The sequence below is a fragment of the Arachis stenosperma genome, chromosome 9 (assembly GCF_014773155.1).
Source record: "Arachis stenosperma cultivar V10309 chromosome 9, arast.V10309.gnm1.PFL2, whole genome shotgun sequence".
NCBI lineage: Eukaryota > Viridiplantae > Streptophyta > Magnoliopsida > Fabales > Fabaceae > Arachis > Arachis stenosperma.
The window spans coordinates 119,757,906-119,829,994 of NC_080385.1; the positions used below are offsets into that span (position 1 = coordinate 119,757,906).

The window sequence follows — 72,089 nt, forward strand, 5'->3', positions numbered from 1 at the left end:
AGATTGTGACTCAGCTTTGCTAGAGTCCCCAATTAGAGGTGTCCAGGGTTCTTAAGCACACTCTTTTTGCCTTGGATCACGACTTTATTATTATTTTTTTCTTTTTTTTCGTTTTTTTTGTATTCACTGCTTTTTCTTGCTTCAAGAATTATTTTTATGATTTTTCAGATCCTCAGTAACATGTCTCCTTTTTTCATCATTCTTTCAAGAGCCAACATTCATGAACAACAAATTCAAAAGACATACGCACTGTTCAAGCATTCATTCAGAAGTCAAAGTATTGCCACCACATCAAAATAATTAATCTGTTATAAAATTCAAAATTCATGCAATTCTTCTCTTTTTTATTAAGAACATTTTTCATTTAAGAAAGGTGATGGATTCATATGACATTCATAACTTTAAGGCATAGACACTAAGACACTAATGATCATAAGACACAAACATAGATAAACATAAGCATGAAAATTTGAAAAATAGAAAAATAAAGAACAAGGAGATTAAAGAACGGGTCCACCTTAGTGATGGCAGCTTGTTCTTCCTCTTGAAGATCTTATGGAGTGCTTGAGCTCCTCAATGTCTCTTCCTTGCCTTTGTTGCTCCTCTCTCATGATTCTTTAATCTTCTCTAATTTCATGGAGGAGGATGGAATGTTCTTGGTGCTCCACCCTTAGTTGTCCCATGTTGGAACTCAATTCTCCTAGGGAGGTGTTGATTTGCTCCCAATAGTTTTGTGGAGGAAAGTGCATCCCTTGAGGCATCTCAGAGATTTCATGATGAGTGGGATCTCTTGTTTGCTCCATCCTTTTCTTAGTGATGGGCTTGTCCTCATCAATGAGGATGTCACCCTCTATGCTAACTCCAACTAAATTACAAAGGTGACAAATGAGATGAGGGAAGGCTAACCTTGCCAAAGTAGAGGACTTGTCCGCCACCTTATAAAGTTCTTGGGATATAACCTCATGAACTTCTACTTCCTCTCCAATCATGATGCTATGAATCATGATACCCCGGTCTATAGTAACTTCGGACCGGTTGCTAGTGGGAATGATTGAGCGTTGCATAAACTCCAACCATCCCCTAGCCACGGGCTTGAGGTCATGCCTTCTCAGTTGAACCGGCTTCCCTCTTGAATCTCTCTTCCATTGGGTGCCCTCTTCACAAATGTCTATGAGGACTTGGTCCAACCTTTGATCAAAGTTGACCCTTCTCGTGTAAGGGTGTTCGTCTCCTTGCATCATGGGCAAGTTGAATGCCAACCTTACACTTTCCGGATAAAATCTAAGCATTTCTCCCGAACCATTGTAAGCCAATTCTTTGGGTCCGGGTTCACACTTTGATCATGGTTCTTGGTGATCCATGCAATGGCATAGAACTCTTGAACCATTAAGATTCCGACTTGTTGAATGGGGTTGGTAAGAACTTCCCAACCTCTTCTTCGGATCTCATGTCGGATCTTCGGATATTCACTCTTTTTGAGTTTGAAAGGGACCTCGGGGATCACCTTCTTCATGGCCACAACTTCATAGAAGTGGTCTTGATGCACCCTTGAGATGAATCTCTCCATCTCCCATGACTCAGAGGTGGAAGCTTTTGCCTTCCCTTTCCTCTTTCTAGAGGTTTCTCCGGCCTTAGATGCCATAAATGGTTAGTGGAAAAACAAAAAGCAATGCTTTTACCACACCAAACTTAGAAGGTTTGCTCGTCCTCGAGCAAAAGAAGAAAGAAGAGAGTAGAAAAAGAAGAAATAGAGGAGATGGAGGTGGCTTTATTTTTCGGCCAAGGGGGAGAAGTAGTGTGTAGGTTGTGTGAAAATGAAGGAGTGAAAATGGGTTTATATAGGGGTGGAGAGAGGGGTAAGGTTCGGCCATTATGGGTGGGTTTGGGAGGGAAAGTGGTTTGAATTTGAATGGTAAGGTAGGTGGGGTTTTATGAAGGATGGATGTGAGTGGTGAAGAGAATGGTGGGATTTGATAGGTGAGAGGTTTTTGGGGAAGAGGTGTTGAGGTGATTGGTGAATGGGTGAAGAAGAGAGAGAGTGGTGGGGTAGGTGGGGATCCTGTGGGGTTCACAGATCCTGAGGTGTCAAGGATAATTCATCCCTGCACCAAGTGGCGAGCAAAAATGCTCCTTCTGCCAATCCTGGCGTTAAGCGCCGGGCTGGTGCCCATTTCTGGCATTTAACGCCAGCTTCTTGCCCATTCCTAGTGTTAAACGCCAGTCTGGTGCCCCTTTCTAGCGTTAAACGCCCAGAATGGTGCCAGACTGGGCGTTAAACGCCCATTTGCTGCCCTTACTGGCGTTTAAACGGCAGCAAGTTTTTCCTACAGGGTGTGCTATTTTTCTTTCTGTTTTTCATTCTGTTTTTGCTTTTTCAATTGTTTTTGTGACTTCCCATGATCATCAACCTATAAAAAACATAAAATAACAAAGGAAAATAGATAAATATAACATTGGGTTGCCTCCCAACAAGCACTTCTTTAATGTCAGTAGCTTGACAGTGGGCTCTCATGGAGCTTCACAGATGTTCAGAGCAATGTTGGAACCTCCCAACACCAAACTTAGAGTTTGAATGTGAGGGTTCAACACCAAACTTAGAATTTGGTTGTGGCCTCCCAACACCAAATTTAGAGTTTGACTGTGGGGGCTCTGTTTGACTCTGTTTTGAGAGAAGACTTCATGCTTCCTCTCCATGGTTACAGAGGGGTATCCTTGAGCCTTAAACACAAAAGATTCTTCATTCACTTGAATAATGAATTCTCCTCTGTCAACATCAATCACAGCCTTTGCTGTGCCTAGGAAGGGTCTGCCAAGGATGATGGATTCATCCATGCACTTCCTAGTCTCTAGGACTATGAAATCAGCAGGGATGTAATGGTCTTCAACCTTTACCAGAACATCCTCTACAAGTCCATAAGCTTGTTTTCTTGAATTGTCTGCCATCTCTAGTGAGATTCTTGCAGCTTGCACCTCAAAGATCCCTAGCTTCTCTATTACAGAGAGAGGCATGAGGTTTAGGCTTGACCCTAGGTCACACAGAGCCTTCTCAAAGGTCATGGTGCCTATGGTACAAGGTATTGAGAACATCCCAGGGTCCTGTCTCTTTTGAGGTAATCTCTGCCTAGTCAAGTCATCCAGTTCTTTGGTGAGCAAAGGGGATTCATCCTCCCAAGTCTCATTACCAAATAACTTGTCATTTAGCTTCATGATTGCTCCAAGGTACTTAGCAACTTGCTCTTCAGTGACATCTTCATCCTCTTCAGAGGAAGAATACTCATAAGAGCTTATGAATGGCAGAAGTAAATCCAATGGAATCTCTATGGTCTCAGTGTGAGCCTCAGATTCCCATGGTTCCTCATTAGGGAACTCATTGGAGGCCAGTGGACGTCCATTGAGGTCTTCCTCAGTGGCGCTCACTGCCTCTTCCTCCTCTCTAAATTCGGCCATGTTGATGGCCTTACACTCTCCCTTTGGATTCTCTTCTGTATTGATTGGAAGAGTACTAGAAGGGAGTTCAGTAACTTTCTTACTCAGCTGACCCACTTGTGCCTCCATGTTTCTAATGGAGGACCTTGTTTCAGTCATGAAACTTTGAGTGGTTTTGATTAGATCAGAGACCACGGTTGCTAAGTCAGAGTGGCTCTGCTTAGAATTCTCTGTCTATTGCTGAAAAGATGATGGAAAAGGCTTGCCATTGCTATACCTGTTTCTTCCACCATTATTGTTGTTGAAACCTTGTTGAGGTCTCTGTTGATCCTTACATGAGAGATTTGGATGATTTCTCCATGAAGGATTTTAGGTGTTTCCATAGGGTTCTCCCATGTAATTCACCTCTTCCATTGATGGGTTCTCAAGATCATAAGCTTCTTCTTCAGATGAAGCGTCCTTAGTACTGCCTGGTGCAGCTTGCATTCCAGACAGACTTTGAGAAATCATATTGACTTGCTGAGTCAATATTTTGTTCTGAGCCAATATGGCATTCAAAGTATCAATCTCAATAACTCCTTTCTTCTGATTCGTCCCATTATTCACAGGATTCCTTTCAGAAGTGTACATGAATCGGTTATTTGTAACCATTTCAATGAGTTCTTCTGCTTCTGCAGGCGTCTTCTTCAGATGAAGAGATCCTCCAACAGAGCTGTCCAATGACATCTTGGACAGTTCAGACAGACCATCATAGAAGATACCTATGATGCTCCATTCAGAAAGCATGTCAGAAGGACACTTTCTAATCAATTGTTTGTGTCTTTCCCAAGCTTCATAGAGGGATTCACCTTCCTTCTGTCTGAAGGTTTGGACTTCCACTCTAAGCTTACTCGATTTTTGAGGTGGAAAGAACTTTGCCAAGAAGGCATTGACTAGCTTTTCCCAAGAGTTAAGGCTTTCTTTAGGTTGTGAGTCCAACCATATCCTAGCTCTGTCTCTTACAGCAAAAAGGAATAGCATAAGTCTGTAGACCTCAGGGTCAACCCCATTGGTCTTTACAGTGTCACAGATTTGCAAGAATTCAGCTAAAAACTGATGAGGATCTTCCAATGGAAGTCCATGGAACTTGCAATTCTGTTGCATTAGAGAAACTAATTGAGGCTTAAGCTCAAAGTTGTTTGCTCCAATGGTAGGGAAGTCCATGGAACTTGCAATTCTTGTTTGAAGATTTATGTTAGGTCCTCCACAGAGAGTTGTGCTTTACCTTCTCTTAGCTTTCGCTTCAAGGTCCTTTCAGGTTCAGGGTCAGCCTCAACAAGAATGCTTTTTTCTTTGCTCCTGCTCATATGAAAGAGAAGAGAACAAGAAAATATGGAATCCTCCATGTCACAGTATAGAGATTCCTTGAGGTGTCAGAGGAAAAGAAAAATAGAAGGAAGAGGTAGAAGAATTCGAACTTATCAAGAAAGATAGAGTTCGAATTGTGCATTGAGGATGAGTGTTAGTCCATAAATAGAAGAATGTGAGAAGAGGGGAAGAAATTTTCGAAAATTAAAGTGAATTGATTAAAAGAAATTTTAAGAAATGGTAAATGATTTTCGAAAACTAAGATTTGGAAAGAAATAAAGTGAAATTGAAAAAGATTTTTGAAAGTAGAAATAAAAAAGATATGATTGAAAACTATTTTGAAAAAGATGTGATTAATAAGATATGATTGAAAAGTTATGGTTTTAAAAAGATATGATTGAAAAGATATGATTGAAAAACAGTTTAAAAAAAGATTTGATTTTTAAAATTAATGACTTGGCTAACAAGAAATTTAAAAGATATGATTCAGACATTAAACCTTTCTCAACAGAAAAGATAACATACTTGAAATGTTGAATCAAATCATTAATTGTTAGCAAGTATTTTTTAAAAATGGAAAGAAATTGATTTTGAAAATATATGATTCAAAAGATATGATTTGAAAAAGATTTGATTTTGAAAAAATATGAAAACTTGAAGAAAATCTGAATTAAAAACAAAATCTTCCCTCTTGTGCCATCCTGGCGTTAAACGCCCAGAATGGTATCCATTCTGGCGTTTAACGCCCAAAACTCTACCTTTTTGGGCATTAAACGCCCAGCCAAGCACCCTGGCTGGTGTTTAAACGCCAGTTTTCTTTTCTCACTGGGTGTTTTGAACGCCCAGCTTTTTTTGTGTAATTCCTCTGCTGTATGTTCTGAATCTTCAATTCTCTGTATTATTGACTTGAAAAGACACAAAGAAAAATTTATTCTTGAATTTTTTAATGATGAGAAATAATCAAAATACAACTAAAATCAAATAAACAATGCATGCAAGACACCAAACTTAGAAGTTTGTATACTATTGACACTAACAAATTGAGAATGCATATGAGAAACAACAAAACACACAAGACAAGAGAATTTAAATATCAGAGCAAAGAAATCATCAAGAACAACTTGAAGATCAATGAAGACACATGATTGAATTCGAAAAATGCATGCAATTGACACCAAACTTAAAATGAGACACTAGACTCAAACAAGAAATATAAAATTATTTTTGGTTTTAAGATTTTATAATTTTTTTGGATTTTTTCGAAAATTGAGTGGAAAAGAAAATAAAGAGATTCAAAATTTTTAATAAGAAATCCAGGAATCATGCAATGTTAGTCTAAAGCTTTAGTCTAAAGAAATTAGACATGGCTAGCTAAGCTTCAGCAGGACATTACATTCAAGAGCTAAATTGATGAGAATCAATCAGCTTTGGTGATGATGAAAACATCACCTTGAAACTCTAGAATTTATTCTTAAAAATTCTGAAGAAAAATACATAATCTAAGCAACAAGATAAACCGTCAGTTGTCCAAACTCAAACAATCCCCGGCAACAGCGCCAAAAACTTGGTGCACGAAATTGTGATCATCAATGGCGCCATCAACATGGTACGCTCAATTGCAATCTCAACTCTTTATCACAACTTCGCACAACTAACCAGCAAGTGCACTGGGTCGTCCAAGTAATAAACCTTACGCGAGTAAGGGTCGATCCCACGGAGATTGTTGGTATGAAGCAAGTTATGGTCATCTTGTAAATTTTAGTCAGGCGGATTCAAATGGTTATGGAGGATTGATAATTAAAAGATGAATTATGTAATTCATTGGTGAGAATTTCAGATAAGCGTATGGAGATGCTTTGTCCCTTCCGTCTCTCTGCTTTCCTACTGTCTTCATCCAATCCTTCTTACTCCTTTCCATGGCAAGCTGTATGTTGGGCATCACCGTTGTCAATGGCTACAGTCCCGTCCTCTCAGTAAAAATGTTCAACGTGCTCTGTCACAGCACGGCTATTCATCTGTCGGTTCTTAATCATGTCGGAATAGAATCCAGTGATTCTTTTGCGTCTGTCACTAACGCCCCACAATCGCGAGTTTGAAGCTCGTCACAGTCATTCAATCCCTGAATCCTACTCAGAATACCACAGACAAGGTTTAGACCTTCCGAATTCTCAAGAATGGCCGCCAATGGATTCTAGCTTATACCACGAAGATTCTGATTAAGGAATCCAAGAGATATCCACTCAATCTAAGGTAGAACGGAGGTGGTTGTCAGGCACACGTTCATAGGTGAGAATGATGATGAGTGTCACTGATCATCATATTCATCAAGTTGAGGAACAAGTAATATCTTAGAACAAGAATAAGCTGAATTGAATAGAAAAACAATAGTAATTGCATTAATACTCGAGGTACAGCAGAGCTCCACACCTTAATCTATGGTGTGTAGAAACTCCACCGTTGAAAATAAATAAGAACAAGGTCTAGGCATGGCTGAGAGGCCAGCCCCCAAAATGTGATCTAAGATAGCATAGGACTGATCAAAGATGATCAAAAGATCTAAAGTGATCCAATGATGAAAATACAATAGCAAAAGGTCCTATTTATAGAGAACTAGTAGCTTAGGATTTACAAAAATGAGTAAATGACGTAAAAATCCACTTCCGGCCCCACTTGGTGTGTGCTTGGGCTGAGCATTGAAGCATTCATGTGTAGAGACTTTTCTTGGAGTTAAACACCAGCTTTTGTGCCAGTTTGGGCGTTTAACTCCCATTCTTGTGCCAGTTCCGGCGTTAAACGCCAGAATTCTTGAGCTGACTTGAAACGTCTGTTTGGGCCATCAAATCTTGAGCAAAGTATGAACTATTATACATTGCTTTAAAGCCCAGGATGTCTACTTTCCAACGCAATTGAGAGTGCGCCAATTGGGCTTCTGTAGCTCCAGAAAATCCACTTTGAGTGTAGGGAGGTCAGAATCCAACAACATTTGCAGTCCTTTTCAGCCTCTAAATCAGATTTTTGCTCAGGTCCCTCAATTTCAGCCAGAAAATACCTGAAATCACAGAAAAACACACAAACTCATAGTAAAGTCCAGAAAAGTTAATTTTAACTAAAAACTAATAAAAATATAATAAAAACTAACTAAAACATACTAAAAACATACTAAAAACAATGCCAAAAAGCGTATAAATTATCCGTTCATCACCTGCTGTCTCTAATCAATAGATTATAGTAACTCATCATTAGAAGATGAAGAGGGATAAGTGATCTAAGGGGTCTGCTGAGATGCTTGGGGCTGCCTTAAATGAGGTACTCTGTAGGCCTGATTCTGATTCTACTGTCTGATATTGTTATTGTTATTCCACCTCTGGTTTCCATTGTTATCTCTGCCTCCTCTGTTATGATTGTCCCTCCAACCATGGTTAGAATTATCTCTCCAACCTTGGTTGGAATTGTCCTGCCATCCATGGTTGTAGCTGCCACCTTTGTTGTATCCTTGATTTGGGCGGTCATAGAAGTTATGAGTGACTGCCACAGTGTTGTCTTCCTGTTGGAGCTGTGAACATTCATCAGTATAATGACTATAATCAGCACAAATCCCACATACTCTTTGTGGAACCAACTGTTGGCTTTGTTGTGGTGGAGAAGGCTGAGCTTGCTGAGCTTGTTGTTGACTCAACTGCATCTGCTTCAGTAAGTTGGTCATTTCACATATACTCTGAGTTAGAGCAGTAGTCTCTCTGCTAGAGGATACCTCTGCAACAGCTTTTGAGTGGCTTTGCCTCTGCCTGGGATTCCTAGTGGATTCAGCTAAGTCGCTGATCAATTGCCATGCTTCATCAGTGGTCTTGTACTTTTTCATAGACCCATTGCTAGCACTGGTGCGCGAAATTGTGAACAATACTTTTCACAGCTCTCATAATCCCTGGTCATGAACTCCAAAAACTTGGTGGTTCAATTCCATGGCATTACACAACTTCGCACAACTAACTAGCAAGTGCACTGGGTCGTCCAAGTAATACCTTACGTGAGTAAGGGTCGATCCCACGGAGATTGTTAGCATTGAAGCAAGCTATGGTCATCTTGTAAATCTTAGTTAGGCAAACTCAATTGTATATGATGATGAACGAAAATAATATAAAGATAAAGATAGTGATACTTATGTATATCATTGGTGTAAGAGCTTCAGACAAGTGTATGAAGATGCCTTCCCTTCCGTCTCTCTGCTTTCCTACAGCCTTCATCCAATCCTTCTTACTCCTTTCCATGGCAAGCTCGTGTAGGGTTTCACTGTTGTCAGCAGCTACCTCCCATCCGCGCAGTGAAAGCTAATGCACGCACTCTGTCACAATACTGCCAATCACCGGTTTGGTTCCCTCCCCTACCGGAATAGAATCACTCTTTTGCGTCTGTCACTAACGCCCAGTAGGTTACAGGTTTGAAGCACGTCACAGTCATTCAATCATTGAATCCTACTCAGAATACCACAGACAAGGTTAGACCTTCCGGATTCTCTTGAATGCCGCCATCAGTTCTTGCCTATACCACGAAGACTCTGATCTCACGGAATGGTTGGCTCGTTTGTCAGGCGAGCACTCGGTTGTCAGGCGATCAACCATGCATCGTGCAATCAGGAATCCAAGAGATATTCACTAAGCCTCAGATGCTTGTAGAACAAGAATGGTTGTCAGTCACCTTGTTCATGGGTGAGAATGGTGATGGGCGTCAATCATCACCTTCATCATGTTGAAGAACAGGTGATATCTTGGTAAAAGAACAAGCGGAATTGAATGGAAGAACAATAGTAATTGCATTAATACTCGAGGTACAGCAGAGCTCCACACCTTAATCTATGGTGTGTAGAAACTCCACCGTTGAAAATACATAAGAACAAGGTCTAGGCATGGCCGAATGGCCAGCCTCCCAAAGGTCTAAGATAGCATAAAACAAAGATAGCTACCAAAAGTCTCTCTAAAAGCTCTCTAATACAATAGTAAAAGATCCTACTTATAGAAAACTAGTACATAGATGAGTAAATGACATAAAAATCCACTTCCGGGCCCACTTGGTGTGTGCTTGGGCTGAGCAATTGAAGCTTTTTCGTGCAGAGACTCTCCTTGGAGTTAAACGCCAGCTTTAGTGCCAGTTTGGGCGTTTAACTCCCAATCAGGTGCCAGTTCCGGCGTTTAACGCTGGAATTTCTTGAGGTGACTTTGAACGCCGGTTTGGGCCATCAAATCTTGGGCAAAGTATGGACTATTATATATTGCTGGAAAGCCCAGGATGTCTACTTTCCAACGCCGTTGAGAGCGCGCCAATTGGGCTTCTGTAGCTCCAGAAAATCCACTTCGAGTGTAGGGAGGTCAGAATCCAACAGCATCTGCAGTCCTTTTGAGTCTCTGGATCAGATTTTTGCTCAGGTCCCTCAATTTCAGCCAGAAAATACCTGAAATCACAGAAAAACACACAAACTCATAGTAAAGTCCAGAAAAGTGAATTTTAATTAAAAACTAATAAAAATATAATAAAAACTAACTAAATCATAACAAAAACATACTAAAAACAATGCCAAAAAGTATACAAATTATCCGCTCATCAAGCACCTTCCAATATGGTCTTATCTTGAGGCTTCATGTCCTGTGTGAAGTAGCCGAGCAACACCAACTTGTCAATCATGTGGTGGGGACATGCTTTCAGAAGATTGTTGAAGTGCTCCCAATATTCGTAGAGAGTCTCGGATTCGCCTTGAATAATCATGGAAATTTCTTTCCTCAATCTATCAGTAACTTCAGTTGGAAAGTATTTTACCAAAAATTCTCTTCTAAGCGTATACCAGTTAGCAACAGTCTCTCCAAGTTGAGTGTAGTACCACTCTCTCGCCTTTCCCTCAAGAGAGAACGGGAAAGCTTTTAACATAATAGAAGTTTCATCTGTACCATCACGCTTAACAGTAGAACAGGCTGTCTGAAAATCCCTAAGGTGCTTGATAGGCTCTTGATCATGTAAGCCATGAAACTTGGGCATCAAGTTGAGTAGCGCAGTCTCTAGTTCGAAATCTGCAGCCACCGCTGGGTGATGCGCTTGATACAGTTACAGTGTAAAATTTGGGCCTCCAGCTTCCTGGATAGTAACTCTCATAAGTGCTGCCATGTTACCTGCACGTTAGTCAACTGAATCAGTAGTAGAGGAGCTTGTTTCTTTCTCAAATGGTGGTTCAGATTCACCCTCAGATGAGACTGACCTCAGAGGCTAACCGACGTCGAGCTCGCCTAATACGTGAAATATTCTTTCGATTTCAGGATCAAAAGCGGCTAAGCTCGGATCAGGCAACGAATGCGTCATTCAAAGAAAGAAACACATAGCTCATGTTGATAAAGACAAAATAAAATAAAATGCAAATAAATTCCAATCAATAAATTAGCACACTATTGCAACTCTCCGGCAACGGTGCCAAAAATTGACGTGGCAGAAATTGGCAGATTAAGAAATTAATGTAAGAGATACGTTGCAAGTACAGTTCTTAACCAACAAAAATCTGTTCATCAATTTAGAAGGGTTGTCACAAAATTATAATAAAAATACTGGGAATATGAGTCCCAGGTCGTCTCCCAACGAGTTGCAGAAAGATGTGCTATTTTATTAATCAGAGGTTTTCCAAAATATTTTTGAGTTTGATAAACAGGAAATTAAATCAGAGAATTTATGTAATTCAAATAAAAATCTTGACCGGAAGAAGATTAATCGGAAGTTCTATCCTTGTTGAATTTCTCTCAAGATCAATTGATAATTGAAGGTTGTTTCTACTTAGTGATCCTTTACTGAATAAAGGAAAGTCAAGTAAGTTGGAAGTCTACTTCTATTCACAAGTTCTAATCCTCTCCCTTGGGAAGGATTAGTGTTAGTGATTAGAGAGCCAGCCAACAATAAACGCAATTACAATTTAGCTCTTGAGTTTTCCAACTCAAGGTTCTCCTTTTAATCAACTCCCAATCAAGTTAGAGGACTACTCCATTATCATGAATGTAAACTTCACAAAATTAAAAAGGGAAATAAAGAAAGACATGATAAACAATAATAAAAATGATCAATTAAAATTAAAAATGGTTCTTGTATTAATAAATTATAAAAATAATCCAATTGTAACTCTGGACAAATTAAGGATATGAAAGAATAAGCGAAAAGTAAGGAAACAAACTAGAATGATGAAGTCTTGGCGGAGGTAGTAACTCTTCTCAATATCCCAATCCAAAAAGCAATAAAACAAAATTCTAAGAACTATGAATGTGTAGAGAGAAAACCTAGAGGAGGAGTAAAATCAGATCTAAAAACTAAAACTAAAATTATGCAAAATGAGAATCGTCCTTAGTCTCTGCATGTTCCCTGGCTCTAATCTGCGTTTCTGGGCCGAAAACTGGGTTAAAACGCGGCCCAAAATCTACGCCAGCAATTTTTGTAAGTTCTGCATATCGCGCACGTCACGCGACTGCGTCGTCCACGCGTTCACGTCATCTAGCGTTTTTCCTTTCCAAGCGTGCACATTGTCCACGCATTCGCATCACTCGTGCAGATTCTAATCCACGCGCTCGCGTCAGACACGTGTTCGCGCCGCTGTGATTTTCTCCAATTTGCGCGGATGCGTGAGCCATGCGTCCGCGTCGCTTCTCGCTGGTCATCTCCTCAATTTCTTGTGTTTCTTCCATTTTTGCAAGCTTCCTCTCCATTCTCTAAGCCATTCCTGCCCTGTGAAGCCTGAAACACTTAACACACAGATCACGGCATCGAATGGTATAAAGGAGAATAAAAATATACAATTAAAAGATCTTTAGGAAGCAAGTTTTCAATCATAGAACAATTTTGGGAAGGAATTGTAAATACATGCAAATCATATGAATAAGTGGGTGCAGACTTGATAAAACCACACAATTAAACACAATATAAATCATAAAATAATAGTTTATCAGTAAGCACTAAGAGTGAAGAGTTAGGTATTAGCATAGCCAAGTCAAGTTAGGATAGAACTTGAGAGTGAAAGAAAACTAAATGTGCTTTGGATATTATTGAAGAAAACAGATTTCTAAAATCTGAACTTGAAGAAATAAAAGAAAAGCACATTGTGGATCCTTCTCAAGAGCTTATTGCTGAAAATAAAAGACTAAATGAAATTATTAAAAGATTGAATGGTGATTTAGAAAAATTTGCTCAACGTTCTAGTAACTTGGACAAATTACTTGTAAGTCAAAGACTACTGTTTGAAAAATCTGGTTTAGGTTATGTAATCAAAGAAAGTGCAGTTTTTAATGATTCCTCTACAAAATTTGTGGCTTCTTCATCAAAAACTAAATCCACTTCCAACAAACCTGGTCTTGGGTATGTTCCCACATATGAAGAGGAATTTGATGAATTTTACACTAGTAAAACCGAGCCATCATCAAAAACAGAACCTACATCAAATAGGTCAGGTCTGGGATACATTTCGAATAATGAGGTTGCTTTCAAAAATCCACCTTTTTCAATAAAATCTCACATTCGAAAAGTCCAAAAGCTTTCAAAAATTCTTGTTGGAATGCTTTTACAAAGAGGAACAATTATAACAAAAATCAATTTGTCAAAAGAAAAGCACCTCTTCCAAAAACCAGAAAATTCCAGTCTTTTAATCATTTCTAGTATAATAAATCACCTCAATTTCGGCAATATGCATCAGAAAATCATTGTTTTAATTGCAAGAAATTCGGTCACTCATATTCACAATGCTTCATTAAAAAAAGAATTGTAGGAAACCAAATTTACAATGTTGTTTGTGATTTCAACGCACTTGGGCAAGCAAGATGGATTAATTTCATAGGATCCAAACTAATTTGGATACCTAAGGTTACTTGAATTTTTTAATGTAGATTTGCCTAGCATCCAAGAACAAAAGAGATGTGTCGTACTTGGATAGTGGATGCTCAAGGCACATGACTGGAAGGTCAACTTTCTTCATCAAACTAAACAAGTATGATAGAGGTTTTGTGACCTTTGGAGATGATAGAAAAGACTGTGATGCAGGGAATCAAGCTCAAAAGGACAATGAAACTGCACAAAATCATGAAAATGAAAATTTTAGACAAACTGAACCAGAAACTGCAGCTGCTAAAAATTCAACAAGAGACAATTCCATTTTGTCTCATGAATCTGAAGAAAATCCTGAAACCAACAGTTTCCTGAATCCCTTGGTGATTGAATCTGCCTCCAAGTCCACTAGACCTTGTAAGAACCGTAATTAATTGAACCGGTTAATTAAGTGGTTATATTACTCAATTTTGATTCCAAAAAGTTAGAGTGAGAATTTGAGGTTTTAAACATCATTTTTGGACTCAGTGGGTCTTTCTGAGTCAGAACTGTATTCTCTACAAAAAACCGTGAAGACCGCGAACCGACAGTTAAACCAGTTGAACCGGTTCAAGTTTGTCCGGTGCTGCTCGAGAAAAAGTGAAAACAGTCAAAAACCTTAGAAAAACATTAGAAATGGAAAACCGAGCGTTAATTTTAAAGGTTTGGCCCGAAGTTGGGCCAAACGGGTTAAAAACGCTAACGGGTTGAATCGGGTCCAAGTCGGGCCCAAACCCAACATATATAAAGGTTCATTTAACGAACCCTAACCTCATAAACACACACACACTTCAGAAATTGAGAAAGGGAGGAGAGGAGGAAGAAAACCATATTCCCCTCAATCTTCCCAAGCTCATATCTTGAGCTATAGAGCTCCGATTTGTGTGCCGTCAGCGGCTACACGTTCCTTGTGAATAGCTCTATAAAATCCATCCAAGAAACTCTAGAGGTAAGCTCAAAATCTTCCCAGTTCTTCTCTCCAAAATTTCGGGTACCTAGGGTTTTGGATTAAATGAGTTTTTGTGATTCTTGGTGTTTAAGTTCACTCTAATCCTTGCTTAGCTTTGGGTTTTGACATCCAAATATGTGAAAAAGGTAAGAGGCTTTGAACTCTTGTGAATATTTAATTTATGTTGAGTCCTAGGTTGATTTTGTGGTGATTTATATGTATATAGCTTGATTATTGTGAGTTTGGAGCTTGTTGGTGCTTGTTGGAGCTACATTGGTGGTTGGATTTTGGTTGAAAGCTCATTTGGTTCATAATGGGAATTGGCTAAGGTATGGTTTTGGTTTTCTTTATGTAGTATATAATAATCATGGACACTTAGGCTAGTGACCCATAGGATAGGATTGGATTTGAATGGTTGATGAGTTGTCAGATGTTGTTGTATGATGATGTTTGATGAAATGATGATTTTTGAGTTGATATTGATGATTAATAATGATATGATGAGGATGAATGACTTGTGAAGTTGAGTAGTGGATTCTGTTGATAAATGTGAGATTGGTGTTGATCGATTAGTAATGTAGTTGGAAAATTGTTAATGAAGTTTGATATATGAGATATATTGATGTTGATGTGTAGATGAGGAAAGGTGAAGGAAAAATGTGAAAATTTTGGGGTAGTATGACATAGAGGGTTGATTTTGATGGAAAGTGGAGCTTGGAATGGTTTGGTTTGGTTTTGGTTATGTTTTATAAAGAAATTGTGGAAATTATGATTTTGGGTAAAATTTGAATTTTAATGAAATTTGTCTAATCATAACTTTTGCCTCGGTTTTCAAAATTGGTTGAAATTTGTTTAAAATTAAAGATCTTTGAAAACCCTTTAAATCGGTATAAAGTTTGTAAAAATTAGAATTTTGTAGAGAAAGTTATGATCATTAAAAATTGGTGTTGAAAATTTGAAAATTCTGCAGAGTTACAGAATTTTATGTTTTCTGGTATGTGCGCACGCACACTCTGCAAAAATTGTGACCTGTGCGTACGCACAGACCTGTGCGTCCGCACACCCAGAGGAAGGCAATCTGCCTGCAGCACTGGCACGGCTTGTGTGCATGCACGCCAATGGGAAAATTGCAACATGTGCGTACTGATGAGCGGATAATTTGTACGCTTTTTGGCATTGTTTTTAGTATGTTTTTAGTATGATCTAGTTAGTTTTTAGTATATTTTTATTAGTTTTTAGCTAAAATTCACTTTTCTGGACTTTACTATGAGTTTGTGTGTTTTTCTGTGATTTCAGGTATTTTCTGGCTGAAATTGAGGGACCTGAGCAAAAATCTGATTCAGAGACTGAAAAGGACTGCAGATGCTGTTGGATTCTGACCTCCCTGCACTTGAAGTGGATTTTCTGGAGCTACAGAAGCCCAATTGGCGCGCTCTCAATGGCGTTGGAAAGTAGACATCCTGGGCTTTCCAGCAATATATGATAGTCCATACTTTGCCCAAGATTTGATGGCCCAAACCGGCGTTTAAAATCACCTTCAGATTTCCCAGCGTTAAACGCCGGAACTGGCACCAAAATGGGAGTTAAACGCCCAAACTGGCACAAAAGCTGGCGTTTAACTCCAAGAAGAGTCTCTACACGAAAAATGCTTCATTGCTCAGCCCAAGCACACACCAAGTGGGCCCGGAAGTGGATTTTTATGTCATTTACTCATCTTTGTAATCCTTAGGTTACTAGTTCCCTATAAGTAGGACCTTTTACTATTGTATTTGACATCTTGAGATCTTTGAATCTTTTGATCACTGGAGGCTGGCCTCTCGGCCATGCCTAGACCTTGTTCTTATGTATTTTCAACGGTGGAGTTTCTACACACCATAGATTAAGGTGTGGAGCTCTGCTGTACCTCGAGTATTAATGCAATTACTATTGTTCTTCTATTCAATTCCACTTGTTCTTGTTCCAAGATATCACTTGTTCTTCAACTTGATGAATGTGATGATCCGTGACACTCATCATCATTCTCACCTATGAACGTGTGACTGACAACCACCTCCGTTCTACCTTAGATTGAGTGAATATCTCTTGGATTCCTGATACACGATGCATGGTTGATCGCCTGACAACCGAGCGCTCGCCTGACAAACGAGCCAGCCATTCCGTGAGATCAGAGTCTTCGTGGTATAGGCAAGAACTGATGGCGGCATTCAAGAGAATCCGGAAGGTCTAACCTTGTCTGTGGTATTCTGAGTAGGATTCAATGATTGAATGACTGTGACGTGCTTCAAACTCCTGAGGGCGGGGCGTTAGTGACAGACGCAAAAGAATCACTGGATTCTATTCCGGCCTGATCGAGAACCGACAGATGGATAGTCGTGCCGTGACAAGGTGCGTTGAACATTTCCACTGAGAGGATGGGAGGTAGCCACTGACAACGGTGAAACCCTTGCATAAGCTTGCCATGGAAAGGAGTAAGAAGGATTGGATGAAGACAGTAGGAAAGCAGAGAGACGGAAGGGAAAGCATCTTCATACGCTTATCTGAAGCTCTCACCAATGATATACATAAGTATCTCTATCTTCATCTTTATGTTTTATTCATCATCTATACCCATTTGAGTCTGCCTGACTAAGATTTACAAGGTGACCATAGCTTGCTTCATACCAACAATCTCCGTGGGATCGACCCTTACTGGCGTAAGGTTTATTACTTGGACGACCCAGTGCACTTACTGGTTAGTTGTGCAAAGTTGTGTTTATGCCACGGTATTGAGCACCAAGTTTTTGGGGCCATTACTAGGGATTATTTGAGTTGTGAAAAGTAGTGATCACAATTTCGCACACCACGTACGCACAGACCTGTGCGCATGCACACGTTAGGGAGGTCAGTCTGTTGGGGGCACTGGCATAGGTTGTGCGAGTGAACAGACCTTTTTATATTTTGACACCTGTGCGTATGCACACCTCTGTACATACGCACACTTTTAAAAATTTTCCTGGGCGTGCGGACGCACACACCCTGTTTCTCAAATTTTACTTTGTTTTCAACTATTTCACCTTCCCGACGTGGTTATAAGCTTCTATAACACCTTTTTAGTACTTTTGGCCATATTCTTGGGTGCTCAAACATGAGAAATGGTTCAAGGGTTTTAGATAATATTATTTGGGAAAAAGGTTAGCAAACGGAGTACTAGGTTTCGGTTATATTGGGGAAGGTTTGATGATGTGTGATGGATGGTTGATGAATGAAATGCGAAATCAAGGAACTGAAATTTGAATGAACAGTGGTTGGAAACGAGTCTAGGACTCTGAATGAAGTGATGGATCCATCTTGTACTGAAAATGTTTTGAAAACCACAGTACCACTTTTTCATTGAGATTATGAGATGTTATGCGCCCGGCAGGGGCCGAGGTTGTATCCTGCCTGTCGTGGTAGTGGTGGCGGCGTAAGGGCGGTGGTTCGTCCCGCTTGCGCTTAGATGTGAGGTCGGTGGCAATATATCCTGCTCGTATCCCTTCGGATCATCAGAGCGTACAGGCGCAAAACCCCTGGATAGTGATCCGAGCACTATATTTCGGGGGTTCCCATACCATGAATCCGAAGGGCAACATCTCCATGGAGATGTGTCGGGTTGGCAGTTGAACCGACAATGTGATATTACAGCCAGTAGGGCAGTCATTCATCATGTGCATCTTCTACCTGTTTGTATGCTTTGCCGACTTGATATTGTTTTCCCTATTTTTTTAACATGTCTAATTGCTAGTTGTATTAATTGTTGTATATGCCTCTACTTGTGTTTTACTTGTATTGTATATACTTGTGCTTTGACTGGGGTTGAGGAGGTTCGGAAGGCGATGGCGATGGGATCACATGGCGGATCGGTTGGTGAAGGCTGTGGGACAGCGGTGTTTGATTAAAATAGAAATCCCCTAAGATAGAATACCCTTATATGGTACTACGGGTTAAGTTGTGTTAATGAATTCCTTTTATGCTGATTTGGTTTAGAATGCTTTAAGTTTGAATTATTGTGATGGATATGGAGTCTAGGATTGCCTTTGGCATCCTGGGGTCTTATATCTTGCATCACTAGGCACTGTTACCATACTAAAGCCTCCAGTTCTCATACCATATTTCTGTTATGTTTTTCAGATGCAGGTCGTAACCCACCTCGGTGAGTTGTCTGATTGGTGACAGGAGCGGAGGATCTGAATACTCTTTTGGAGTCTTTTGATTTATTATGTATATGTCTCTCACTTTTGTGTTTTGTTTTGCCAATAGGCTTGTATTTGAGAGAACAAAAACTTGTATAAGCTGTGTTTTACTGTCTGGTTTCATTCATGGTCTGTATATGGCTAGCCGGCTTAAACTCCGCGAGTCGTGGATAGTGTCTTATGATATTATACTATTATACTATGATGTTTTGTTGTTTTATATCTGTTCTTATGCGTTAAGTCAGTAGCTTCGTTAGTACGTTTTGCGCTTTTGAAATCCTATTTTTATGCTATATTCTTCATCGGGCTTCTAGATATTATTAATTCCTTCTATATAATATATGTAAAAGCTTAGAACTGTCGTAACCTTTGATGAACCTTTGCTTTACGACGCGAGGTAAGGCTTAGGCTAATTAGGGTGTTACAGACCTCGTGAATAGAGATTCTTGAAGAATTATCCTGAGGAATTTGTCATTAGAAACGTCTCTCATGGTGTTAAAACTCGGTCTTCAACTAGAAAGGCAAGTGAAGAATCAAACATTGCTCTTCTCTCTCAAATGGAGCCTCAAAATGTCAAGGAAGCCCTTGATGACCCTTCTTGGGTAAAGGCAATGGAGGGTGAGCTTCAGGAGTTTTAGAAGAACCAAATGGAAGTCATAAGACTTCTTTTAGCTTATGCTGCTTTTTGTGGTTTTAAATTATATCAAATGGATGTGAAATGTGCATTCTTAAATGGTGTGATAGATAGAGAAGTGTATGTAGAGTAGCCACCTGGATTTGAAAATAAGGAATCTCCTAACCATGTTTTCAAATTATCAAAAGTTCTCTATGATTTAAAACAAGCTCCTATAGCTTGGTATGAGAGCTTAACTCTTTTCTTTTGAAAAATGGTTTTCAAAGAGGCACTACAGACACTACTCTATTTATCAAGAATTCTAATAATTCTTTCATACTAGTCCAAATCTATGTTGATGACATTATTTTTAGATCAGCCAATGAATCCCTTTGTACAGAATTTGAAAAACTCATGACAAGTGAATTTGACATGAGTATGATGGGTGAACTTCATTTTTTTCTTGGGCTTCAAATTAAGCAAACTGAAAATGGTATTTTTATTCATCAAGAGAAGTATGCCAAGGAATTCGGAGCCATATATGACTTGTTTTCTTAATTTATAATTAAAAAAATCCTTGAAGAAGCCTTATTTATTGTCGGTGTATTTTTGTATATTTTTATATACTGTTTGTAGATCTATATACTCTTTTGAAGACGATGACATGAATTTAAAACGTGTATTTTAAAAATTTTAAAAGAAAAGTTTAGAGGAGAGTACAGTAAACTCTATAATTTTTATAGAATTCGCCGTGGGATGCAGCGAACTTGCCCAAAAAAAAAAAACAGCATTTCAGTCAATAAAGTTTAGACATGAATTTTGGAAAAATAAATATTTTTTTATAATTTATATTAGAAAATAAATCCTATTGTGTTGGTGTGTATTTGGTGTTTTGTCTTTTGTGTTTTATGTAACAAGTTTATTGTGTTAAGCTCTTTCTTTAGAAAAGAAATATATAAATTTTTTAATCTGAAATTTTGTAACTATACATAGAAATGTATCGAAGGTAAATATAAATTTTTAAAGAAAAACATAAAAAATAAATAAATAAATATTTTGACAATAAACACAAAACTTTTGTGAGGATAAACATATAAATTTTATGACGATAAAATTTTTTAGAGTAAACACATAAATTGTTGAAGAGAAGTATCGGAAGAAAACATAAAATTGCTTTAACATTAAGACAAAAAAAATTTTAATAATAAATATACAAATTTTATAACGAAAATTTGAAGGTAAATACAAATTTTTGAAAAAAAAACATAGGAAGTAAACATTTAAATATTTTGGTGGTAAATATAAAAATCTACTTAATATACTAAAACTGGGTTTTCCCCCAACTACTAAAGGTGACGTGTCGATCTCTCATGTCTCCGTTTTCCCTCCAAAACGAATAAATTTTTTTTCTATTCTAAATTATTTTATTGTAATTATATTATAATTAATACTAAATAAATAATATATAATAATACTAATTTGGCAACATATCCTCATTATAATTATATCAAATCAATATTTAATGCACTATTAAACTACTTATCAATTATCAATTAAAAATACTTTTAATAATTTTAATGATAATAATAATAATATCAATAATAGTAATAATAATAATAATAAATATTTGTTACCCAATTCACGTATATCAAATAATTTTTTTAAATTATTTTATAAAAATATAATTATACTAATTTAGAAACATATCTTCATTATAATTATAATTGTATCAAATCAAAATTTAATGCATTATTAAAAAATTACCTTAATAATAGATAATTTACATATTTATTTTTGTTTTACTAAAGTCTATATATAGTGTTTTCCTGTGGTACATGAATCTAAATTTGAGAGTCAATTCATAATTTTATATTTAGTGTTTTTTTTTTACTACTTCATAGAATAAAAATGTATTCTTCGTTTTTTATTGAAGTTGATCCGATCCTTTTAAGGTACAATTTATAATTTTTTATAATATTTTTTTATATACTCATTCTATTATATTATTCTTTTGATAATTTTTTATTTGTTGTTACTCTAAGTTATTCTTATCATCTAATGTTCCAGTTCGATTGTCTTTTGCCACAATCATTTACAATGCATCACATCCATAAAATACCTCATCGAGTTGTCTTCACTGATTCGGGTTCCAACTACATGGATGTAAGCGTTCAAAGAAGAGGCAATAGTCTCTACTTTACCGAAGGATGTAAGCGTTCAGTTTTGCTAAATTCATGACAAATTCAGATATGCAATTTCAACGATTGGTAATATATTTAAATTTTCTTAGTTTAAGATGTTCATTATTAGAATAATTTTTTAACATATTTTAATTTTTTTCAGAAATTACCAGCTTTCTTTTGCATGTATACAATGCCATTGAGGGAAATAAGAGTTAGTTTGGTTTCTCGGTGTGGCAATTCTATACCTTGCCGCATTGCATGGATAGCGGATGATGAAGCTTATCTAACAAGAGGATTGTCTGATTTTGCACGAATTCTAAATATTAAAACTTACGATGTTATTTCAGTTGGTTGTTGTTACAAGAATGATTCTATACTATACGTGAATAAGGATTAGAATAGGTTCAATATTGTTTAGGTAATTTGGTTTTACTATTAGTATTTGATTAAATTATAATTATAGAATTTTAAATTATTGTCTCAATTTATATATTACGATTATTTTTTGTGGATGTGCTATTTTTAAATAATTTAATAAAATGAAGTAGTGTAAGATATTATTAACTTTATTTTTATCCTTTATTTCTTTATTTGTATTTTCATTATATTTGACAAAAAATGAACCTCCACATATATTAAATCGTTGACCTAAAGACAATTTATTTGTCAATAAAAACAGATTTTATTTATAATTGGAATAAAATTTATTTACCAATAATCGGTGGATAAAATTGAAATTACACCCGTGTCATATAATTATAATTGATTAATTGGTATAAAATGAAATTATACCCGTGCCATAAGTAATAATCTAAATAATTATATCTTAACAAAATATAATTTGAAATAATTTATAAACAATTATCTTAACAAAAATAATTATTTAATAATTGATTTAAAAATCAATGCAAAAAATAATTATTAATAATAGTATTATTAACTGGGTAAATAATATAATTTTAAATTATTACTTGAAATATAAATAATATATGAAAATCTATTGAGTAAATCAATGATTTTGCACCTTAATAATTTGATAATTATTATTTAATTAACCAGTTAATTGAATTAGTAATAACAATTTCCAATTTCAAATTTTGTATATTAAGTAGTTATTAAAAACTGGGTAATAACGATTTACACAGGAAAATCATTGATAAATTCAATTAACCATATAGAAGATAATATACTAACAGTTTTAGTATATTATTTATGGCAAGCGAAATTATTTCCTCATATTTTCTATTAAAATTGAAATTAGTAATAGTTTAAAAAAAGGTTTATTAATAAAATTACTAATAGTCACATTTTTATACACAAGATATATGTTTTCTATATATTATTTAAAAAATATAATGAAACATGAATAATGAATGAGTATGTTATTTCTTCGACTAGCTAATTAATGCAAAATCGAGTACCTTTTTTTATTCGATTGAGGTCATATTCTATTTGGTGAAAGTTTTAATCACCTTAATTAAATCCTGTCTTTGTGCCTTAACTTATACAAGTAGTAATATGTTACATATTATTTGGTATATCTAAGTAGTTATTTTTCATAGTGGAGATGTAAAAAATCATATTAAGGTTTATTTCCAAATAATTAGTGGATAAATAATAGTAGATTATATTATTTTGGGAAAGTATTTTCATTATAATTACATCAAATCAATATTTAATTATGATAAAATATGTTAATTATAATTATATCATAGAATTATAATAATTACGATATTTATGTTATACATTTTAATCATTTATGTACGTAAATAATTAGAAATCAATCAAATTAAATTATCACGGTAAATAATATGTTGTATATTATTACAAAAAATAATCCGTAGATAAAATTGAAATTACACCCGTGTCATATAATTATAATTGATTAATTGGTATAAAATGAAATTATACCCGTGTCATGAGTAATAATCTAAATAATTATATCTTAACAAAATATAATTTGAAATAATTTATAAACAATTATCTTAACAAAAATAATTATTTAATAATTGATTTAAAAATCAATGCAAAATATAAATTTTAATAATAGTATTATTAACTGGGTAAATAATATAATTTCAAATTATTACTTGAAATATAAATAATATATGAAAATCAATTGAGTAAATCAATGATTTTGTACCTTAATAATTTGACAATTATTACTCAATTAACAGTTAATTGAATTAGTAATAACAATTTCCAATTTCAAATTTTGTATATTAAGTAATTATTAAAAATTGGGTAATAACGATTTACACGAAAAAATCATTGATAAATTCAATTAATCATAAAGAAGATAATATACTAACAGTTTTAGTATATTATTTATGACAAGGGAAATTATTTCCTCAAATTAAATTTTATATAATTATAGTAAGTCTCTATAATTAAAGCAATATAAAATTGTTTCATATATAGCAATAATATTATACATATTTATATATCTCTTCTTTTATCTCTTTTTTTAAAATATTGACATATAATTAGTGTAGAAAATATATAATATTAAACTGTTTTGTTATGCATATATATGAATTTATATAATAACCCGTATAATTTATACGTATGGCATAATACATATGTCAAAAAAAGATTTCATAATTTTTGAAAACCACTATTTTGTTATATGAAATTAAAATTGAAATTAAATAATTTCTATTTATATAATTTTTTTATTAGTATCAAGTATTTTCATTAAAAATTCATATCGTTTGTAATTAGTATATATATATATATATATATATATATATATATATATATATATATATATATATATAGTCGTAATAGTCAATTGTTTCAATTATTTTGACGTTAATGCTCTTGCGAATGAACTAAGTGGGTATTTAAAAAGGCTAACTAATGAGCAGAAATTTGCATACGATCAAATAATTGGTGCTGTTAGCGGTAATATGGGTGGATTTTTCTTCTTATACGATCAAGGTGGTTGTGAAAAAATATTTTTATGGTCAACTATATCATGCTCAATTAGGTCTAAAGGAAGTATAGTTTTAAATGTTGTTTCGAGTGGGATTGCTGCACTTTTGTTGCCTAATGGAAGAACTGCACATTCAAGGTTTAAAATTCCTTTTGCCATAAATGAGGATTCTTTGTGTAGCATTAAACAGGGAAGTCCTCTTGCAAGGTTAATATCCAAGCTAAGGCCAAATTAATCACATGGGATGAAGCTCCAATGATAAGTAAGTATTGTTACGAAGCTTTAGATAAATGCCTCAGAGACATCTTAAGGTGCTCAGATTCGTATAATGCTCATTTGCCATTTGGAGGTAAAGTTGTTGTTCTCGGAGGAGATTTTAGACAAATTTTACCTATAATTCTCAGAGACTCAAGGCAAGATATAATTCAGTCTTCTATTAATTCTTCATATTTGTGGCATAACTGTAAGGTTTTGAAGCTTACAAAAAACATGAGATTGTCACTAAGTGAAAACAACAATATACAAGAACTCAGAAATTTTGCAGAATGGCTACTCAAAATTGGTGATGGTTTGGCTGGTGATACAACAGATGGTGAATCGATCGTTCATATACCATTTGACATTTTGATTAAGAACTCTGAGACAGTTTTGGATGACCTCATTGATTTTGTGTATCCAAATATGTTATCCAATTTATCCGTTGAAATTTATTTCAAGGATAGAGCAATTCTTGCACCAACTTTGGATTTTTGTGTCACTGATGTCAACAACAAGATGACTGCAGGGCTACCTGGACAAGAAATAGTCTACTTAAGTTCAGACTCTGTGTGTGCTGAAGAGGGAAATATGGAACTTGAGTTAGATGATTTCTCGCCGGAGATTCTAAATGGAATAAATTGTTCAGGTCTACCACCACACAAGTTGGTTCTGAAGGTTGGCGCTCCTGTTATGTTGCTGCAGAATATAGACCAAACTAATAGTTTGTGCAATGGAACGAGGATGCAAGTTAGAAGAATGGGAAATCATGTGATAGAATGCAAGACTTTAACTGGTAACAAAGTTAGAAGTATTATTCTTATCCCAAGAGTGAATCTAATTCCAAATAATGAAACATTGCCGGTCAGGTTTCAAAGAAGACAATTCCCAATTATCATGTCATTTGCAATGATAATAAATAAGTCCCATGGACAAACTCTATTGAAACTTCCAAGGCCAGTTTTCACCCATGGTCAATTGTATGTTACGTTATCAAGGGTAACGAGTAAAGATGGTCTGCGAGTGCTGTTGCAAGATCATGGACACTTGGAAGATAATTGCATGATGAATGTGGTATATAGAGAAGTTTTTGAGAGCCTATAATAAAAAGGTAATAACAAAATGTCTTACTAAATCTATTTATTTATTAAAATTTATTACTATCACTTAAAAAAATTTAGAAATTCTAGGAACTAATAGATGAATTCTTATTATACATTAATAGTTTGAAAATATTAAAATTATCATTAAAATTCGTATAATTTTATATACAAACATTGATACGGTATTGTTTCATGTATATATTTTGCAGGTATCAAAAGATAGCATTGAATTGTTATTCAGTAGGTTTAAATTATTTATTGTTTATTACAAAACTTTCTGCATTAGGATTCTCTATTAATTTGTTCTTCATTTTGAGCTGATTTTGATATTTTCTTACTTCACAGTAAACCAACATATAAAATTTTGTTGGTAGATTTAAGTATTACTAGATTATTTATGGTCATATTGAGTATATATGCCTGATTTATTGAAAAAAGTAGATTAAATAACTATTTTATAGTTAATACAATTAATATTATATTAAAAAAAGAAAAACAACGCATACAAGTTATTTTTTTATTAATTAAATTATTATAATTAAAATGAAATTTAACATAACAACTTAAAATTATAATTTTAATCTTATCATGTGCATGGCACAGGTGATTAAACTTGTTTTATGATAATAAACATAAAAAGGTTTTGAAGATAAATACACAAGTTTTTGAAGAAAAATATAGGAAGTAAATATTAATATTAATTAGAGAAATACATAGATTTTGTGATGATAAATACAAAAAAAAAACTTTTGAAAGTAAGCACACATTGTTTTTAAGAAAGAAATATAAGAAGCAAATATAAACATTTATTGACAATAAATACAAAAATGTTGTAATGTTAACACAATTTTTTTTTTAAGATAGACACAAATTTTTTAAAAAGAACATAGGAAGTAAACACATAATTTTTTTTTTATAAACATATAAATTCATATTTAAGTTACATCTGATTTTATTCAATTAAAATTTTTGTTATTCTTTTGTATTATATATTCAACTAAAAGTTTGTACTTTTTAAAATAATTTATGTGTTTTTTAACTTAAAATTATGTTTTTGTATAATTAAACTTAAAAAGTTAATTTATTTGAATGAAATTTTTTATTTTTAAAGAAAAATATAAGAAGATATAAAAATTATTTTGTACTAATAACAAAATATGCAAATAAGAAAAGGATAAAATTAACATATATGAAAAGAAGAAAGACTAAGGGCCGTTTGAGAAATTTAGAAGTTACTTTTTTTTTTTAATTTTGACTTATGAAAAGTAGTAGTATTAATGTTTGGTGTAATTTTTAAAATCAAATTGCAACTTTTTAAGAAACTATTTAGGAGTTTATAGAGAAGTTAAAAAAATAACTTCTCTCATATATGTGCATGTTTGGGCGCCGTTATTTTGTTAAAAAAAAAGATTTTTTTTCAATGAAAAAAGATCTTTTTTTATTTTTTAACGTGTTTGGCAAATTTCTAATAGTAAAAATAAAAGTACTAGTAAAATTAAAAAAAGATCTTTTTTGAGAAGTTGTAATTTACATCTTTTTTTAAAAGATCTTTTTTCCTTAAAAAAAAGATATTTTTTATGTAATAAATAAACAAAAAAGTACTTTTATATTATTATACCCAAACATAATTGATAGATAAAAAGACCTTTTTACATGAGATATCCAAACATAAAATTACTTTTACTTTTCTATAAGATCTTTTAAAAAAAGATAACTCGAAAAAAGATCTTTTCTTAAAAGCTCACCCAAACAAGCCCATAATACTTCTACTTTTCATCATATTTCTATAAAATAAGCATTTTTAGAGTTAAAAATCCAAATACAAAATAACTTATTTATAAATTACTTTAACAGAGTTATTTATTGTTTAAGTTATTTTATCAAAAAGAATTTAGTTAAGTTAGTTACCCAAATTGGACCTTAATAAGGTGAATAGGATGATAATGATAAGATTTGAATTGCAGAATTCACAAGTATGTATGAATAATTTGTTTATTAAAAATATTTATTTTTTATTTTTTTGGTGACTTATTAAAAATATTTATTTATGTAGTATGACTATATTTTGTTAGAAAAAATGATTATAACTCATATTTGTAAATTTAAAAAGAGTAAATCACAAAAATTATCTTCGAATTAAAAAAAAAATAATATCACTCTCCTAATTATTAATCTTTTATTGTCGAAATTGAATTTCCAGTAGGTTTAGAAAGTAGTGATTAATTGTTTTAGCTTAAGAAAATATTCAAAGGTGAATGATGGAAAAAAAAAAAATAGAAAACTCGCTCAAATAAAATTCTTTATTCTCAGAAAAAATACAAACTATTTACTTTATCCTCTATTCGTCTCTCTTATACAGAAACACATTTTCTTGCAGGCAATACTTTCTTTGTGTGCTGAGCTGAGTAAACTAATCACCCAACCCAACACGGAAGAACACGAACGAAAATGGCATAAACAAATCAACACACAGATCCCAAAGCTCCAACCTCATCTCATCAAAATCCCAATTCTTTTCTCTCCTTTCTCAACCCCCGAAATTGCTCCCAATCAATGTCTCGAATACTCTTCACTACATGGAACAAGCACAGAAACAAGCTTCATCCCAACCCAAAAATCCTTTCTTCTTCTCCTTCTTCTTCTTCACATGCCTACTTCACCCTTTCGCCCCATCATCATCAGCAGCAGCAGCAGCGTCACCGCGTCCTCACCAACACCAGCACTTTCTTGTTCTACCATAGGCTACTCCAGCACCGCCAAAAATGGGGCCGTGGAGGCTCGGACGACCCTATTACCCGGTCCAGGAGGATCCGAGCCGATCCGAATTGCCCACGCTGCTCCAGGGACATGATTGTAATTGACAACCTCAAGCTCCCAACTCGCCAGGGAGGTCACCAATTCAATGGTACTGTGAACCTTTGCCCCAACTGTAACGCTGCCTATTACTTCAGCCCTTATGGCGTTGCGCCTCTTCAAGGTAGCTTTTTGGAGATTGGGGCTCAGAGGGTCTCTGAAAAAAACGATCTTGATGATGACGATGATGTTGATTTTGATTCTACTAAGGTGCCTAGGAGAATCAATGGGTTTGGTGGTAGAGTGTTGAATAGTAATGGTGGTGGTGGTGGTGATGGGGATAGTAATGCACCTGGTTCAGGTGATGGGAATGGTGGTGGTGGTGGTGTTGCTGTGCATAGTCCTCCAGGGCCACCTTTTGCTCCTGGTGTTAATGTTATAAGGGCTTCTGGGCCCCGAGAAGGTGGTTCCGGTGGCAGCAGTGGAAGTGAGAAGAGTTCATGGGGTGGTTCCAATTTGGGGAGGGACTTGCCAACTCCAAAGGAGATTTGTAAGGGTCTTGACAAGTTTGTAATTGGTCAGGACAGGGCCAAAAAGGTATTTTCCATATGTGCCTGACATTTTTTATGGTTGAATCATGCCCAAATTTGTTAACTCTGTTTGTATTCATGCTTTGTTTAGTGTGTTAATGATTATTTTGCTCCAAATTATCAGTACTCAAAGTACATTGGATCCTATGCTAATCATGTTTGTCTATAAATTTACACATCATGATATGATGAGAAGATGGATTCTATGCAAAATGATATTTGTGTATAAATTTAGTTTCACTCTTTTTGTATGGTGCCTGAGTGGAAGAGGGGGAAATGCTCAGAGTTATAAGTTACTGTTAATGCATTTTACTAAGTTGTGGACATTGGCTATATAATCATTAATTGTGTATATATATTTTTGCTGTTGAAGGTTCTATCAGTAGCTGTTTATAACCACTACAAAAGAATATACCATGCTTCTCAACAGAAAGGGTAAGTTTTTTCAGTTTTCCTTCCATTTTCTTGGTTCTATTCCTTTGTGGAACAGTAGTTGATGCTGCTGAGATCAATTACTTGCCCCCTCTATTAATGTTTCCTTGCCCTAAACCCTTCCAGGAGATTCTGTTCATCATAACATTTATATAATGTCATCTGCAAATTCTTTTATCATAATTGTTTTCTCTGACTGAATTGACTGATTTTTAACACTAGGTCAGAGGCTGATTCTGGAATTCCAGAAGGATTAGATAATGATGATGTCGAGCTGGAAAAGAGTAATGTTCTCTTGATGGGTCCAACAGGGTCAGGTATGAAGTTCTCAGCAACTACCTTTTTTTCCTTCTTGAATTTTAAGCATGGATTCATTATGCCCATGACGTTTGCTTTGTCATCTTGTATCCAAAATTACATGACTTTTATGCTGATCTAACTTCCATCAAATAGGGAAGACATTACTTGCTAAGACGCTAGCTCGGTTCGTGAATGTTCCATTTGTCATTGCTGATGCAACAACCTTAACTCAGGCAAGTATGTATTCATTGATGAAGTCATTTTAAAATTTGGTAGCTTAAGAGTTGAGTGGAAGGAAGTTATGAAATGACAATGTTCTATTCATTTTCCTGTCTGAAAATCTGAATTTTCAAGTTATTGAGTAAAAAGATTGAATTTAACTTTGAAGCTTTTTTTTTGAAAGAAAAAGAACAAAAACTAAAAATTCATATGAACAATCTGGGTGGTCAATTTGTGTTAACCTATTTTTGACTTTAGGATTCAATTGCTGTCTCAAGTTTTCAGATTGTCGTTTATCTAAATGAAGAAATGTTTTTTTTGCAGGCTGGTTATGTTGGAGAAGATGTGGAATCAATATTGTATAAATTACTGGCGGTATGTGAATTATTCTGTAGGTTTATGATTTATTTTGGTTCTTACTTAGTTTTCTAGGAATGAACCTTTTATTGACTTTCCGAAAGAATCTTGCATGTCACCACTTCACTTAACAACAGCTGAAGTTTTTACAGGAATTTGTCTTCAACAATACCCACTTAACTTTATATAAGTTTTTAAGAACCTAATGTCCCTAGATTTGCTGGTAACAGCTTTTGTTAGCAATGCAGATTAATGCTATGATCTATGGGATATTCAAAAACACTGTAAACATCTGTTCCTTGGTTCTTGACATCTCATTCTTATGCTTTTAATTTCTTCTAAAAAGGCAGCAGAGTTCAATGTTCAAGCAGCTCAACAAGGGATAGTCTACATTGATGAAGTGGACAAGATAACTAAGAAGGTTTTTTGCTATCTTAATTTTCCAAGTTCATAGTTTTGCATCCATGATTACTTTTAACTGTTATATATATTACAGGCTGAGAGCTTAAATATTAGCCGAGATGTTTCAGGCGAGGGTGTTCAGCAGGCACTATTAAAAATGCTGGAAGGAACTGTGAGTAAACTTGGAAACTAATATCGGACTGCACTATTGATAATCAGTTTATTAATAAGTGAATGTTTCGGAAAATATAAGTATTTTGAACTTGGATTTATTCCTTACTTTGTAGGTAGTAAATGTTCCTGAGAAAGGAGCAAGGAAACATCCACGAGGTGATAATATACAGGTATGTTTCATATCCATGTGTGCACTTTGATCTGATGAGAATATTTTCTGACTCACATATCTTTTTTTTCTGTCTCGAGTCTTGAAAGGCTTTTGTGAGAGAAGAAAAGGAGGGAATTTAATTTTGATTATTAAATATTTTTCACTCCTATAAAAAGCAATCGAAAGCACAAGTACAATACAACCGTCTTGTTGTGTGATGAACACTAATGAATGTAAACACATAAGTGATTACTGATGGTTGAAGGATAATGATGGAGGAAATGTAGGATTGATATGAGAAATAGTTTCTTTAACTTTTTATCCACTTAGCAAGTAGTTGTTAATATTTTGTTAATGTGGGTCAGCTTCCATCATCTACTGCAGTATGAGTATAATTCCAGAAAGTCCCTAGATTTTTAAATGATTGTGCTATCATTTTTATGATATGCAGATCGACACAAAGAATATTCTTTTTATATGTGGAGGTGCCTTCATTGATCTTGAAAAAACAATTTCAGAGAGGTAAATATCTTTTTATTCCTGCCTAGTAAGACTCTCTGTCCAGATTTTTTACATATGCTTTGGTTCTCTCATAGTTTTAATTGAATTCAAATAATTTGTAAAATAAACAGACGACATGATTCTTCCATTGGTTTTGGAGCACCAGTTCGTGCCAATATGAGGACTGGTCAACTAACAAATGCAGCCATAGCATCATCTTTACTTGAGTCGGTGAGAATTTACTCTAATTACCTGACTCGGAAAACTTGTTCCCCTTCCTAGAAAACTAGATAATAGATAAACACTCATGCAGATAAAAGTTAACAGATTATGCACTTAAACTATTATGATTCAGTATACTTCCCACACTTCTCAGCAATTGAGAATCAGAAAATTAGATTAAAGAATTAAATTATTGCGGCAGACAACCTTCCAAATGCATCTAAAAGTTGCATTAGTAATTTCAGGTGGAAAGTGCTGATCTTATTGCATATGGTCTCATACCAGAGTTTATTGGACGATTTCCGATTTTAATTAGCTTGTCAGCTTTAACTGAAGAACAGCTTATGCAGGTATTCATTGCATATATTTCTTTCAATTTTATTGTAGCTTTTCCTGGTTTTTTTTAATAGTCTAGCGCTCCAAGGACTAATTCTGCTTGTCATGTGCTGTGGTGAATGTTGATCATTTGGTTTTGTCACCACCAAAGCTACCAAATTTCTATTTTTGAGGACTATCTGCCACCGTATCTAGTAATTTTTTTTTTTTGCATGTTATTGGTTATTGTTTGATATTATAGAGTGCAATGGTGTCGTTTAATCCATATAGCTGATCCCACCTAGTGGGATAAGGCTTTGTTTTGTTGTTGTTTGTGGGATTTAATACTATGTGGTGTATGACATGGGCAAGCACAAGGACAGAAATTTGCGTAGTGGTACAAGGGTCCTACAATAATAGCATTGGGAAGGGAAAAGATTCTCTAAAGTGAGGAAAATTGTAAAGTGACAAATTAAGGGGATTAATTACCATTGAATTTGTAATTTCTATCATGTGCGAGTCCCATTACCTTAATTCAAGGGTGATTAGGCTATCACTTTTTCACTTTACCAACTTTCTCACTTTAGAAGTGTTTGATCCCATTGGGAATATATATAGTTGAAAACCTCCTAATTTAGGAAAGAGATTCTATTCTAGATTCTGCTCATACATCTAATCATATGACCGTTGAAATTTTGTTGGTTCTGCAGGTTCTCTCAGAACCGAAAAATGCACTTTCTAAGCAGTACAAGAAATTATTTAGCATGAATAATGTAAGCAGTTTTCTCTATTCTCTCTCTCTGTCTCAGATGCTTGTGTATCTCTGTGGCATGAAAAACCAAGCCTATGTTATCATTGTCTTCCAAGCAACTAAATATGGGCATTTGCAGATACAAATGAAACTTTAAATTGGTTGAAATGATCAACTGATGTGTTTTCTATTCTATACTACTGGTTTGTCTAATAATGACTCGGACTTAATATTATATTTTCTTTCAAATTCTTGTAGAGTTAAGCTTCCCCTCATCCTTTTCAAGACACCTGTGGTCATCTAAAGTAATTGCTTGTTTCCCTATATATCTTCAAGCTTTTTCTTCCTTTAATCTTCTGATCTTGATTTAACTTTCTCAATTCATCGTCTTCCTGTTACTTTTTCTACTAAACGTTAAACATGACTTTTCTACTAAACATTAAACATGACTTAATTCCTCTGCCAGACACATGGTGCGTGCTTTAGATTTTATGATCTTGTCAACATTTGGGGTTGGTATTTTTTTGGTCGAAACTGGTCAGAACTACTTGTTCGGAATGTTCAAAAATTTTTCTGTGCCATAACTCATAAAAGATTTTATACTTGTATAACCCTTCTCTTCAGGTCAAACTACACTTCACAGAGAAAGCTATGAGATTGATCGCCAAGAAAGCAATGGCAAAAAATACTGGCGCCAGGGGTTTAAGAGCCCTACTGGAAAACATTTTAACTGAAGCCATGTATGAGGTATGAAAATGTCTAACAATATATATCTTTAAATATATATGGCCATCTTTGAAGATCTGAGAGATTATCGGTCTATTTTTTTCTACTGATACATTGAATGCTTGTATGCAACAGATTCCAGATGTCAAGACAGGAAACGAACAGATTGATGCAGTTGTTGTCGATGAGGAATCAGTAGGATCAGTTAACGCCGTTGGTTGCGGAGGAAAAATTCTCCGTGGCGAAGGTGCTTTAGAGCGGTACCTTGCTAAGATGGAGGACTCAAAGGTATGATATTATAGCTCATTCTGGCTAAGAATGTTATATGTATCCTTTGGTGTCGGTCAAGACTTTAGAAACAGTTTAAACATGCGATTTTAGGTGCTTTGGTGTTGTTTGATCCATGTAACCGATCCAACTAGTAGCACAGGGCTTTAGTTGTTGTTACTCATCCATGTAACAAGCCCTTGTGAATGCATCATTTCAGAGTTGTTTCTTTCCATTTGCAGCACTATAAGAATGTGCTAAGGTTGTTCTGACACTTTTTGCCACATGAATTGTAGGTTAAGGGTGATGTAGCTGAATCTGACTTGCAAGATGGGGAACAAGAGATCACATCAAGAGCAATGAGCATGTAATGTTTATGTCTATACTTCATACCATAATAATCAAGATGTATAATGTCATTGTTATTGTTGTTTGTAAAAAGTATATTCATAAGTTGCTGTAATTATCCCTTGTATAACAGCATAGCTACATTGGATAGGAAGGAAATAGAAAGAAATGAAAGATGTAGCATTGCTAGTTTAGGCAGCACTTAATACAAAAGTTTAAGGGTTTTACTTTTCATTTAAATAAAAACCTGGCATTGTGCAATTTTAATTGACATTTTTTAAGTACCTAAGAATTATATTATTCCTAATAGATGGGTAATGAACCCCTTACAATAGAGTTCAGTAATGTCTTGCAATCTTTTTTTTTTTCTCGTCAATGATTGGTGTGGGGGATGGGGGAATGATCATTTATTCATATTATAGTAAATTTGAGCGTGACCTCAAATCCAGTAACACGGTAAGTCATATTGGTCAAAATTTTAATTAGTTTCATATTTATAGATTCATTCTTTTGTATTATACATGTTTTGACTTTTAATAATATCAATTTATTATAGTAGACAGTCATTTTTGTATGCAAACAATTAAAAAAAGTTGACTTGCGATATCATCATCCATAAACTGAATATCGTCATTCATATTGTTAGGAATGTTTCGTTAGCATGATATATTATTACTTAATTCCAGAATCATTCCATTCGTTGCTTTTGTTATTGTCATTTTTTACTGTGAATGAATTAATGTTGTTGAATACAAATTGTCTTAGATATATGAATTGTATTAGAAAATGTACTAAGTGATAATGAAAGATCAAGGGATGGTTAAGATTATCAGTTATTTAAAGGATATAAAATCACTTGAAATTAGCATGATTATATATTTTAATCTCAATTTTTTTTATAAAAATTAGAATTTAATTTTTATGCACGACAATATAAGAGTTTTATCCAGATATCCAATTCTGTATTCTCAGTCTCACATTATTAAAAGTAACTAAATTTCAAATCTATTGTTTAAAATGTCATCTAATCATGAATTTGATTGAATTTTCGATAGAGTAAAATACATTGTCATACATCAAAATTAAACTATAAAATTTAAGTCTAACAATATACTTCAAACACTCATCTTAGATTAATCAGTATACCTAATCACTTGTCTCACTGTACCATCAATAGCTTATAAGATGGGAAGATAAAATGAGAATGAACGGTGAGACCATTATGCAAAACAAAATTGTTAAAGCCTTGTCTAATTGCCTTTATTGCCAGAGATAAATTTCTCAGCTTCTGAGCGGGTCGGAAGTGCTGGAATTGCTCCCTTCTGTGTTGTACATATTGCTCCACAAGCATTGGAAAATGTCAAAGCCTCTCTCAAATTTTGCTCCTTCTATAGAGAGAGATGAAGACAAGGTTATTGTCTCCCTAGTATTACCATAATTATTTATGGTGTGTGTGTGTGTGAGACAGAGAGAGAGAGAGAGAGATTACATCAAATATGGAAGAGTCCCGGGCCACAGATGCGAGAAAAGAACCAACAAAAGAATCACCAGCACCAGTGGTATCAACTGGCTTAACTGAGAACCCTGTTACCCTTCCTTTAAATTTCTGCAGTCAAACAATACATGTCCAAATATGTGTAGTTCTGATCAAAAGTAATGTCTTAATTCAATTAGAAAATTAAATGCTTTTTTTTTCATTTTCTAATTAATTCAGATTTCTTTTTTAGAACAAGGATGCATAGTACCTTGGTGAAATATCTGCAACCCTTCTCTCCATCAGTGACAAGAAGCAACTTCAGTTTGTCATGCCAGAGGGACATAACAACTTCTTCCTTCTCAGAATCTCCTTGTGTAAGAAAGTTAACTTCATCATCACTAACCTATTTAGACCATCATCAATTAATTAGAACATAAAACTATACGGTTTTTTAAGTGATCATGCGACAATATTTGAAAACCTACAAATAAAGTGTTTGTGAGAAATATTTTTAAAATATATGAAAAGTCATATTTGAAAAGTTGTATCTCTTGTGAGTTTGTAACTCACTGAAGAGTTGTATCCTATTAAACAGTTGTATCTTGTTAAAGAGATATTTCTCTTCATTAATATAAATAGGACATCAGATTGGTAAAACAGAGAATAAGAATCCATTCATAAAATTCACAACTTCTATCTTTTTTATCTCAATACATTTTTTATACATAGAAGAAATAATAAGCAATATCATTCTATGAAATATCATTAGGATAAGACTTTTGATTGTGTGAGTGTATACAGGTCAAATGTTTTTTATTGTATAATACAGAAAATTTGTCAGTAACTCATTTTACACACCACAGTTAGATTGAAGGAATGGATTAAGCTTAAAAAAAATTGTATGTGATACATGGCTAAAACTTTAAGAGTGTGCTATTATATCCTCTAATATTTTTGTTGCAGATTCAGTTTCCTCAGTCCCTTGTTCCAATTTCAACAAATTTTCAAGAATCCCAGTCCAAGTTCTCATTTATAGACATATAACTCAGTTTAATGGTGAAAAAGAAAAAAGAATTTGGGTGTTATATATTTATAGTGCGGTAGAGGCCGTCCTACAATTCAAGAATAGATTAAAAAAAAAAATTAGTACCTTGATGAAATCAGCATCAAACCAAATGCTCTTGATTCCAGACCTAGCAGTATCAGGAGAAGGCCACAAAGGGATCCTCACATTTGGATCATAAGAAAGCAAAGCACCGGCTTCTCTAGCAGCTTTCATGGCTGCTAAGTGTGCTGATCTGCAAGGCTCTGATATGAGGCTAATGGATCCATAATGGAATATCTTAGCCTTCTTGATCAAACCAATGTTCAACTCAGACTCCTTCAGCATCATATCAGCACTGGGATTCCTGTAGAACATGAATTCCCTCTCTCCATCCTTTCTCAGTGTCACAAATGCCAATGCAGTTCTTGCTTCCCTATCAAAGCACACACCATCTGTGTTCACCCCATTTTGATTCAATATGTCAACTAGCATCTTTCCAAATTCATCATCTCCCACCTGTCACGTTATTGCAGTTTTGAGTCTACATGGCAAAGAAAATGTGACTTTTAATTCGACTAGCAACTATGCTACATATAATCAGCTATCTATAGAGAATACATGTTGAAATACAAAATACACACTGAAAATAATGGCTGATTTGGTGCGCACATATATTTTTTGTTGGATGTGGGTTGTGATGCAAATTTCTCAATCTATATAGAAATATTGATTATTTGTTGGGAATTTTCAAAACTTGAAATTCTGAATTCGCATGCAAGTAATTTTCCCTCCGAGTGGGGGCAACTATTAATAGTGGACTTTTGTTACAAAAAAAATCACAAGTAAAATATCTAGAGGTGTTTTGCTGGTAATATGTCAGCGATTTCAAGCATATTTGCCGATTTAGCTGCTGATTAATTGCTAGTATAATCGATGATCCTTGAAATAACTTGAGAAGAGATTAATTGAGTACCTTGCCAACGAAGGCAGAGTTACCACCAAGTTTAGAAATGGCACAAGCAACATTGGCAGGGGCACCTCCGGGGGCTTTGATGAAGGCACGAGACTCAGCCAAGGAGACTCCGGCTGTGTCCGGAACAAAATCGATGAGCATCTCGCCGAATGTTATCACTAATGGATCCGTTGAGCCTGCCATCTTTTTCTTATTGTTTTTCTTGCTGTTGTTCTTGAAACCTCAAAAGAATTGCAACCTATGGAGTTATTGATATATTCAAAACTTTCTCACGATGCTAATATGATGCCTTATGTACATTCATTCACTAAGCATTCTTATTAGCCAAAAGAAACGGTTGAAACTCTAAAAAATGTTTATATTAATAAATTATAAGCTTCTAACATAATTAAACAAATATAAGAATTTTTAAGGAGTTTGAATTCCTAAATATTGATCCTGACTGAATAATTATTATTCTATTATATTGGTAGGACTAAAGTACAAGGAATTAATTAGGTTTGACCATTAAATTGAAGTTAAAATAATAACTATTTCTATGCCAATGTGAGTATGTTTAGCCATTTTTCTAGGAGCTCTCAGATAACATACATAAAAGAGTAAGAAAAAGAACACAAGCTTGATCCGAGAATAATTGCTTTTGAAAGCGGACAACAGAAATCACCACACAAACTCACTCATCATGTAACAAATGACAAATGGTAGCTTGAAATTTTATAGGTTCATACTCAACCCGTTTCTGTAGGAAATGCTAATTTTTATGTCACAAAACACTAAGGTTGTAGAAACAAAAACTTATGTTTCAATATACAACTTATGTCATATGACAAAGAGACATAAATTTTTTGCCTTTCCATATTATGAGGGACTGTAAGGGCAGATCTTGTTGTGAAACTTTCTCTCCAAGTGTGTCCTCATCCTATTTCATTTATTCCAATTTTGCCCCACTTAACATAAAAATCTATTCTTCATTGTTTCACATCACGAAGAAGCAACAGGAGATGAAGCTGCACTCTCCAAAACCTCGCTTCTTGCAGCCCATCACACGAAGATACGTTTCTTAGTATGTTGCTCAAATACTTGGCGGTAAATGTTTTTGCTATTTTGATTTCATTTTCTTTTTTCCATTGAATCAATTATATTATATGTTATCATATTACATAAATGGTTTCTTTATTTTAACAAAAGTATGTTGGACATACTTGGTGGTACAATGTCTACAACTCAAAGAGATGCTATTTTGATGAACACATTTGTTAAAACTGTCCAAGTTGCATTTTGAAAACAAGGGGAATATATTTAATTTTTAACTCCAACAAAGACATTTCTAACAACGAGTCCTGCCTTGAGAAAATTCTAGATGATCTATCTTGGTTTGAGTAAGCAAGAAACTATATCAGGGTTGCTTTGAAGTTCATATAGAACTTTGAGTTGGAGACTGACCAAGCATTCGTGATATGCAAGATCATGCTTTGAATATGTTTATCCATAATTTGGTGAGAACTTTTTTTTTTTTTTGAAGTGCAGAGAGCTTAACACCGCAAGGTGGAGCGTTGTAAAACAAAATAAAACAGCTAACAACAATAACACCTCAAAGTACCTAGCAACCCCTAGTCATCTTTGGCATTGTCATGAACAACCAAAGGGTTCATCACCAAACCATTTATCAGAGAAACTAAAGGACCTGTTTATAATTTCCACCACATTTGAGGCTTGATTTTTGAAGATTCTGTCATTTTTTTTTCTTGTCAAACTGTCCAAATAATAGTAAAGAATCCAATGAACCACCGCTTCCTCTCATCCTTTCTCGCTGAAACATTCGTTCAACCTTTAAAGTGTTGCTTTAGTGAACCTGACATTGTCCAAATCCTCCCAAGAACAAATAACCAAGCACACTACACCTGCTAAGTGATCTCACAACCAATAAATAATTAAAAGGCAGACTCTACAGACTTATAACATAAAACACACGTATTATCATTTTGGTCAAGAACCCCTAATCTACACAGACTCTCCTTAGTATTCACCCTGCCAACTAGCATAAACTAAGTAAACAACTCAATTCTTGGTGGGATGAAATCTCTCCAAATAGCACTAGTGAAGCTATAGCTTGTGATTTCCACCGGAAGAATTTTCGCTTGCAACACCTGCACAAAAGAGTTAGTTGAAAAAACATCTGATCTATCAAATTTCTATACCACTCTATCCTCTCTCTCATTTGTTGGCTTAATTTGTTGGCTTAATAGATTGTAAACTCTCATGAAGTTGGTTTACTAGTTCCAACTCCTATTGAAATAACTCTCTCTTCCATTGAAAACTCCAAATCCGCTCTAACTCATTCCAAAACCCACAATTCTCTATAACAGATCCTTTAAGGTTTGAAATTGAGAAAAATCTTGGGAACACATCTTTTAATGCTCCACTAGATAACTATCTATCCTCCCAGAATCGGATTGTTCTGTCATTCCCCAGATCTATAGACAAGTCTTTGATCATCTTTTCTCTCACATATGGCTCACCGATTTGTAATTGACAGATTTCCTTCCATGGATCCCCTCTCGTAGGTATAGGCTGGCCACTCAACATCTCAGACGGATTTATGTGATTACAAGAGCAAATAACTTTTTTCCATAAGGGACAGTCTTATTTTGAAAATCTCCAAAATCTCCACCACCACTTAAACAGTAGAGTCGTATTCCGAGCCACTACATCCGCAATCTCCAAATCACCTGCTTTTTTTGGAGTCATCACGAGATCCCATAACTTAACTAACTTGGTGAGAACTGAATCCAAAAAAACTTCATAACTTACCTAAATATTAGAATTTTAAAAAGTAAAATCCATGCTATTCTTGTGAAATAATATATAAAAGTTTATCTCTCTAAAAAAAAGTGTAGGTAGACAACTCAAACCAGCTAATTTTTTAAACAATTCCAATTAATATCTTTTACAAGGTGTCAGGAGGGTGATGTGCTGCCATTAGGGGATGCGCCGGGTGGGGGATGCACCGCCGTAGGGTGTTGTGCCGCTGTTGGGAGGGTGATAAGCTATTGTAGTAAAAGGTAGTGGGGCGAAATGGTGAATGTTAAAAAAATAAAGTAAATGCTAGGTAGATGGGAATGATTTTTTGTTGAATTGAACTTTGGAATCCATCCTATTAGAGAGTTGAAAGGAGTTGGTTGGACTTGGTTGGACTCCCTCTTGGTTATCTAATGATATTGCTTATATGTCTCTTCTCTATTTATTTATTTATTTTACAATACTTTTTTTATAGTAGACTCACCGACTATACTATATGTACACTAAAATCAGCTATTAATATAAAATATATATTGGAATATAAATACACATTAAAAATAACTAAATAACACATATATTTATACACAAATACATAATAATTAATTTTAGTGGTTAATTTTAATATATAAATAGCATTTTTGAAGACCCACTATTCCTTGCCCTATATATATGATGTATCTTAACATTAATATTATTTCATTTACAACCATATATCCTGATATTCAAATATGCAAGAAAATAAAACATTGATCAATATCTGAAACAAGTAATAAGGGAAAAATATGAGTGAATATTCCACCCAAATTTTGACAATTATCTCAAAAAAACTATGAGGCCTTCCAAAAAAAATACCCAATTCAGTCTCAGATCTTTTTTTTAGGAACTGATTAGCTCCTGTGCTAAAAAAAAACATTGGCATGATCATTTTTTGAAAATAAAAAAAAATGGTTTCCGTTCTTTTCTAATTTTTGTTAAAGATTCTTCATAAAATCCAGCCCAGTGGCTTGGTATACAAACAGGCCCATTGGCCCTTATCATCACAACAATAATTCATTTCTCTTATACCAAAAAAAAAAAATAATAATTCATTTCTCTTTATTTTCCCACTTTTGGGAATTTTTTTTCATTCTTTGCTTATATTTTGTTAATGAAATCATGAATACCATTTCTGGGGTTACAAACGGGAAATAAAGCAAAGCCGAATGGACAAGTTTCATGATTTTTTCATGAGAATCGTTATTCTGTTCAGCCCACAAGAAGGCATAAAATAAATACAGAATATTTGTAAACCCCCTATCTCAATTTTGTTATTGTAGAAGCAAATTCGAAGCATGAATGGTTGAGAATATTTTTTTCTAACATGTCCCTTTGAATAACATAAAGAAGACAACACACCCATTCCACGGGTACCTGCCTTGCTCCAGAAAGTATTTACTTGCAATTTATGATCATGCTTGATATCAATGTGAAATAATAACAATCTTTGAAGCTCAATAACCCATCCAAGTTTTGAGCATTTGGTCATGAAATCACAAAGAAAATGGAGCCACAAAACCTAATAACCACTTCAAAATCTTGCCATGTCCAAACTTTCCAGAAAGTCACAATCTTTATTCATCACATAAGATTTATTCATTTTTCCTTCAAGGAGGTCCTAGTGGAGCTAGGGGATGGAATAAGAGATAAACATGCTAAGAACTAACCTATCTCAACACTAACAACTCCAAATACAAGGATATTAAGAGAGTGATGCTACTTATAGATCACTACAGCAGATTTACTCAAATTTGTAGTGCTTGTCTACACCAACAGACACATCCCAAGTGCAACTCATCCCTTTTGGAAACACAACCAAGTCACCGGCGCCAATCTCAACTGACTCATCTGCCCCACTTGGTGTAACCTTCACCTTCCCTTCCAAAAGATAGCAAGTCTCTTTGGCTTCATATGTCCATGGGAATTTGCTTGGAGGGCAACCCCATCTGTTTGTTTATCATAAAAATGTGAGACAAATAGCCAGAGCCATGCATTTGTATCAAGGGCTAAAATTCAATACAAAATATTCATAGTGAAGACTTGAGAATGAGAAAGGTAATAAGAAAGACAGCTTCTTGCCAACTATATATCAAAGTTTCAAGGTGTGTCTGGTATGGCGAAAAAAAAAAAAGGCGAATGATTTTACAAATTAGCTTCATATGAGGAAATCCAAGACCAAGAAGCAAATAATTTCAGATACACTGAAATAAAATTGTAACCATCAATTCCATCACTCTATCAAACTTAACCATCACAAAATTCAATGACGGTGATGTGTCTTAGTTGAATTGAAGACACAAGGGCATACTGCACGGAACCTAATAATCACAAAAAATTGACACAGCAACATGGTCCATGGATCCTATACTCTAGTTTGGTTCCTAAAATATAGAACCATACAGAATTGTCTTCCCCATAAGATTAATGTTCACAGTCATAGTACAGAACAAGATTCATCCACCAAACCACAAGTCGATAACAAGAGTTGTATGGACTATGGAGTCATGGAGATATGTGGAAAAAAAACTGATTCAAATCAACATAAAACTAAAGATATAGATAAAGAGATGATGAAGCTTACTTAGGCCATTGCTTGACACCAAGTTCAGTGAGTTTTGTCTCAGGAGGGTTCCTCTCAACCTTGATGCCAAGTTTCTCTGTGACAGTAGCCATGCTTTCAGTCTCTGCTCTTACCCTACCTACTCTCCTCCTACTAGTTGATGGAAAATGAACCCAGTTAGCACCAGTGTGTCTGGTTTGTGAGAAAAGTAGAGAGTTATTAGGTGATAAAGCGGCCACAATAGATGATGATGATGATGATGATGATGCCATTGCAATAAAAGCTTGTTAGGAAAGGTTAAAGACTTGGTTGGTTTCTTGCTTCTTAGTCAAAAGTAATAGGTGGTGCTGTGGCAATTATAAATTTATTCTTTTGTTTTGGTTCACTCATTTCTCATCTTCTGCAGTTTGCTAGAAAATCACAAAAACAACAAACAAATTATTTATGTACAAGTGTTTTGGCTTATGTTGCATGCATACAGCTACAAACTAAGAAAATTTGTAAAATTTGAAATAGGGATATGGCAATATATACATGAAAAATAATAATAGTAAGTAATAAATAATAATAAATTAAACTCCCTCTACATAAAACAAATTCCATATAATAAAAACTAGACCTTAATAACAATTGAGAAAATATCTCAAGTTTACTATAAAACAAGCCAAAATCGACATTAAGCTGCAAGAACCCTACCAGAAATTAATAACAAGCTCAATGGTTAAACTTTGTGAAACAACCGATATTATTATGGTAAATACTTTATAACAAGAAATTTTACCAGAAAATGCTTTTTGCTAAGCGAAATGTGAAAAACTAGGTGTGTATTTGCCTATTTGGTTTGTGTTTTTATTTGCTGTTTTTATTTCGAGTGTTTTCTATTTTCTGAATCTTGTGAAGAAAAAGTGAAAACAGAAAAGTGAAATTCCTTCGCCCAATCCACAAAACAGAAAATACTGAAAATGAAAAAAAATAAAAACACAAACCGAAAGCATCCTAAAATTTTTAATGTTTATAGTAACCCACAAGTAAAAAAACTTTGATTACCCACTTAGAATAGAAAAGCAATTCAGCAACAAATAAAGGGAAGTTATTGAATAGCTACCCATTCAGCTCAAATACTGAACATCGTAAAAGCTACGGGGAATAAAGAACTGCAGCGATGTGAAGTAGTAAAAGATTTTACCAACAAACACTGTTTCGAGCAAAAGAAAACATAAACGAATAGAATGGAGTAACTCACAGATATAGTTGAGTGTAGGGTTCATAAAATGACGGTTACAGAAAAATTATTTGTGGTTGAGTCGCCGGAGAAAGAAACCACCTTAGACAGTCACCGTCGTGGGGCTGCCTCCGCTCCTTTTGGAGTTATTCCGTGCAGCTGCGGACCCAAGAACCGGTGGACCTAATTGCCCTCTCTTAAGTTTTACTTAACCTCCAATTATTTTATTGAGGTAATAATTAATAAGCATAATAAACCCAACCAAAAAAACAATAAGCATAATAAACTATCTTTCCGAAAATATTTGAGTAATAACCTGAAAATGGATATAAACTAATTTAATGTGAATGTGATTGAATTAGTACTTTTTTCAAATAATTTCATTCCCTTTATACAGCTTCCTAATTTTTATTAGTAATGTTACATGTACAGTGTACATTTTGTGTGTTAAAAACAATTGATAAAAATAAGGAATATATATATATATATATATATATATATATATATATATATATATATATATATTTATCTATTTCGGTCTTTAAGAAATTTTAAACTAGGCAGTTTAGTCTTCAATTAAAATTAAAAATTTTAAATTAGATAATTTAGTTTTCAATTAAAATTAATTATTTTTTTTATTTTTAATATTTAACTATGTAAATTATATTGGTCCCTTTTTTGCTTTATTTTGTTCATTTTTAAATTTTAACAGAATTGTTCTATATTAAATTGTCACGTAAAACATTAAGTGTCATATGTATGAAAAAGTTAAATTAATTCTTAAAAAAATTATAGTCAATTTGTTCTTTTAAAATATTTATTACCAATTAAATTAATCTCCAAAATTATTCATTATAAGACAAAGATATTCATTATAAAAAAAATAGACTATCACAAATATAAAAATTGTTTTAAGCTAAAATATTTACCTTTTGTTGATCATAGACAAAGTTCTATCCTTCAATAGTAATTACCTAAATCATCTTGCAATAACTAGAAAATCACTTTCAATTTTCCTTGATCTCACTATCTATTATAGCATATAAAATCATACAGAATTGATTATGAAAAATTGCAAACTTAAGAGAAAAAGTGAGGCTAATACTGAAAATGCTGGACAAGATAACGCTAATAAAATTAGCATATAGAATTATACAGAATTGATTAAGAAAAAATGCAAACCTAAGAAAAAAAGTGAGGCTAATACTAAAGATGCTGGACAAGATAATGCTAATGGAATTCTACCAAAAAGTGATGAAAAAACAAAGGGAATAGCTATTAAATTAGAGTACAAGAAATAGTAATTAAGACTAGAATATAAGTGAGTTTATGATAGTTAACTACTAGTAATATGAAGGATGTTGGAGTTGAAAGTAGATGTCTTCAACCTCAAACTCTTGTAACAACTAACAAAACTCATAATCCAAATCATTCTTGTGCAAGGAAATTTAGATCTAATCTCACTAATCAAAATTGGGTGACAGCTAAGTTGAAGAAGAGGTCGCTTATTTACCCTCACTTGACACATGGAAAGTTTTGATTATATAAATGTTGAATTTAATGTGATTTGCAGTAAAAAAAAAAAAAATAGAGCTCTTAAACTAGTAAGGAAGAGATATGTTGGCAATGAGAAGGTTAGTATGAGAGTGATAGTCTAATTTTTTAATAATAAATATTTTTGAAAACTAATTTGCCTCGTAATGAATAATTTTGGAGAGTAATTTCTTTCTAACAAGTGACAATTAATATTTTGGGACCAAATTGACTGTAATTTGTTCAGAGACCAATTTATCTTCTTTGTACATGTGACACTTAATATAACGACCAAACTTCCAACACATCATGATCGTATCAAAAGTAAGGCATTATTAACTTAATTTCTTTATTATCTATTTAATATTGAATCTTTATGCGTTAATCTGTTGACAATTTACTAGAAAGTTAAAACTTTTTCATCAAGAACAAATAACACATATTCACATACTTAATATTAATAATACATTATAGTATTACATACAAAACCAATTGCAAATTATATGCTTCTGAATAAAGCTTCAACTAACAAGGTGAGAAAAAAATAAATCCTAACAACAACTCAACTCACAAACAAATTCTTCTATGTTTTTGCAGCTTCGCAATAAGCCTTCACACCTGTAACTGAAAGAGTTGGAAAGAAGGAGTAAAAATTGGGGAGTCCTTAATAAGGTCGAAGTAGCAATTAAATTCATTGATTATTTACTTCTTAGTAGACAATAATAGAAAACTAACAAGCAATATACAAACAAAGAATACACAGAAATATCACATCAGAAAGGCAAGACAATAAACACACACACACACACACACACAGAAAATATAGCACAAAGAAATATGCGCAAATAAGTATGATGCATGTCTAGTCCTGATGCAGGTAATGAGCTCACGTGTCGGTTTCTACCCTCTCCTGACGTAATCCAGCATTCTTAGCCGGATATGGTTTTTCTGGAACTAAATAAAACATAGAAACTCTTTGTAGGTGAACTTTGGCCTATAGAAATGGTGCCTTTAGAAGTAAACTTCGGCTTACAGAATGAGGTCATTTATGGCAAAACTTCTTCTGATGACTTTTTGTTGTACCTTGTGGACATCCTTTGTTTCAATGCTTCCTCCCTTATCTGAGCTTGCTCCCGGATTTCTAGGGGGAGGTCGAGTTCTTCCTTTTGAGTTTGGATATTTCCCACTTCATTGTAAAACCTTACACTTGGGCTTTCTCTATTTACTTCAATAGGAATCCTAGCTTCTATGCTATAAGTAAGTCGGAATAGAAATTCTCCCATTGTAGAATAGGAAGTTATCTGATATGCCCATAGAACTTAGGGGAGCTTCTTAGCCCATGCTCCTTTTGTATCCTGTACTCTTCTTTTGAGCCTACCAATATGACTTTATTCGAATCTTCTGCTTGTTCATTGGTCTAGGGGTGCCCTAATGATGTGAATTGATGTTTAGTTTTAAAGCTTGCTACCAGGCTTCTGAAGGTCTAATCGGTAAACTGGGAGCCATTGTCCGTCTTGATGGAGTATGTGACTCCAAATCGAGTGACAATATTTTTTAGAGGAATTTCTGACTTCTTTAGTTTGTGATGGTTGCCAAAGGTTCTACCTCAATCTACTGAGTAACATAGTCAATCCCAACTATGAGGTATTTCACCTATTCGGGTGCTTAGGAAAATGGTCCAAGCAGGTCCAAACCCCATTTTGCAAAAAGCCATGGTGAAGTAATGTTGATGAAAGTTGGTATGCATTTGACAAGGTGGACATTTCTTGACAAAGTTGACTGCTTCCTTTTGTAAGGTCGGTCAATAGAAACCAGCTTGTAACACCTTCTTTGCTAGTGATCGTGCTCCTAAGTAATTTTCACAAATGCCATTATGGACTTCTTCTAGGACCTCTTCAGTCTTGGAGGTTAGAACACACTTCAGTAAGGGTGTAGATACTCCCCTTCTATAGAGAACGTTGTAAACCAGAGTATAGTTCTGTGCTTCCCTTAATCCTTGCTTCTCTTTCTTCTTTAGGGATAATATCAAATTTGAGATATTCAATAATGGGAGTCATTCAACCCAAGCTTAGATTGGAGATTGTCAAAGCATTCGATTTTTCGATTTCTTTGGCCACTGATGGTGTGTGAAGAGTTTCTTAGATCAGCCTTTTGTTGTTGCCTCCTGGCTTTATGCTAGCCAATTTGGAGAGGACATTAGCTCAGCAATTGAGCTTCCAAGTTATATGCCTGATCTCTATTTATAGGAACTACGCCAGCTGTTCTAGTATTTTTCTAAGTACCTCTTTATGTTAGGTTCTTTGGCTTAGTAATATCCATTTATCTGAGAGGTTATCACTTGGGAGTCACTAAACACTGTGACTTTTGATGCTCTAACTTCTTTGGCTAGCCTTAAGCCAACAAGCATGGTTTCATATTCAACTTGGTTGTTGGAGGCTAGAAACTCGAATTTTAATGAATGCTCTACTCAAGCTCCTTCCTCATTCTCGAGAATGATTTCTGCCCAACTATCAGCTTTATTTGACTATCCATCTACAATTAGTTACCAAGCTACAAGGCTTCCTTGTAGTTCGTCTATGTATTCAGCTAAGAGGTCGGCCAGATATTAAGATTTGATAACTGCAATATCCATCTTTTGGAGGATATGCCTCATGGATTGATTAGTTCGGACTCTGATAGTATGGATATGAAAGTAAAGTTGGAGTCTTTTAGAAGCTAAGATGAGGGCATAAGCAAATTTTTCTATTTTTTGATAGTTCAATTCTTCCCCTTGTAACACCTTACTCGTGAAGTACACAGGTTGCTATCCATCCTTATTTTCTTGGACGAAGGCAGAGGCGATGGCCTTGTCTGCTATGGCCAGGTACATTACGAGTTCTTCTACTTCTTTGGGTAGGGTCAGGATAGGTGGGTAGCTCAAGAATTTTTTGAAGTCTTGAAAGAATTGCTCACATTCTTGAGTCCACTGGAACTGATATCCCTTTTTGGATATGGAGAATAAAGGCAATGATTTCAAAGCTGACCTTGCTAAGAAATTGGACAAGGCTGCTAGTGTGCTATTTAGTTGCTGAACTTCCTTCAGACAGGTCGGACTTTTCATCTCCAATACTGCCTTACATTTGTCCGGGTTGATTTCAATGCCCCTTTGGGTGAGCATGAATCCCAAAAACTTTCCAACTTCTTCTGCGAAGGTTCACTTTGTGGAATTTAATCTCATCTTGCACTGCCTTATCGTGTTGAACACTTTTGATAGGTCAGACAACAGACTACTTTCTTCCCTTGCTGACAAGCATATCGTCCACGTAGACTACTAGACTTCCACCAACTTTTTGAGATGAGATGAAAACACCTTGTTCATTAATCGTTAATACGTGGCTCTAGCATTTTTCAACCCAAAGGACATCACCACATAACAATAATTTGCTCAAGGAGTAATAAAAGAGGTTTTTTCCTGATTCGGCTTATATATCGGGATTTGGTTGTATCCCGAATATGCGTTTGTAAAAGATAAGTATTTGTAGCATAAAGTCAAATCTACCAGAGCGTCAATACTAGGAAGGGGATAAGAATCCTTGGGACAGGCCTTATTAAGGTCGGTATCATAGACACACATCCTCTACTTCCTGTTTTGTTTCTTCACGAGTACCACGTTAGCAAGTCATAACGGGTATTTTATCTCACTTATGAATTTGGCTTCCAAAAGCACTCGGACTTGCTCTTCTATGACTTCTGCCTTTTCGGGGTTAAGATTTCATCATTTTTCTTGGGGAGTCCGGGTAAACAGCATACTTGTGGCTCATAAGATCGAGTTGAATTCCAGGCATGTCAAAAGCTTTTCAAGAAAAGAGGTCAAAATTATTCCGTAAGAGCTTATAATGAGTTCTTCCTTTAACTTCTTCTTTAAATTATCCCCTACATTTGTTGTCTTCCCGACCTCATCCCCGATCTGGACTCCCTCTTCCTTCAGGTTGGGGTCTTAGTTCTTCTCGAACTCGGACACCTCCGAGTTCTTTGGTGTTGACTTCTTTTCTTTTTGTACACTCTCGTAGGTTTAGGCTTTCATTATAGCACATTCTTGCTAGTTTCTGGTCTCCTTTTATAGTGGCTATCCCTTCAGAAGTAGATAACTTCATACAAAGGTCTACTGCAGCAAGCCGATTTAGATTTGTCCAACCTATTAGGGGGTTTGTGGTGGTCGATCTTGAGGAACCCTGTCTTCTTCATCTCTTTTTCTTCCTGCCTTGATCCTCCGACATGTTTGCTAAATACTTATCCAACTGACCTTCCTAGCCAATTTCCCAATCACATTTTTTAAAGCATAGCAATCATTGGTGGAATGGCATAGATTTTGTCGTATTTATAGTATTTTGATCGACTTCCACCTTTTTTATATTTAATTGGTCTGGAAGGTAGAATCTTTTCTGTGTGACAGATCTCTTTGTAGACGTCAAAAAGGGACATCCGTAACAAGATTTAATTGTGACACCTTCGAGTTTTGTCCGAGCTGCATACTTCTTTTTTCTTTGATTTTTCTCTTTGTCTCGAGCCTGGTATTAATTAGGTTGTCTTAGAGCAAGTTCCCTTAACTGAGCTGTTTCTTCCATGTTGATGTACTTCTCGACTCACTCTTACACCTTGTACAAAGAGGTTGGGTGCCTTTTTGATATAGATTGGGAGAAGGGTCCTTTCCTAAGACCATTGACTAGTCCCATGATGACTGCTTCGGTGGATAAGTTCTGAATCCCTAAGCACGCCTTGTTGAATCTTTTGATATAGACTCATAGAGATTCTCTGACTTCTTACTTTACTCCCAAGAGGCTTGGCACATGCTTTTGGATGAAAAATCAGGTAAGAAAGCTTCTCGCCAAATCGTCGAAGCACGTGACCAATCTAGGTGGTAAGCTATCGAACCATTTCATGGCCACCTTGTTTAACGTAGTAAGGAAAGCTTTACAGCGAGTTGCATCCAACGCATCTGCCAAATACATGCGGCTTTTGAAATTGCTTAGATAATATCTTGGATTAGTGGTTCCATCATAAAGATCCATGTCCGGCCTCTTAAAGTTTCTAGAAACTTTAGCTCGCCTGATTTTTTCTATGAATGGATCTTCTCCCGTCAGAGGCATTTTTTCTCGATCGGCTCGGGCTCTCCTACCCTTGAAGTCGGATTCCAGTTTCAGGAGTTTTTCTTCTAATTTCCTTTGTCGTCGTACCTCCTTTCTCAGGGCTCTTTCAGATTTTCGTTGTCACTCTAACTCTTGCTTGAGTTGTTCCAGCTGACCTTGATGTCTGTGGACAAGTTTGATGATTTCTGTAGGATCCCTTGGCCCAGATCCTTCATGTCAGTGAACCTCCTAGCTCATCTTGTGTTCTTCTGGGTTTGACAGATGCGCGTATTTGGCAACACTTTTCCCTTTCTCGATTTGAGGAAGTATGACCAATGCTCGTTCATCGTTATATTGTTCTTCTTCTCTGGCTTCAAAATCAAAAGTTGTATGTACATATTTTGGAATGTCATCTACCATCGTACGGTCTTGATTACCAAGTCTCCGACAACGGCGCTAATGTTCTGAGGTTTACCTGAAACGGATGAACTCGTGCTTAAACATGAGGTCCAGACCCTTTTCGTGGTGGCATTCAACGTCTTCTAATGTCGAGGTGCTACTGTCCAAGTTGCTCGTGAGGAGGTGGAGGTGGTACCTATAAGGGACTCCGATGCTTAAGTTAGCCATGGTTTTAAGCAGGTTTTTAGTAGATTGGAGTTCGAAAAATATTTGAGGGTGTTAGGGTATTTATAAGTATAAATGTAGAGTCAATAACCACTTTTTAGAGTAGTTCCATCTTTGATGGAGGATAATCATTTCTTTTTGTTAGGGAGGTTGTTCAGATCTTCGTTCTAGATTAATAGGAGATATTGAAGGAGCTAGTTACTTATTTAGATAAGTAAGATTAAGCGCATGTCGCCATTTCCAACCTTTTATAATGAAGATCTGAATACTAGTATTTGTAAAATGTTATTTGGAATTTATTTATTTTGAGTCTGACTAAATTGGGTTAGGATAGGAACACATATCAATACCTATAAAAAATGATAACATACGAATACAATTTTTTTAAACAACTAACACTTCAATTTATATTTTTAATGTTTATTCATATTACATCCATAAATTGTATTTTTGATGTTAAATCTAAAAAAAATTTAAATATTATTTATATTAATATTTTTATCTAATAAAAAAAAATAAACAACAAAAAGTTAAATAATTGAACCAATATCTATTATCTGAATTTATCAGAAGACTTCTTTGTATATAATATTGATTGAGTAATTCTCAACGATCTCTTTACAAATTTGATTTAAACATTTATTACATACTTAATCTAAACTCTTGAAATGACACATATAACTGTCTATGCATAAAATTGAATTCGATAAGTATAAATTCATAAATTTCAGTGTCTATCATATCTTGAGTTTTATTCATTGTCACATCAAAAGATACTATTAAAAAATTATCATCTTTAGAATTTGATTAAATTATTAAAATGTTGTTATTATTTGAAATTATATTCATTCTTGAGAGTAATGCAATTCCTCCTATTTTATTATCTAGTTATTAAGATTTTACACTCAACTAAGTGATAAGTGATAACCTATAACCATATACTATTGCATAGGTCACACTAGAACGCCTCTTTTAGTTTTTTTCCCATAGATCAAACTTTTTTAAAATGAGAAAGTTGGTAGAGTAATAAAATAAAGAGTTAATCATTATTAAATTAATATAATGGAGCTCATATATGATAAAAATTACAAATTTATCAGTGGTAACTAATCTTTTATTTTATCATTTTATTAATTTTCTCACTTTTAATGATTTAAATTTTTATTTATATTTGCTTTCGTATATATTTTTTATTTATTGTATTTTTTTTCATAGACCTTAATTATTATAAAAAAAGAAATGTTAGAGGGTTAGTAAAATTTATTGTTTTGACCAGCAGTTAATCAGTAATATTTAAAAATATAAGCTAAAAATATGTTATTAGATTATTAGACTAAAAAAGTTTGGCTACTAATTAAAAATGTTAATAAAAAAAATAAATTCTACTGCTCTCGAACTTTTCTCAAATTTATTCTTAATATATAAAAGTAGGTACATAAGTTTACCCACATTGTTTCTAAGTTATTTCTCTTCTTCTACTAATGCCATATCAGCATTAACGCTTATTTGGCAAAATTTTAGAATCCACAACTCAAATCTTGCCAAATCAACTTTTATTTTCACATAAAAAAACACAAAAAACAACTAAAAAACACAGTAAAAATCAACAAATTAACTTTTTCCAAATCAATCCTTATTTCTAAAATAACAAAAACACAAATTAACATTTACCCCAACAAAAAATTCTCAAAACCAAAGAGCTTATTACTTTTCTCAAACCCTCACCCTCTTAGCACCTCTTCGTACCAAGATTCTATTTTCTTCATCCTCTTCCGGTCCCATCATATTTTCTCCATCATCTTCCTGTCCCTTAATATATAAAAGTTGGTACATAGGTTTACTCACATTGTTTCTAAGTTATTTCTCTTCTTCTACTAATGCCATGTCAGCACTAACGCTTATTTGGCAAAATTTTAGAATTCACCACTCAAATCTTGCCAAATTAACTTTTATTTTCACATAAAAAAAACACAAAAAATAACTAAAAAACATAGTAAAAACCAACAAATTAACTTTTTTCAAATCAATCCTTATTTCTAAAACAACAAAAACACAAATTAACATTTACCCCAACAAAAAGCTCTCAAAACCAAATAGCTTATTACTTTTCTCAAACCCTCACCCTCTTAGCACCTCTCCGTACCAAGATTCTATTTCCTCCATCCTCTTCCGGTCCCATCCTATTTTCTCCATCCTCTTCCGGTCCCTTAATATATAAAAGTAGGTACATAGGTTTACCCACATTGTTTCTAAGTTATTTCTCTTCTTCTACTAACGCCATGTCAGCACTAACGTTTATTTGGCAAAATTTTAGAATCCACCACTCAAATCTTGCCAAATCAACTTTTATTTTCACATAAAAAAACACAAAAAAAAAACTAAAAACCCAGTAAAAACCAATAAATTAACTTTTTCTAAATCAATCCTTATTTCTAAAACAACAAAAACACAAATTAACATTTATCCCAACAAAAAGCTCTCAAAACCAAAGAGCTTATTACTTTTCTCAAACCCTCACCCTCTTAGCACCTCTCGTACCAAGATTCTATTTCCTCCATCCTCTTCCGGTCCCATCCTATTTTCTCCATCCTCTTCCGGTCCCAAGAGCCATTGTTTTTTTCTCAAAACAAATTGTACATCGCGATGTCCATCTTCGGCGGAGCCGCATTGCATAAATTGCAGAAACCAGGGCAAACTCCATTCTTCCTCTTGCGATTTCCCTGCCAGAGTTCGATTCTGCGTCTCAGACCAACGTCACCATTCGACGCCACCAACGTAGAAAATTTTTCTCAGGTATCTTCCTAAAGATTTTTAACTTTGCCGTTTACTTTTCTCATTGTTCAATATCATTTTCAATAGCCCTATTTATTTGTTATAAATAATAACATTTTAATTGTGAACTCATTGCAATGTATTCTTTTTTTGTAAACAGTTATGTCCAACAGTCACAACCAAAATTAATGTGCATTTAAAATTATTGCTCCTTATATACTATCGATTACAATATTTCATCATCAAATTATAAAATGTTATTTTACATGTGGAGTACTTCTTCCACAATTTACATTTAGGTATTCCTCTTTTTCAAATTGTTATTTCACATGTGCATTGCTTCCACAATTTACTTGGAATGGATTATCATTCTTTGACCATGTCTCATTCTCTTTGTTGTAGAAGGATTTGCAGTGGTAATGACAGACCGAAAGAGTTAATACCCAAAATTGCTAGATGAAAATCAACCAATTACTATTTAGTAAAATGTTTTAAAAAATTAAAACAAAAAACTCTTATATATTATTATTCAATTGAAGCATCAAGTACTAATTAAATGCAATAAACATACATTAAAAGTGTCATAATAATAATAATTATAAAAAATTTCAGTTACAAATATTCAAATTCTACAACTTATACATTTAAGACTCTTACTACTCTTCATTTCTTAATCTCTTATACTAATTGTAAAAGATTTCTTAAATTTAATATAACATTTTTATATGTTTTTCATTCTCATTCATTTATTTTTTTCATTATTTACAAACAAAAAAACCGCAAGAAAAGATAAAGTGTAGCCATTAATGCAAATCGAAAAAAAAAAGAAAATACAATTTTTTATAACCCTAATATAAATAACTTATGTCTTTTTAAAAATAAATAAATTCAAAATCTATTTAAAATATGTTCTCTAAAATATTTTTAATATAACATTTATTAAAATATACTATATAATATAAATAATCTACCTCTCCATATATTGCGCAAGTCTCACTGTAGGTAAAATATAATGAGAAGAAAAATAGCTCTTCCTAATTCCTCCATGAGAATTGAAGATTAGATTTTTTTTTCATTTTGTTTTCCTCTAAAATGCAATACATTTGCATTATAGATGCACACAATCACAAAGAAGGTAATCACACTTGTACTTGTCTACACTCTACACAAAGTTTGAATGAGTAACCATGGTTATACACTTTTTACAAACTTAGGCAACAAAGTCATGACATTCAATTCAAGCACTCATTGCTTTGCCACTAGGACGAGCAAAGTACAAGGGAGGAATCCCTTGTTCATTAGTGAAAACATTGTTTGGATCAATCAAAGTCTTGGCCTTCACCAACCTATCATAGTTACCCAAAAAGTACTTCTCACCCCAAACCCTTGCATGATCCACAGCATCCTTCACATTGCTAAACCTAATCATGTTCATAACTCCAAGGTCAAAGTCCAAGTAATTAACATATGCAGCCCTTGGACCCCATGAAACAAATGGTGCCATAGAATCATAGAACCCTCTCATCCAATCAATATAATCATTGCTCTTATCATTGTCCTCTTCTTTCCAATATATCAAATACTGAATTGAAAAAATGTTTCCTTTTCTATGTGGATAAGCAATTGAATCACTGCTTATACTATGCATTTTTCCACCAGAAGGGTCAAGAATTACGAGCCCTTTAGGCTCCTTTTCTAGAATCTCCAGTGCAATTTCAATTCCCTCAATAGGAATAGGAGCCTTCACAAAATCTGATTTGGCTTTGAAGTATTCTTTGTCTGCAAGGTACCTATTCTTCAAATCAGGAACTGAGGCTCCATCACTTAGGCCAGCGAAAAAAACAATTGACTCAATCCAACTCATTTCTACACATTCTTGTTCCAAAATTCCCAATTCAGAAAAATCATGGTTTATGATGGACATGGCAATTCCTTTAGGAACAAGAAAAAGCCCTTTAAATGTAGCTGATATGCCTATAGATTTGGCTTCAGGTAAATTAGCACCAAGAAAGCATGACAAGTAGAAATCATCATCCAAATTTGGTGCTACATTTTGCCATTTATGAACAAGATTGGCAACATGTTTTCTTGTGCCATTTCTTGATACCGCGAAAGCAGTTACAACTTGTGGAACTTTCAATAGCTTGATTTTCCAAGCATAGACAATTCCCCAAATTCCACCACCTCCTCCTCTAATAGACCAAAACACGTCTTCCCCCATGGATTCTCTGCTCAGCAATCGCCCATTGGCATCAACAAGAAGCGCGTCGATGACATTGTCGGCCGCGAGGCCATGTTTTCTAGAGAGCAACCCAAATCCTCCCCCACCAATGTGTCCTCCAACTCCTACAGTTGGACATGACCCTGCTGAGAAGCCGTGTTCATTGCTGGCTCGCGAGATAGCATAATAGGTCTCTCCTAAGGTTGCACCACCTTCAACCATTGCTGTCTCTGTCTCCATATCCACCCAAACATGGTTCAAATTCATCATGTCAATGATGGCGAAGAGTGATCCGTCATCCGAAACTGATGAAGTACCTTCGTAGCTATGTCCACCACACCTCACTCTGATTCCAAAGGAGAATTCTCTGCAGCATGCTACACTTCTCTGTAGATGCTCCAAACTCTCTGGAAGTACTATTGCTACAGGCTTAGGAACTGCACCCCCGGCGAACCGGAGATTCTGAATGGAAAAATTCAGAATCTTGAAGTAGTCATGAGCTGATGACTTATCGTAATCTTTGTAAGGGAAAGTGGTGAAGTTGTTGATGTTGTGATTGGCCAAACAAGAAGTGAAGTCACTTACTAGTGAAGAAGTAGTAGATAAAGTACAATGAGACAATTCAAAACACAGGAAAGGGAAACATAGGAGGCACAAGATTTTGTTGAAGTTGAACATGGTTTAAGCTTGTAATTGGTGAAGGACAAGTTTAAGGTTTATGGACACTAAATTGGAGAATGGATTTAATGGTTTAATAGAAAGAATAAAATGGATTATGCATATGTTTGTGGCCGGCCATAGTTTAATTTTGATTGTTGGAAAGTTTGTTAGAAATTAAACACTTTAATTACGATGGAATCAATAATCTGCCATGGATAAGAGACAAACTAATACTCTCTCCCTTTCTTTTATCAATGCTCACTAAGAAGAAATAATGTTTTGTGACTAAGAAAGCAAAATTTATGGAAAAAATTATAACAAACCACCATAGCAATTGAGGTCAGAGGACGGTGATTATCTCTTATGTCTTGTTTTAATTAACTTTAATATATTTACAGAAAAGAAAAAAGATGGGAATGAAATAACATGACACAATGTTGAGTTAATTCAATGAGGTTTGATGTGATAAAATTTTGAGTTCTCAAAAATAACTTCTTTAAATCTAACTTTTAAAAAATAATTTTTTAAAAATTATAGTAAATATATTTAGTAAATTAAAATAAAAATGACTTTAAATAAGTTCATATTACAAAAATTGTGTTTGATAAATTACTTTTACATTTAAAATGATTTTAATTAATACAAATATAATAAAAAAATTAAATATAAAAACTCGATAATATATAAAATTATATCAGACTTTTTAGCTTGAAAAGACACCAATTAAATTTAGAAAGTATCTTCATAGCCTTCAAAAACATATTATATAAATTTATTTGTAAGTTAATTGTAATGTACAAAACTTTCCTTGAGAAGGAACTATATCATCATTTATTATTGCAGATTTAAGAAACTTAAACTTTTCTGCTTGACCTTTTTATAAATGAATTAATATCTACATACAAGTGATTTTGCTATACAAGTTTTACAAGTCTTCTAATTAATATTATGCTCAAATACGTTTGTTATGCACATATGTTTCACGCGCCTCTAACATATTTTTAATTTTTAAAAGGATTTTGTTTCCTTTTTCGAATTTCTTGCCTTCTCTTTCTCTTTCTTCATTTACGTGCTTTTCTCTCTCTGTTCTCTTTCTTCGTTATTCTCGATTTTCATTATTTTTTCACATCAAACTCTGAAATCGTTTTTGAAGATAATGGATAATTCAACTTCAGATTGTCAGATGAACCAGTGCGTGAACCTTGCCTGTAAAATTTGCTGTTAATTCTTCCTTGTTAGAATTGAATCTAATGTACTAGTTCTGATTAGAATTAATATAATCTTGTCCATTTTATATTAGATGTTCGAGTGTAGATTAGGAATATTTTAGTGTATTTTTATTAAAGTTTGGATGTATTTACAGTTTATGACTTTCCATATGACGGAGGGTGAATTGTCTTATTCTTTTAGTTGAATTGTTTTAGTTTCTGTTTAGTTATAATTCATGAATCTAGTTTTTGTTATTTTTTTATGATGGATTTGCATTCTATAGTTTATGCTTGTTTTAATATGGTGTATTTTGGGTGTATTTTGCAGTCCTTGCTAACTTTGGTGGCTGATTTTAGTGTACACGTAACATAACTCATTTCTGTATCTGCAACAAATTTGGATGTAAAAACGAAGATATTTGAGTGTAATACGAAGATATTTAGGTGTAAAACAAAGATATTTGGGTATATTTTTATTCTGATGACTTCTGCATAATTTAGAACTCTTCCTCTCCCTCCTCCTCATCTCCTGCTGCTTCTTCTTTTTCATCTTTTTATTTCATATTCTCATAATTCTTTTTGGGAGAAAAAAATCAAATAAAAATGAAAAAAAAAGACATAATGTTGCAAAATCAAAAGAAGAAGGAGGAGAAACACGACGATGAAGATGAAACACGCGAAGAAAAAGGAGGAGAAACACAAAGAAGGAGAAGAAGAAGGAAGAAGAGGAGAAGGAGGAGAAACACGAAGAAAAATGACAGCTGTGGTTTTCATCGAAGAAGAAGAAGAAGAGTCGCTCATAATGGTGAGTGGCGCGTTTTGGAAACAGGAAGTGATTGAGTAACGTGTGTATTTACTCTTAATGTGAAAGTGTAATGCGCGTGTATTTTGTTAGACTTATGTCAACTTATAAGATTTATAATCCAAAAATGCTTGTATGCGTAGCATACTTGTTTATAAATATAAAAGAAGTAACAAGACAATAATTGGAACGTTTCCTAACAAAATCAAAGTTACGTATTTGAATATGAGAGATGCTGCATATGAGGGTGTATTTTAAGTTAACTAAAAGACAATTAAGTTTGCCGGCCTAGAAGTAATAAGAACACAAAATTGCTATGGCCTGCAATCTTTGCTTTTATCCAATTGATCTTAAATAGTATTTAGTGTCAACTCAAACTGGTGTTATATTTTTATCTTGACAAATTAAAACTTTTTTTTCTATTCGGTTAAAATATATGCATAATCTATCTTAATTTCATACATGATAAAGTGGTGTGTGTAAGAATAACACATTGTTTAAGATGATACAAATAGAAAAGTGATATGTATAAGGACAACATTAATTAAAAAGTAAAATTAGTTGAGATGATAGTATGATACAAATTCTTGTGTACATTTTTTTTCAAAGCTATAAATATCTTTTTATTAGAAGCAATATTTGATACCCTAAATAAGTGATATGTTTTTTTTTTAGAATAATTTTTCTATATCCAAAACTCGAATTTAAAATTTAAAAACCACAAAATTGTGTAGATTTATATACTAATACTATCCTGACACTATTGCTGTATACTTTTATAATCAGAATCTTTCTAGAATGAACACCACCCCTATCCATATCTTTTTCAAAATGACTTAGATTGAACTAATTAATAAAATATCGATGGAGGATATATATATATATATATAGTGTAGTCTATGGTGGCCACAAGTTTTGGTACTTATGGTGACTATGAACTTTACAAAATGATATTTTCAACCAAACAAAATAAAAAATTAAAACACGTTTCAGTTCTATTAATAAATAATGATATGTTTATGAGTGTAAATAAAAAAAAAATTAGACCATTTATCATATTTCTTGACAAAAAAAGATCTACTTAAATTTTAATATTAGAATAATTATCTGCACACCTAGTAAATTGAACATCCGATATATCTATTATTCACATTATTTAATAATTTCATTGTCTACTTATACTTTCTTTTTTATAATTAATAATTTTAAATTTTACTTGACTAATATTAAAATTTAATTAATAACAGTAACTTTAGACTTTAAATTTTTTATTGCAGAATAAAATGATTATTTTAATTAAAAATAAAAGATATAAATAATTGTTTATTAACGTGAGAAAAAATTAATGTAATGTAAGTATTTTTAGATACTATTATTTTTTAAATTTTGGGCATTGGTAGCAACTCCATTTTCAACGACGAGAGAAAACAATAGATCATTTTTTTGTCAAAAATTATGATAAATAGTCTAATTTTTTCTTTTATTTACACTCATAAACATGTCATTATTTATTAATAGAACTGAATCGTACTTTAATTTTTCATTTTGTTTGGTTAAAAATATCATTTTATAAAATCCATAGCACCAAAACTTGTGACCATCATAAACTACACCTATATATATATATATATATATAGCGGCTAGAGAATAGACAGAGTAGAGTACAAATAAGTCCACGAGGGAAGGATATTAGTAGTGGTAACCCAAGGGACAAAACATTAGTATAGCCACTAAGAACTTGACAAAGATACTACGCAATAAGTATCAAAAGACAAGATGATGAGTAATGGTTGGCAAATAGAACACAACAGAGCTGCAATACTAGCAATTTACTATCATGGACAACATACATACACTGTTTCTAACTGCATGAAAATAAAAATAGTACAATTTTACAAGACTACAAATATGACAAAGGCATGCACAGCAGAATGTCTTCGGTTTTTTTTCAAGAAATATAAAAAAAAAGTTTGCATTCGTTTGAGTCTATATACTAGTGGAAAATTTTTAAGTAATACATTAGTATTTCAGTAATTTCTAATCATTGATTTTAATTATAAAAAAAATATAATATATATATAATTAATACCAACAATTAAAATTTATTAAAATATTAGTATACATATATACTTAAAAACTTTCCTATACTATTACTAGCTAGTAGAAGTAATAACACAATATAAAAAAAAGGAAGTAACATTCGAATAAATACTTAAGTTTCAATATTAGCAAGGATTGTTTTCAAGTTTGAATGTTGTTAATGTAACATTCGAATTTTTTAAATTTAAATAATAAATTATTTATGATTATTCAAAATTTTATTTTTAAATTTTTTTTTATTTAAGATATTTAAAACCTAAATTTTTAGTACTTTGAGTTTAAAGTAATTAGTACTCAAAGATTTTTATATTAATTAAACAATTTTCGTATTCAAAATTTAAAGTTTTAGCTATTGAAAAATAATGATCATTTGTTAAGTTGATTTGAATAATTGAAATTTAGAATTTAATATTTTAATTTTATGAAATATTTGGTTTTCTATTATTACCCAACCTTCTTATATTATTAAAATTTTTACACTACCCAAACCCTAATTTCCAAAACAAAATTCTAATCTTAATTTACACACACACTCACCCTCATTATCTCTCAGCCCCGTCACACACACAAGAGAGAGAGAGAGAGCGCGCGAACTAGAGGGAAGAGAGGGGAAGGAGGAGGGAAGGTGCTGGCAGGACTAGAAACCGTCGTCGCTGTCTACGCTGAAGCAGAGAGGGAGAAGAGGAAGAAAAGCCTTGTGAGGAAGAAGAGGAGCCGTCGCGCCATGTAACTGCCAGCTCCGTCGTGTCCTGTCGCCGCCGTCACCACGCATCGCCGTCGAGCATGAAGAGGAGAGGGAGAGTTTTACAGAACAGAAGAGAGAGAGAGAGAGAGAGAGAGAGAGAGAGAGAGAGAGAGAGAGAGAGAGAGAGAGAGAGAGAGATAAAAGTATGAGTTTTTAAACCTCCTAGGTTGAGGGGAGTAGCCCTGCTGAGTCCTATGAATTAATAAAAGTATTACTGTTTCTTCTTCGATCCGTGTTTGATTTATTTCTAAGATGTATATTCGTTCTTCAACATGGTGAATAGGATGATTAGTGACAATCAGCTCTGTTCATCATACTAAGACGAACGTGCCTGACAAACATCCGCGTCTACTTGGGTTCGTGTGAATACGTGGCCAGAAATCGCGAACCAACAACTATGTTTATACATCTCTCAGACGGCTAATCCACGACTTCTTTGGGGACTTCTTGAGACACCAGTTCAGCCGATTTCTGGGGAGATTAGGGTCTCCGTGGTATAGGCTAGAATCCAAAGAAGCAGCATTCTCTAATCCGGAAGATTTGACCTTGTCTGTGGCGTTTTGAGTATGATCGCCAAGAGAATGAACTGTTAGAGTTTCACCATCTGTCAGATTGAATGACCACGGGCAATGGCATTTGATTTGGAGCAGAGGAGAACATTGACCACTGGCAATGGCTTTGATCACATACAGCCTGTCATAGAAGAGATCATTTACAAGCAAAGAAGACAGTACTACCAGAGTTAATTCAGAAAGACAAAGCAACTCCAATCCTCAACTATATTCCTATTACTAATTCCATTTAATCCATAAAGTATTACCACCTTGTTATATTAGACCTTTTTCACTCTATCAATCCAACAACCTTTTAATTCGCCTGACTAAGACCTGCAAGATAACCATAGCTTGCTTCAAACCACAATCCTCATGGGATCGACCCTGACTTGCTCAGATATTACTTAAACGACGCAGTGCAGTTACTGGTACAGCTGTACAAAAGTGTGGAGATTCGTGCACCAATAACCATGGAAAGAATTATGTTTTTAGAGCGTTTTAATGATTTTGAAGTAATTTTTTAAAAATAAAATAATTATGTTTTCAATTAAAATTTTGATTTGAGATAATAAGGTAATTAATTGAGTTTTATCTTTTGGTATGTATTGATAATATGATTAATGTGATTATGAATGAAATGAGATAAAGACTTGTTATGTTGGGAGTAGATATGATGAATTTAAGGAATCATTCTTCGATAGAGACTTGTTATGTTGGGGAGAGATATGATGAATTAAATTGATTAATTTCTGGATAAATCCTTGGTTAGCCAGATGAAATTGTTGTGGGAATGGTGGTTCGTCTCGTCCATGGTGAGGATGGTAGCTTGGTCCCGCTCACGGAATGACAAGATTGATTAATTAATAAACAAATGGGGTGATTATATATTATAACTTACGAAACTGATTGAGTTGGAAATTATGACTAAATATGATATGAAAAATTGTATTGGTAAGGACGTGGGTTTTGTCCAATTTGCGTGGTTGACATTCCAAGAGAAGGTGTACAGGATACTCTCTTTATGTTACGGATCCGGTCCACGGATCCCAGACCCAAGGTTGAACCGAGCCCGGTTTCCCGGGTTCGATCCGCCTCCCTCTTCTAGAAGGCCCGAAAACCGGCCCTCTAGAACTCCTAACCGACTTTTGAATTCAAACGTCTTCCCTATCTTGATCAAACAAGATAAGATAAGATAATTCCCATCACCTATAAATAGAGGACCCAAGTCCCTACAGGTATTCATTCATTCCTCACACCTTATACCTCTCAGATATATTCTGACTTGAGCGTCGGAGTGTCTTTGCAGGTACCTCCCCCCATTGCTCTATTCAAGTGATCCGGCATCTGCCTCAACCTGCAAGTTCTCGATCCATCTCTCAACCCGTACCAGAGACATCTTGTACATTGGCGCCGTCTGTGGGGATCTTGCGCCGACTAAAAGCTAGAATGGGGGACGCACTGGAAGAAGCCTCCTCAAGTCGGGAGGACTCTCGACCAAAGAATCCGACCCCAGAACATCAAGAGGTCACAAACCAAGCAAGGATAGCAAGTACTATCCACCACGCAAACGATCATATCATCACGGAACCGCGACACCCTGAGAAAACGGGGGACAAAGCGGCACGAATCATCCAAGATCTCTGCCTCCGGGTCCAGGAACTCGAAGGCAAATTGGTCACCAAGGAAAGACACAACAACGAACACGGAAGCCATGTAACTTCCAGGCCAAAATCTCGCCATGGCAGATCGCCGACTCGGCAACACAATAGGAGAGACGGTCGTAGCACCTCACGCAACCACGGGCGAAGGAAATCGCCAGAATGGCGATACAGCAAAAGACACAACCGCAGCACTTCATGAGACCTGAGTCGAAAGGACGACTCGGACGAAGATCGGCGACATCGAGATACCAAACGCACAAGAAACGACCACACAATAATGGGAGCTACACCTTTCACAGAAAGGATCTTAAGGGTAAAACTCCCTAAAGGTTTCGATAAACCCACCGACATGAAGTACGACGGAACCAAAGATCCCCAAGAACATCTAACGGCCTTCGAGGCCAGGATGAACCTAGAAGGAGCGGCCGACGCAATCCGATGCAGGGCCTTCCCAGTAACCCTAGCCGGACCGGCTATCAAATGGTTCAATGCCCTCCCAAACGGATCCATAGCTGGTTTCCACGACATAACATGAAAGTTCATGGCCCAGTTCATGACTAGAATCACTAAAGCTAAACACCCCATCAGCCTATTAGGGGTCACGCAGAAACAAGAAGAATCCACAAGGAAATACCTCGACCGCTTCAACGACGAATGCCTAACAGTCGACGAACTCACGGATTCCGTCGCAAGCCTTTGCCTAACCAACGGGCTCATGAACGAAGATTTTTGCAAACACCTTACCACCAAACCAGTATGGACCATGCACGAGATCCAAAACGTCGCCAAAGATTACATCAATGACAAGGAAGTCAGCCAGGTCGTCGCCGCCAATAAACGACAACACGGCAACGCTCAACACGGCAACTCGGCACCCCGACATAACCCACCACCCAGGGAAAATCAAAGAGACCACCCCAAACTGACAAATACAAGCTGATCACCAAGAATCGGCAAATTCTCTAATTACACGCCCCTAACAGCTCCAATTACTGAGATATACCACCAAATAGCGGACAGAGGTATCATCCCAAAAGCCTGGCAACCAAAAGAAAGAACGGGCGGCAACAAAACCTTTTATTGCGACTACCACCAAGGATACGGGCACAGGACACAAGACTGTTTTGACCTTAAGGACGCCCTCGAACAAGCCATAAGGGACGGCAAACTCCCAGAATTCGCCAAAATCATTAGAGAACCAAAGCGCGCGGAAAGAGATAGGTCACCAGAGAAAGAAGGGCGCAACCCGAGGATGCAAAAACAAACCCTCAGAGAAAGCCCAGAAGACGACCCAACCATAATAGTAAACGTTATCACGGGCAAGGACGTATCAGGTAAATCGAAAACAACACTTAAAAAGGACCTCAAAATCCTGGCCGTTAGGGACCAAGCCCCAACCACCACCACCGATAAAATGATAACTTTCCTACTCGAGAACTGCCAGCACGGTACCTCAGCTGAAAATGCCCTTTTCGTCATCTCGGCAAGAATCGGAACGGGACTCGTCCGGAGAATACTGGTGGACACCGGCGCAGACTCCAACATCCTTTTCCGAGGAGCCTTCGACAAGCTCGAGCTCCACAACGAAAATCTCCAAACACACCGCAACAGCGTCACGGGACTCGGGGAAAACTTTCTCAAACCAGAAGGTTCCATCACCCTCCCCCGCACTATAGGAACAGGCAACCAACGGATGACAATTCTATCTGAATTTGTGGTCCTAAAAGACTTCACCGCTTACAACGTCATCCTCGGGAGAAAAACAATCAATGACTTCTCTGCCATCATCTTTACCAAATACCTCCTTATGAAGTTCATAACGGAGGACGGCTCCATCGGAACCATCCATGGAGACCGGGAAGTCGTGACAGAATGCGACAACACCAGCCTGGCTTTACGGAAAAAATCCCGCGATGCGGCTGGGATATTCCTCGCCGACCTGGACGCCCGACAAGACGGCCAACCTAGGCCAGAACCGAAAGGCGACATGAAAAAACTACAAGTAGGGCAAACCAAGGACGAATACACATTCATCAACAAGAACCTCCCATATAACCTCAAAGAAGACCTTTCCCAATTTTTGAAACAAAACAGAGATTTGTTCACTTTTACGCCGGCCGACATGCCGGGGATAGACCCCGACCTAATGTCCCACCGACTAGCCGTAGACCCCAAGGCCAAACCCGTGGCACAAAGGAGACGAAAAATGTCGTCAGACCGAGCAACCGAGGTCAAAAGACAAGTACAAGCCCTACTCGAAGCAAACTTCATCCGAGAACTACCTTACACGACGTGGTTAGCAAACGTCGTACTGGTAAAAAAGTCCAACGGGAGGTGGCGAATGTGCGTCGACTACACGGACCTCAACAAAGTCTGTCCAAAAGACGCCTTCCCCCTATCAAACATCGACGGATTGGTGGACGCCGCATCCGGATATCGATACCTCAGCTTCATGGACGCATACTCTGGCTATAATCAAATACCTATGCACCGACCCGATGAGGAAAAAATGGCATTCATCACCCTCGACGGAACGTATTGCTACACAGTCATGCCCTTCGGCTTGAAGAACGCCGAAGCCACCTACCAAAGGCTCGTTAACAAAATATTTCGAGACCTGTCCAGAGCAAAACTAGAAGTCTACATAGACGACATGCTCGCCAAGACCGACTCCAGCGATCAACTCATCAGCGACCTCAAGGTCATAATGAACACACTACGAAAGCACCAAATGCGACTCAACCCGACAAAATGCTCTTTCGGAATGGAGGCAGGGAAGTTCCTCAGCTTCATGATCACACAACGCGGAGTTGAAGTCAACCCAGAAAAATGTCGCGCCGTCCTCGAAATGACAAGCCCAAAAAACTTAAACGACATCCAGAAGCTCACCGGCCGACTAACAGCACTATCTCGCTTTCTCGGAGCATCGGCTCAAAAAGCAATCCCCTTCTTCAAACTGATGAAAAAAGGAGCCCCCTTCAAATGGGAAGCAGAATGCGAAGAAGCTTTCCAACATTTCAAGAAAGTCCTAGCGGAACCACCAATCCTCGCCAAACCCCAAACAGGAAAGACTCTCTACTTGTACCTCTCCATAACGGAAGAAGCACTCGCGGCAGCACTTATCGCGAAAATGAAAAGAAAGAACAAAAACCCATATACTTCATGAGCAAACCCCTACAAGACACGGAAACTCGCTACTCGCGCCTAGAAAAGCTAGCATTCGCCCTCCTCACGGCCTCCCGACATCTACGGCAATATTTCCAGGCCCACCCGGTGATAGTTCGAACCGACCAAGCTGTTAAACAGGTACTACAAAAACCCGACCTAGCGGGCAGAATGCTAGCATGGTCTATCGAACTATCCCAGTTCGATATCAAGTTCGAACCCCGATACGCGATCAAAGCGCAGGCCATGGCCGACTTTATCGCCGAGATGACACTGGGAAACTCCACCCCCGAATCCTGGAAACTACACGTTGACGGCTCCTCGAACGTCACTTCCGGAGGCGTCGGAGTCATTCTCGAAAATCAAAACGGAGTCGTGATCGAACAGTCAGTCCAATACAAATTTCCAGTCTCAAACAACCAAGCAGAATACGAGGTCCTCCTGGCGGGCTTAGCCCTAGCCAAAGAAGTCGGAGCAGAAGTCCTGGAAATAAACACGGATTCACAAGTAGTCAGTTCCCAAATTAACGGAGACTACCAAACACGAGATCCCCTACTACAACAGTACCTCGCCAAAGTTAACAAATTAAAGGAAGAATTCAATCACGTAACCATACGGCACGTCCCCAGGGAACGTAACGCCAGGGCTGACCTCATCTCTAAACTAGCCAGCACTAAACCAAGACACGGCAACAAATCCCTAATTCAGGAAGTCATCAAATCACCGTCCATATCCACGACGGCTAGTGCCTATCTGACACTTTCCTACCAAGGATCATGGACCTACCCCATCCTGCAATATCTCCTCAAAAGAACACTGCCCGAAGACCCCAAAGAGGAAAAACGGACAAAAAGGGAAGCCGCCAACTATACAGTCGTCGCAGGACAAATATACAAACGCGGATTCTTGCAACCCCTACTCAAATGCGTCGAGCCCGGAGACACGGAGTACATACTCCGCGAAATCCATGAAGGTTGTTGCGGCCACCACGTCGGAGGTAAAACCCTTGCCCAAAAAATTATCCGGGCCGGCTACTTCTGGCCCACGGTCATCCGAGACTCCATGCAACTAGTAAAAAACTGCGACAAGTGCCAAAGGCACGCCAATATCCACCAAGCCGCCCCCCACCAGCTCAGCATCATATCGGCAGAACGGCCATTCGGCACCTGGAGGATCGACCTTGTCGGACCTTTCCCCATGGCACCCGGCCAACTCCGATATCTCATTATCGGCATAGACTACTACACTAAGTGGATCGAGGCCGAGCCCCTGGCCTTTATCACAGCAACCCAATGTCGAAAATTCCTCTGGCGACAGGTCATCACCCGATTCGGGATCCCCGAGATCGTCATCTCAGACAACGGAACCCAATTCGCCGACAAAAAATTCAGAGAATTCCTAAAACGACTATGCATATCCCACCGTTTTAGTTCAGTCGAACACCCCCAAACGAATGGACAAGTGGAATCCGCAAACAAAATAATGGTCAAAGGACTCAAGAAACGGCTCGACGAAGCCAAAGGAGTATGGGCGGACGAACTCGGATCGGTCTTATGGTCGTACCGCACGACCCCCCAGACAGCCACCGGGGAAACCCCCTTCCGATTAACATACGGCACGGAGGCTGTTATCCCAGTAGAGATAGGAGACTCCAGTCCACGAAGAACGATCGGGGGTAACGACGAAAAAGCAGAACGAGACCTCACAGATGAAGTAAGAAGCATAGCCCACCTCAGAGAGCTAGCCCTAAAACAGAGAGTCAGCCTAAGATACAACCACGAAGTCATCCGGCGAGAGTTTGCAACTGACGACCTCGTCCTACGACGAAACAACATCGGTCCTCCAACCCCCAGGAGAGGGAAAACTCACCTCCAATTGGGAAGGACCATATAGAATCAAGGCTACAATCGGAAAGGGAGCATACAAGCTCGAACGGCTTAACGGCAACGAAATCCCGAGGACATGGAACGCCACCAACTTACGACGATACTACACTTAGACTGACCTCCCTAGGTCACCCCTTTTTCTTTTATCATTGTCTTTTCTTTATTTACCTTCCCCTTTCACAAATATTAAATTTCAGAAGTGACAATCCCGGGTACTCTTTCCCGCCAATAGACGGAGGGTTTTAACGAGGCCCAACTATCAATAAAATTCCATTAAGCTATTTTTTCTCTTTCAAAAGTGTCCCGAATACGGAACAAAAACACGGCCACCACTGAGGGACCGATCACCCCCCAGGCCCGAAATGTGGATATCCATGAAAAAACCGACCTCACGACGGTCCGCTCACCCTAAACAGGGAACAAACACACAATAGAAACAGCTTAAAACAGAATGCAAAAAGAGGCCCAAACGGCCCAAACACCATTAAACGAAGTTTAAACTACGAGTTCACGGTTACACGGCCCACGGCCAACCGAACACCCAAAACAAAAACAAGTTCAAAGCAAAATTCAAAATACAAAGATACAAAGCTACTCAAGGTTGACAATCTGGCCATTGCGGACGGTCTTGAAAGCCCCCATCACAGACACGTCCACACCCGGAGCCAACATCAAGGCCTGAGCCTTCATCGTCCCCTCGGTAGCGGCGATCGCGTCCTTAGAATCAGCCAACAACTCCGTCTTCTCCCTCTTCAGAGTTGCAACTTCAGCCTTCAAAACCTCCAGCTCGCTAAGAAACACGGCAGCTTGAGAACCCGCGTCGGAAGCCCTTTGCCGCTCCGCGCTCAATTGGGAAAGAAGTGAAGACTCCACCTCGGAAAGACGGAGGATCTCCGCCCCAGCCTCCTAGGAAGACTTCACTGCTTTCTCCCTCGCGACCTTGGCAGCCTCAAGCTGCTCCTTCAATTTAGCCACCTCAGCATGCGAATGACGAAGTTTTTTGTCCAACAAACCAACCTGAGCCATCACGGGTTCGGCCTTCCGAACAATAACAGCAGATCGGAGGAGGGCACGATACACTGACTTAGCCTGGAACGAAACATCACAATCGTCAAAAATCAGCTCTGTCCCCGGCATCAAGTGCTGATCAATAAACCCAGAAGCGTCAAAACGCCGATCCATCACACTGGGCACGGCACCCTCCTCCTCAAAAGTCTCACTGCCAGGCTCCTCGGCCCTCTTTCTCTTCCGAGAAACCTCGGCAGCTGAGACCACGACGACCTCAGGCGAGTTCATAGGACCAGACGAAGCCCGAGCGTCGGCCCTCACTCCCGACGAAACCACCTCATGAGAAACAGCCTGAGAATCCACAGCGGGATTAGAAACAGGGGTAGCGGGAAACGACGATCCTTCCTCACGACCCATCGCCGCTTTTAACCGCGCCAAAGAAGTCAAACCACCGGCCATCTCAACTGAAAGAAGCCAAAGAAAAATCAAGTTACAAAATCGGGAAGAACAAAAGCAAAAAACCAAAAAAGAGAGCCACACACCAATATACGTCCGACAAGCCTCGGGATCCCCCATGACATCTCAAGGATTTAACGGGCGCTCGCCAAATAGATGCCACAGGACACTAGCAATGTCCTTATCCTCGGGAGACAGACCATCATAAGTGACCTTAGTCAAAACTGACGGGCCGGCACCAAAGTTCCAGTATGTCGAGAATCGGCGCTCGCCCTCCGACGTCAACCAAAACGGACGATGCCCCTGGACAGGGCGCACTTTAAAATACTCCCTCTTGAAACCGTGAAAGGGATCCTCAAACAACCTAAAAATACGGCGATGAGGCTGAGCACGGAATGACATATACCCCTTCTTATGCTTCCCTTCCTTAGTCGGAAGAGTGCATAAGAAAAAGAAGAGGAAAACAGGAACAGAAGCTGGAAGATCAAGATACCGGCACACCAATTCAAAAGACCGCACGGCAGCCCAACTATTCGGGTGAAGCTGGGCCGGTGCCACGGAACACCGACTCAGCAAATCCTGAACAAACGGAGAAAAAGGGAACCGCACGCCGAGCTGAGTGAACATCGACTCGTAAACCCACATCCAATCTGGCATAGTGGGCGAATGGAGGTTCAAGTAACAAACGCGCTCGTCGGCATCCGGGAGGACGAGCTCGTACTGCCTCTCCTCATCACCACCACCACAAATCGCCCCCTGATCACGGAGCCTCTGAAGATCATCCTCCGTCATCCGTGACGAAACACCCCACACATCGCCAGTCACCCAAGTGTAACGAGCGGGGACGCCCCTGGAAGGGGCAATCGGGGCACCCACACCCTCATTTCTCTGCCGATGCATACCTAAAACAGGGAGGAGCACCACCATCAGCCTAACCTTACGCAAAAGCAAGACAGAAACTTACCACCACTACCAACCCAACACGGTGGTGCACTGCTACTACTAAACCAACACGGTGGTGCTCAGCCCCTTCAAGACTCGA

General features: G+C 35.9%; 6 protein-coding genes across 8 annotated transcripts; 3 read left to right on the forward strand and 3 right to left on the reverse strand.

Moving 5' to 3' along the window:
- The first annotated feature begins 13,724 nt into the window (after nucleotides 1-13,724).
- Nucleotides 13,725-25,888, forward strand: LOC130949868 (uncharacterized). The gene is made up of 2 exons (XM_057878478.1): nucleotides 13,725-14,025; nucleotides 24,720-25,888. Exons 1-2 carry the CDS (start codon nucleotides 13,725-13,727, stop codon nucleotides 25,886-25,888), a joined length of 1,470 nt encoding a protein of 489 aa, XP_057734461.1.
- A 2,346-nt stretch (nucleotides 25,889-28,234) lies between these two features.
- Nucleotides 28,235-34,752, forward strand: LOC130950508 (CLP protease regulatory subunit CLPX1, mitochondrial-like). The gene is made up of 15 exons (XM_057879029.1): nucleotides 28,235-29,277; nucleotides 29,644-29,705; nucleotides 29,925-30,019; nucleotides 30,156-30,235; nucleotides 30,546-30,596; nucleotides 30,925-30,999; nucleotides 31,075-31,152; nucleotides 31,268-31,324; nucleotides 31,757-31,827; nucleotides 31,938-32,037; nucleotides 32,274-32,378; nucleotides 33,054-33,116; nucleotides 33,719-33,841; nucleotides 33,956-34,108; nucleotides 34,384-34,752. The coding sequence occupies exons 1-15, from the start codon at nucleotides 28,441-28,443 to the stop codon at nucleotides 34,456-34,458; spliced, it is 2,025 nt and encodes a 674-aa protein (XP_057735012.1). The 5' UTR covers nucleotides 28,235-28,440; the 3' UTR covers nucleotides 34,459-34,752.
- A 933-nt stretch (nucleotides 34,753-35,685) lies between these two features.
- LOC130949869 (probable fructokinase-5) lies at nucleotides 35,686-38,139 on the reverse strand. The gene is made up of 5 exons (XM_057878479.1): nucleotides 37,931-38,139; nucleotides 37,063-37,473; nucleotides 36,181-36,315; nucleotides 35,925-36,041; nucleotides 35,686-35,823 (listed from the first exon to the last, which is right to left on the reverse strand). Exons 1-5 carry the CDS (start codon nucleotides 38,111-38,113, stop codon nucleotides 35,686-35,688), a joined length of 984 nt encoding a protein of 327 aa, XP_057734462.1. The 5' UTR covers nucleotides 38,114-38,139.
- Nucleotides 38,140-42,148: 4,009 nt separating this feature from the next.
- Nucleotides 42,149-44,816, reverse strand: LOC130951564 (uncharacterized). 3 transcript variants are annotated; one of them, XM_057880247.1, is made up of 3 exons: nucleotides 44,569-44,816; nucleotides 43,347-43,517; nucleotides 42,149-42,711 (listed from the first exon to the last, which is right to left on the reverse strand). In XM_057880247.1, the coding sequence occupies exons 2-3, from the start codon at nucleotides 43,436-43,438 to the stop codon at nucleotides 42,507-42,509; spliced, it is 297 nt and encodes a 98-aa protein (XP_057736230.1). In that variant the 5' UTR covers nucleotides 43,439-43,517; nucleotides 44,569-44,816; the 3' UTR covers nucleotides 42,149-42,506. The 3 variants fall into 3 exon arrangements, with proteins under 3 accessions (XP_057736230.1, XP_057736229.1, XP_057736228.1); XM_057880246.1 differs by having other exon boundaries at nucleotides 43,347-43,478; nucleotides 44,569-44,813; XM_057880245.1 differs by lacking the exon at nucleotides 44,569-44,816 and having other exon boundaries at nucleotides 43,347-43,729.
- Nucleotides 44,817-55,673: 10,857 nt separating this feature from the next.
- Nucleotides 55,674-57,566, reverse strand: LOC130951493 (berberine bridge enzyme-like D-2). The gene has a single exon (XM_057880149.1). The coding sequence runs from the start codon at nucleotides 57,478-57,480 to the stop codon at nucleotides 55,819-55,821; it is 1,662 nt and encodes a 553-aa protein (XP_057736132.1). The 5' UTR covers nucleotides 57,481-57,566; the 3' UTR covers nucleotides 55,674-55,818.
- A 10,128-nt stretch (nucleotides 57,567-67,694) lies between these two features.
- LOC130949870 (uncharacterized) lies at nucleotides 67,695-69,590 on the forward strand. Its single transcript, XM_057878480.1, has one exon. The coding sequence runs from the start codon at nucleotides 67,695-67,697 to the stop codon at nucleotides 69,588-69,590; it is 1,896 nt and encodes a 631-aa protein (XP_057734463.1).
- The last annotated feature ends 2,499 nt before the right edge of the window (nucleotides 69,591-72,089 follow it).

Bases quoted from the DNA above. Each gene is read 5' to 3' on its own strand.
- LOC130949868 (XM_057878478.1), top strand. From the start codon at position 13,725: ATGACTGGAAGGTCAACTTTCTTCATCAAACTAAACAAGTATGATAGA. The intron at 14,026-24,719 runs GTAATTAATTGA...AGCATTAAACAG, and splicing joins CACTAGACCTTGTAAGAACC to GGAAGTCCTCTTGCAAGGTT.
- LOC130950508 (XM_057879029.1), top strand. From the start codon at position 28,441: ATGTCTCGAATACTCTTCACTACATGGAACAAGCACAGAAACAAGCTT. The intron at 32,379-33,053 runs GTATTCATTGCA...TTGGTTCTGCAG, and splicing joins CTGAAGAACAGCTTATGCAG to GTTCTCTCAGAACCGAAAAA. The intron at 33,842-33,955 runs GTATGAAAATGT...TGTATGCAACAG, and splicing joins TAACTGAAGCCATGTATGAG to ATTCCAGATGTCAAGACAGG.
- LOC130949869 (XM_057878479.1), bottom strand. From the start codon at position 38,113: ATGGCAGGCTCAACGGATCCATTAGTGATAACATTCGGCGAGATGCTC. The intron at 36,316-37,062 runs GTACTAATTTTT...TGGTCTAAATAG, and splicing joins TTGATGCTGATTTCATCAAG to GTTAGTGATGATGAAGTTAA. The intron at 36,042-36,180 runs GTACTATGCATC...GTTTGACTGCAG, and splicing joins GTTGCAGATATTTCACCAAG to AAATTTAAAGGAAGGGTAAC.
- LOC130951564 (XM_057880245.1), bottom strand. From the start codon at position 43,597: ATGGCATCATCATCATCATCATCATCATCTATTGTGGCCGCTTTATCA. The intron at 42,712-43,346 runs GTAAGCTTCATC...ATAAACAAACAG, and splicing joins GGTGTCAAGCAATGGCCTAA to ATGGGGTTGCCCTCCAAGCA.
- LOC130951493 (XM_057880149.1), bottom strand. From the start codon at position 57,480: ATGTTCAACTTCAACAAAATCTTGTGCCTCCTATGTTTCCCTTTCCTG.
- LOC130949870 (XM_057878480.1), top strand. From the start codon at position 67,695: ATGAGCAAACCCCTACAAGACACGGAAACTCGCTACTCGCGCCTAGAA.